General features: G+C 35.5%; 5 protein-coding genes across 8 annotated transcripts; 4 read left to right on the top strand and 1 right to left on the bottom strand.

Annotated features, from left to right (window-relative positions):
• The first annotated feature begins 6,513 nt into the window (after positions 1-6,513).
• LOC141701173 (uncharacterized) lies at positions 6,514-6,861 on the top strand. The gene has a single exon (XM_074504836.1). The coding sequence runs from the start codon at positions 6,514-6,516 to the stop codon at positions 6,859-6,861; it is 348 nt and encodes a 115-aa protein (XP_074360937.1).
• A 28,508-nt stretch (positions 6,862-35,369) lies between these two features.
• LOC141701168 (uncharacterized) lies at positions 35,370-47,079 on the top strand. Its single transcript, XM_074504828.1, has 7 exons — positions 35,370-35,784; positions 37,436-38,272; positions 38,489-38,841; positions 39,321-39,532; positions 45,811-46,067; positions 46,195-46,373; positions 46,457-47,079. Exons 1-7 carry the CDS (start codon positions 35,559-35,561, stop codon positions 46,538-46,540), a joined length of 2,148 nt encoding a protein of 715 aa, XP_074360929.1. The 5' UTR covers positions 35,370-35,558; the 3' UTR covers positions 46,541-47,079.
• A 647-nt stretch (positions 47,080-47,726) lies between these two features.
• LOC141701171 (uncharacterized) lies at positions 47,727-54,367 on the top strand. Of its 3 annotated transcripts, none has more exons than XM_074504831.1 (8): positions 47,727-47,786; positions 48,289-48,735; positions 48,829-48,977; positions 49,406-49,654; positions 50,763-50,897; positions 52,180-52,362; positions 52,481-52,642; positions 53,446-54,367. In XM_074504831.1, exons 2-8 carry the CDS (start codon positions 48,372-48,374, stop codon positions 53,866-53,868), a joined length of 1,665 nt encoding a protein of 554 aa, XP_074360932.1. In that variant the 5' UTR covers positions 47,727-47,786; positions 48,289-48,371; the 3' UTR covers positions 53,869-54,367. The 3 variants fall into 3 exon arrangements, with proteins under 3 accessions (XP_074360932.1, XP_074360935.1, XP_074360933.1); XM_074504834.1 differs by lacking the exon at positions 47,727-47,786 and adding an exon at positions 47,900-47,918; XM_074504832.1 differs by lacking the exon at positions 47,727-47,786 and adding an exon at positions 47,919-47,937.
• A 1,834-nt stretch (positions 54,368-56,201) lies between these two features.
• LOC141701170 (uncharacterized) lies at positions 56,202-61,512 on the top strand. Of its 2 annotated transcripts, XM_074504830.1 has the most exons (5): positions 56,202-56,281; positions 57,360-57,454; positions 57,536-57,586; positions 59,799-59,874; positions 60,737-61,512. In XM_074504830.1, the coding sequence occupies exons 2-5, from the start codon at positions 57,396-57,398 to the stop codon at positions 61,316-61,318; spliced, it is 768 nt and encodes a 255-aa protein (XP_074360931.1). In that variant the 5' UTR covers positions 56,202-56,281; positions 57,360-57,395; the 3' UTR covers positions 61,319-61,512. The 2 variants fall into 2 exon arrangements, with proteins under 2 accessions (XP_074360931.1, XP_074360930.1); XM_074504829.1 differs by having other exon boundaries at positions 56,215-57,454.
• A 238-nt stretch (positions 61,513-61,750) lies between these two features.
• On the bottom strand, positions 61,751-62,739 carry LOC141701172 (gibberellin-regulated protein 9-like). The gene is made up of 4 exons (XM_074504835.1): positions 62,539-62,739; positions 62,393-62,443; positions 62,211-62,271; positions 61,751-62,118 (listed from the first exon to the last, which is right to left on the bottom strand). Exons 1-4 carry the CDS (start codon positions 62,581-62,583, stop codon positions 61,937-61,939), a joined length of 339 nt encoding a protein of 112 aa, XP_074360936.1. The 5' UTR covers positions 62,584-62,739; the 3' UTR covers positions 61,751-61,936.
• Between the last annotated feature and the right edge of the window lie 9,350 nt (positions 62,740-72,089).

Genomic DNA, 72,089 nt, shown 5'->3' with positions numbered 1-72,089 from the left:
TCTCTCTTTTTCTTATTCTCTCACATTTTCTGACAGTTTTATCTACAGACATTTTCTCAAACACCTTTCAGGCACTCTATTTTCTCACTTCTTTTCAATGGCGCCCAAGGATATAATCATCGATGGAGCTAAGTTTGTACCAAACAACTATCCTGCCATTCTCACTAAGAGTGAAGCTCCTTCTGAATTTCATTTTATTCAGGGTTTCTTATCTCATAGTGAAATTGGGTTCGCCTTGACGAAATCAAAAACTTTTTCTGGAACTTAAGTTCTGAAATTCTAGAGAACTGGGTTATATGATGATGGTGGTGCTGCTGGTTCTCCAAGTATAATTTTCACATCAGGAGATGTCGAGTATGTGGTTACTAAATCGACTATTCGTAAAGCTCTCCATTTACCTGAAGACTGTACATTCTCAACAGTGGAGGAGCCTGTTTTATAGCAGCTTATGGCTAATTTGGGCTATGAGCAAAGCTTGGGAAAGCTAGTTCAACTGAAAAGATCACATATCAGAAAGGAATGGAGCTTTTTCTTTGACTGTATCACCAAGGCATTCGCCAATAAATGCTCCAACTTTGATGTTATTCCCATCATGAGTCAGCAAATCGGGTATGCCCTTATCAATCAAACTTATTTTGATTTTGCAAGTGTTGTGCTAGGTTTTATAGGGGATAGGATGACAGAAGATAGGAATGTAGTATATTTTGCTAGATTCTGTCAGCTTATATATAGTTTCCGTTGTAATGATGAACCCCAACTAGCCAGTAGCTTAACTTCACCTTTTAAGCTTGCAAAAAGGGCCTTTAATGACCTGTTAAACTCTGATATTAAGAAGAGAGTTTTGAGACCATTACAAATCCCTCAATCAGTAAAACAAATCTTGGTAAATGCTGATCCACACACTTATACAACTGTCTATCCTGATGTCCAACCCACCAACTCATCACAACCAACCCAATCTCCATCCGCACCTACCACAACTACACAAACACCTCCAACTTCTTAACCTCAACCAACTCAACCCTCCATCAGGATATATTACAAACCAACACAGTCATCTCAACCTCAACCTTCAGCACATCCAGTGAAGCCTTCATCTTCAAAACCCAAGAGGACTAAAATAGTCCCTCAGTCTCAACAGAAGAGAAGGAGAATTATTCTAAGAGATGAGTCCGATGATGAGAAACATGTTCCAATATCAGAACCTATTGTTGTAGAAGCTGAGAAGATCTCTTTTCAGAAAGATACTGAAACCGGGATATCTAGGCCCCTCAAAAGGCTTAGAAAGCTAAATTCTGATAATGAAGCTCCTAAAGTCTCTACTTCAGCAAAGAGACTTAAAAAGTAAAGAGCCAGGAGGGTTGTAAGTGAATCATCACATTCTGAAGAAATGCTGGAAGCAGCAGCTAAGGAAGGGGGTCAGGAATCTCTGATCCCAACAGAACCTATAGTAATTGAATTACTTCTCACTGCTGAATCAGCTCACAAGTCTCCTATTCAAGAACAAGAGGATATTTCAGAGAAAGTGCCTACACCTCCTGTGTCTCCAATTAATAATCCAGTACATGCTAATGACCCAGGTACAAGTGCTGAAATAGACATTCATAACTTGGTTGTGCCTGAGGTTCTGTACTTGAAAGCTTCACCAACTCAACTCACTTCACCAACAACACCAATTTTGGATGCTGATTTCAATGCAGATATTCCAACAATACCAGTTCTGAATCAAGATAATGCAGATCAAATTGTAGGTGGGCATCAAAATTGGGATGTTGATCATAACTTAATTACAAATCAGAATTTAGAGGATGATGTTGAAACCTCTATAGCCTCACATACTGTTATTCTATCAGAGGATGCTGATACTGCAGGCTCTGTTAGTTCTGATGCTGATAATGCTAAAATTACTGATGAAGCTGCTATAAATGTAGATGTTGATGCAACTGGTCCATCTGGACATGCACCTCAACAAGCTCCATGCAAAGCTGATCTAATCAAGAAGTTTGTTAGAGAGGATGCACCAGTACCTTGGAGTGAAACTCCTAGAGGAAAGGAGTGGACTAAGGAGTGGAACAAAGTTACTTTTGTTCCTACTGGAAAAATTCTTGCTGAGCACCTGGCCAAAGCTGATGAAATGCTGATAAATGATGATTTCAAGGCACAACTAAGAGTTACTGCATTGAGTACTAGGCACCTCCAAGGTCAACACTCAATAACTCATGACAAGGTGAACAAAATTCAAGAATCACTGATCCAGCAAGATATGAATATAAAATTGGAAAAAAACAGATTTTTAAGCCAGCCTTTGACCGCATTGGGTATATTGAAAAAGCCCCAGGAGAAGCAGCAAGATCAGATTTATGAAATTCTAAAGAATCAAGCTTCTCAGCAAACTCAACTCAATGAGATTCAATCCTCAGTGGAATTGCTTGTCTCTCTTCTTCTCCATGCTGATGCCAAAAAGGGGGAGAAAGTGATTAAGTCCAAATGCAAATCTAGTCAAGTACTGAAGGGTGAGGATGATAGAAATGATGACCAGGGAAACTCTGAAAAGGGTAGAGGTCATGGTCAAGGCAAAGGTTCTTCATCAAGGAAAGCTGAAACTTCTATACAGAGATCAAGCTCTGATGCTGATAGAAGAATAAGTTCTGGTAAACAAGTTCTGACAAAGCCTGATGTTCCCGCACAGGGTGAAAGTCAAGAGTGTATGCAGAAATTGAAGCTCAAGGGGAAGGAAACAATAGTTTACTATCAAGACCCTAAGTTACAGAAGCTGGATGAAGAAATTTCAAAGAGATTATTTCTTAAAGAAAATCCAGGAATGGACTTTGAAAGTCTAAAGGAAGAAGAAGCCAAACTTAAAGCAGAAAATGTCAAATCCAAGTCTAAAGCTTCTATTATTGAAAAGAAACTTCCAAAGCCTAAGGGTATTGTGATTAAGGAGAAGACAAATTCTGAGGCAACCAAAGCCAAATCACAAGTGGAGGTAGATCCAAGATCCAAGGGCAAAGCAAAAATTGATGAACCTGTAAAGGTATTAATGCCAATCATGGATGAAGAAATAATTGATGAAGAAGATACTAGTCTTACTCTGAAGAAAAAGAAGATTTCTCAATCAACCTCTAACATGGCTCAAGTTGTTCAGAGTCAAGATGTAGTAAGTTCTGATATAACAGTGAAGCAAGCAACCTCTGACATAGCTCAAGTTGGCTTGATATCAGAAGATAAAGAAAAGGAAACCTCTGACATTGCTCATGTTAAACCTTCAAAGATGCTACTACCAGGATTCACAAAAGCTCAACAGACTCAACCTTTGAAGACTACATCAAGTGGTTTTGAAGCAAGAGTTGTTCAAGGAAAGGAAGCAAGAGACAAATCAAGATTGGGTAGTTCTAAAGAGAAGAGAATACACAACACTACCAATGATCCAACTTCCTTAAGTGAACCAGGAGTAGGAGCAATTCCTGAAAGATTGAATCAACTTGAATCTGTACAAATGGTTTACCATTCTATTTTGAAAGAAGATGTCATGTTATACTTTATGACATATGGGAGGGTATTCCAGATTAGGAAGAATGCTATTCCATTGAAGTATTTTGAAGAACTGGAACATGTTCTATTTCTACTTCAAGTGAAAAACAGATCAACAGATGGTGCTGCAGGTTATTTAAAATCAAATATTCAAAGACAGAAGAGGCTTTACTCTGTAAAGTATGACAACCCATACTGTCCTAAGTACAGATCTCACAGTGGAGATATTGTTGAAATGAAGCCTAATACTGCAAAAATCATCACTATATTTTATGGTATTAATGGACTTGAATTCAATCTAGAGTCTGATAAAGCCTATATCGTCAGACTGGATCAGGATATAAGAAAAGCTAAAATAGATGATCTCAGGGCTGCTATCTTTCAAACTGGAGAAGATACAGTTGAACTTAAAGATGCTAAAAGGAGGATGGTCAATGAACTTGATAATGCTGAGAGAACACTTTTGAAGAACTATCTCAGAACAACTCCTAACATCAAAGAGATCAGAAACTGAAGCCAAGTCAAAGATCTACAACTGCTTAAATTCTGAAGTGTATACAGACTGAAGCTGATAACAGACTTTAAGGATGGTAAAGTTGTAAGGACTGTAAGTTGTAGTTATCTAGTCAATTTATCATGTATTTGTACTTAATTTTTTTGACATCATCAAATATCTGTTGAACTTGTATATTATGCTAATTTACAAGTTGGGAGAGAGTGTTAGATATATTTGTGATGCCATGTCTAATGATGATTTATGTTTAGTTTTCAGATCTTAACTAACAAGACAAATCAGGACTTAGCTGGAAATCAGTACTTATACTGAAGTCAGAACTTAAGATATCAGAACTTAAGTTGTCAGAACTTAAGTTATCAGAAGTTATTTATCAGGAGATAATATCAGGACTTAAGGAGACTTTCAGATAAGGAAGGATGTTGATTGAAAGGAAAGAAGATCAAGACAAACACAAGAAGAGATATACATGAAGAAGAATTCTATGAAGAATATAATACTTGGAAGAAAAGATAACTGATTGATATATTTTAGGATAAAAAATCATATTCGATATCAATTAGAACTTATCTTGTAACTCTGTGTCTATATAAATACAGCATAGGGTTTACACTATATGTGTTATCTTATTCGAGAATATTATTCATTGTAACCTTAGCAGCTCTCATGATAATTTGTTCATCACTGAGAGAGAACAGTTCTTTGTAACAGAGTTTATTGTATTGAATAAAATCTGTGTTCTGTTACTTGAGTTCTTATATTCGATTTGATTGTAGTAAACACTGTATTCAACCCCCTTCTACAGTGTGTGTGACCTAACAAAAATATTATCCTTTATTTACTAGAGTGATCGGCTCTGGTGAACATCAATTGATTAACTTACATGCACATCATCCGTCATTCATGGATCAACCATCATTTGGACTTGGGTTTTACCATCTCTTAAATATCACAAAAAATTAACATATGACTACCATATTTGTATAATCAATTGAACAAGTATTTATATAAAAGAAGAGACAAGCTCACTGTCATTTTAAGCAATCATACCAACTTTTTCAAAGAAAAGATATTTCAAACATGTTGTCCAATGTAAAAATGAATTAAGAACAATAAACTTCAGATATATTGGGAAGAGTGTCATAAATGAAAACAGAAGACAAAAATTATTAAGAGCCGAATAACAACAAAAGACTAAAATGAAAAACAAATGACTTGACTACCTTCTCACTTTATAATTAATTTTGTCAAGATTACATTCCTACATCTTTCCTTAATTCATTTTAGAGAGTCATGCTCTTTTCTCTTCCTTATAATTATGTTCTTTTATATATGTATATCAATCGCCTAAGTCTTCGTTACTAGCTAATCTCCCTTGCCCTTAGTAGTAATTTCATGCGCTCTCTCTCCTTCCCTCTCTCTCTCTGTATATATATATATATATATATATATATATATATATATATATATATCGATAAATATATCTATACTATTATATTAAAGATGAAACATTAAAAGTTTAGTTTTTGGTCCCTAGTCACTCAATCTAGAGCCGTCAGATTAAATTGATGAGAACCGTTATATATAATTTTAAAAATTATTATTCAAATGATATAAGATTGAATCCTACAAGTAACATATTATTAAAATTAAAATTTATAATCTATAATAATAAAAATGACCGTGCATCACATGGGTTATAGCTATATACATATATAATCGGTGTGTATGATGTTGGTAAAATGAAGAGACTATTTTCAGAAATACTCTCAGTTTGAGTATGCACATGTGTGCAATGCATATAAAATATTCTTAATACCTCTTGAAGTAGAGGAAGCGCTTAAAAAATCCCATGAAGGGATTTGTGGACAACACTGGGGGGGTAGAGCCCTCGCCCACAAGATAACCCGATTGGGGTGGGGTTCTACTGGCCAACTATGCTAGCCGATGCAAAGGCTTATGTAAAAAAATGCGACAGATGCCAGAGGCACGCTCCAATTATACAACAGCCCCCAGAAAGGCTCACGTCTATCAGCATACCCATCCCATTTATAATTTGTGAAATGGATATACTTGGTTCGTTCCCTGTAGCACCAGGACAGAGGAAATTCATCGTGGTAGCCATAGACTACTTCACAAAGTGGATTGAGGCTAAGACACTAGCCAAGATAACCACCAAGCACATTACTCAATTTTTCTGGGAAAATGTGATATATCGGTTTGGTATCCCTCGCATCCTTGTCACAGACAATGGGCGATAATTTGATAATACGGAGTTTAGAGAGTATTGTGATGATAACAACATAGAACTCCATTTTACCTCGGTTGCGCACCCACAAGCAAATGGGCAAGCGGAAGTTGCCAACAGAATCATCTTTGATGGATTTAAAAAGAGGGTTGAACGCTCGAGGAACACATGAATAGACGTGTTGCTGCCTATATTATGGGCATATCGTACTACCTGCAAAATGACAACTGAAGCTACCCCATTCATGCTGGCTTACGGAGCCGAAGTTGTTGTGCCCCTAAAAATTACCCACGGGTCGCCTTTGGTTGAAGCTTATGAACTAGAGACAAATAAAGAAGGCATGAGACTCGATATTGATCTCATTGACGAGGTCAGAGATAAGGCTAACGCCCGCAATGTAGAGCATCAACAAAGACCCTCCCTCTATTACAATCGAAGGGTTAAAGAAAGGTTCTTTCAGCCTGGGGACCTGGTTCCAAGGAAGATCGAGGCATCGGGAGTCGACGATAGAGGAAAGCTAGACCCTAACTGGGAGGAGCCTTATAAGGCAATAAAGACTTTAGGATGAGGATCCCATAAGTTAGAGACCCTGAACGGTGATGAAGTGCCCCGCACTTGGCATGCTTCAAACCTGAAGGTTTATATTTAGGGCATTCATAACATGTTCTAGTACTTGGTAGCATTGGTAGTAGTATGGTCGATGAAACCATTTATACTCTATGTAAGGGTTGAACCCATTTTTCAGGATATTATCTATCTATGCAAGCTTATTTTATCATCTTGTCTGTCGATTATTTATGTATGAGCATTGGATAAGTGCAAGCCATGAAAGGCCAAATACCGAAAATAAAAGACAAGTGAATAAACAAGCTAATACTATATAAAGGATAAAAGATCTCGAAGAGTCACAAGTCAGTCATGAAGGACGATTAGGAAACAAATTTGAAATATAAGGCCACACAGGGCCATAAATGAAAAAGTCTTAAATTAAAGCCACAAGGGGAGATCTAGGCCATGCAAGGCCGGGGGTTACTCCTCGGAGGAGCTTTCTTCTTCGCTCTCATTCCACGTCATTTTGGTGATCTCTTCGCCATCTTCGTCGCCGTTGGTCTCAATATCATAGCCCTCTAAAGAGGATGAGGAGGAACCTTCATTTTGAATCCTCTTCTCTTGAACAGGCTCGCGAAACTTTCCATACAGGGGACCTTTGGACGGCGCTTTGCCACTCGGGCTTCCTCGAGCAGGAGCTTTCCCTTTAGCCTTGTCACGAACAGGCGCTTCCCCCTAAAGCCAGGATGGCTTGAACTGAAGCTGGAGTGATGAGAAGTCACGATCAGCCCTGAGTCAGGCACTTGAGCGACCATGGTAGTGTCGGATGAAGTTCAAGGACTGGGAAAATCTTCTGGCTGAAAAACCTCAGGATAGACACCATGGACTTTAGCGATGGCCGAATTCCAACCAAGTGACATGTTCACTGGACACATGTCATTGTCATGTTGATCCATCAGTTGGAGAAAGTCATCTGTATGATGGTAGAGATTAACCATCATGTTTCGCTTCATCTTCTTCCTCCTAGAAAGGCTGTCATATTACTGCTAGAGCGCAGCTTTACTGTCCTCAGTCACCACCGCCCGTGACTCCCACTCATGAGATTTCTTCTCCCACTTGTTCTTTGAATTCTCTAAGGCAATGTTCTGTGTCATCATATTGCGTCCTTGAAGAGCTAAGGCATTGAAATGAGCATTGACCTGAAAAAGAACAGGCAAGTGTTAAAGAGTTAGTAAATCTGATTATACCAATCAGAGTAAGCTCAAGAAGAGCCCGAAAAATAGACCAAGAAAGTTTAAATGCGCTAAAAGAATTTTAGTGTACCTGGTATAAGGCATTAGCCCCCAGCATTTCCGCCTCCAGAAGCTTGTCGGGTGTTGTGACCTTGATCAAGTCAGGAGCGGTAATGGCGAACCTAGACCAAACTAGAGCAAGTTCGGGACTCCCGGCCATAGAGTCTTGGACACTAATTCCCCAACCAGGTTCAAAGGGAGTCTTGCTATTCCCATCGGAACCCTTGACCCTTTTCTTTCCTCCGGAGGACTCCTCCACGAAGACGGGGACCTTGGGGGGGGGGGGGGAAGACGGCTTGTTTCCTTGGTAGCTTGATTGAGCATTCTCCGAGTAGGCTTGATCCCATTCTTGGTGAACTCAGCGTTTATGGCATCGGCAGCTGATACAAAACAAGGAAAATATTGGTATAAGAACAAACTTTTTCGAAATTAAAGAATGAATAAGTAAAATACCCTCAAGTGAAAGACCACTAAGTCCGGCTTTGACTAGCGCTCTCCCGGTTAAAATATGTCGAAGGTGAGTCCGCCCCTTGTCGCTAATAAGGGCATCTCGGGCATAACATTTGGGGATAGTAAGTTTCAAAATGTGATCTGGATGATCAACTACATTGCCAAAGCTAGGCATGAAAATATCTCCCCAGTCACCGTCTTCTAGTTCAAGGATGAAGAACTTCTTGTTCCGGCCGTGATAAGAATCCAAAAGTGAAAGTGAGTTGATAATGTTGTCTGCTCCAGGTCGGTGACTAATTTGAACCCATCCAGCCTTCACCAAGGAGGAGTTCTTTAATAAGAAAATGCTCCTGAAGATGGTGGTGCTTAAGGGAACCCCCCGTTCGTGGCATCTCAATATGAACATGATGATCAAAGTCCATGCATTTGGGTAAAGATGACAAGGATAAGCTCTTATCTCTGAAAGTAGCTTCACGATAAAAGGATGGACGGGAAATCTTAGTCCAACAAGGATAGTGTTAGTCCCTTAACAATATAGCAAGAATTACAGAAGGGGGTTGAATGGAATTCTTGAACCTTTTTCTCAAAAATAAGAATGTTCAACTCGAATATAGATATAATGTTTTGATTAGCACAATGCGGAATAGAAACTTAATTGAATCAAAACATAAGTAATTAAAAACAAGAGTCTTTAAAAACTTTCTGGTGGATTTAAACAATTCCACCAGAGATATATATTATATATCGAGAGGACTCTGTGTGCGAGAATGCTCACAGCTGCTTACAAATTGAACTACTGAGAATACAGGGAAATGCTAATAATTCTGCTTACAAAGATTTCTCTATTTTGTGTATCTCAACTCACTTTTTCTATTTGCTAAATTCTTGGTTTATATATCACCAAGATTACAAAGTCAAAAAGACTGAACAAATATAAAAACTATCAGTCTTAAGCTTTGCTGCTTTTCGTCCTCTATTACCCGGTTAATGGGCTTCCACGGTAGATTTGTATACATCTCGACAGCTGTGCTCAGCTTTCACTGTTCAACTGTTGTTTGAATTCTTTATTAGTTGAGTACATGATCATTCGTCGGGTTGTTGATCATCCGTCGGGTTGTTGATCATCCGTCAGTTGCTTTGTAGGTTATCCGTCGGGTAGCAATCAAGCATATGACTTCATTTCACTTATACAGAATTACAAGACATCATTTATGTACAATTAATCAACTTATTCTGCATATCTAGTTAAAGTCAACATAACTTATATGCTACTACAAATTCTATACAAAGGTGCATACATAACTGTGCTATAGACTTATTATTACATAAGCTACTCACTCGATGGATAATAAGTTAACATCCGTCGGGACTATAATGATTTATCCGTAGGGACTATAATTCTTATCCGTCGAGTGCTACATTATTTCACTAAGTAAAATCCACTTAGATGTTTTGTTTATGAAATCATCAAGTACACAACATAAACACAACAATCTCCCCCAATTTATGTCTACTGGAATTGTAGCCATAAATTAAGAAGTACTTGATGATAACAAAACATCCTAAACATACAGCTTTAAAGATAAGTAGATAATACTGAAAGTGCTTCAAATAATCAAAGTATACAAGGTTTGGCTCACAGTCATTTTCAAGATGCTCCTCTAGCCTGAGCAGATTTTCTAGTTCCTTGAAGGTCTGGATCTTCTTCCAAGCTTTCTGTTATTTTCCTCAATCTGATTTTGGAGCTGTCTGTGGAATTCCAGTTCATCAGATTCTGAGATATCTAGCTTTTCTTGCATTTCCAAGAGAGTCTCATTGCTAGAGATACTCAATTGGTCTTCCAATCTGAAGAATCTTCTCACACCCTTGTCATCCATGAACTCCATCAGCCAGTAAGGCCTTAGATGCACTCTTCTCCCTGTGTATGGGATGATTAGAGTCTTTGGGAGTGCATCTTTAGCTCTAACACTCCTTAGTTCTTTAATCTTCTTCAATACTAGTCTTCTTGCAGTGACATTGAACCCAAAGTTTTTCTTGAAGGATGAATAAACTTTAATCAGCACAGCTTAGCTCTCTTGAAGAATCCTGTGAAGTGGCCACTGAATCTCCCTTCCTCCTTTGTACTTGAACACTAACCTTTCAGGTAGGTTTCTATATGCATCAATTCCCCTTACTTCATCCAGTTCATCCAGATAAATATTTAGATCTGAAAATTCTTTGATGTCACACAAGTACAAGTAGTCTCCCCTGTTGACTTTGGGTTGAGCTTTAACTACTGATTTGGATTTGAGAGGTGACAGCTTCACTTTCTTGAATGCCCTTGACTTTGTCCTTTTTGGCTTGCTAAGGATTGGTAAGCTGAAGTCAGGAATTGGTATGTTATCCCACTCTGTTGGCTCATCCTTTGGCACAATAGGTTCACCATGTATATTCCTGTAGGGATCCACCACCCTTATGTCTTCAAATACCACAGAGGGTTTTGATGCTTGAGTTGTAGCTGGTGTGGGTTCCTTAGGAAATTGATCTACCAATTCCTTGTCAACAATATCCAGTTTCCTTTTTATTCTTCTAGCCAATTCTTTCTTCCTTGGGGATTTCTTCTGTTCTTCAATTTTCTTCTTTGATTCAGCAGCTTCAGATGGTTGAGAGGGAATTTGTTGAGAAGAATTCACAGCCTGTAGCTTGGCCAAGATAGCAATCTGCTCTTTCTTTTGTTTAGACTTCTTTGCTTCTAGAGCAGCTTGCTTCTTTTCCTGCTTCAAATTCTTCAGATGGCTCACCAGCTTGAGAAGGCATCATATTAACAACAGCTTTATCTTTTTATTTCTTGTGTAAGTTTGGGGTGAGCTTGTGTCCCTAACCCTTTTGGCTTGTGCTCTTGGCTGATAGCTTTGTTCAATAACTACATCCATTTGGAAAGATGCAGCTAGAAGTGAGCTTTTGTCCTTTTTAAGCACTGCAGTTTGTTGAGAAACTGCAGTGTCGCTAGGCTGGGATTCACTCAACTCTCCAACCTTATCCTTGGGGTTTCTTTGATGTTCACCCCTTCCCTCACCTAACTTACCCTCCTTCACACTCCCCTCTTTGGCTTTGGTGGATTTTTCAACTGGTACCTTTTGAGAGATACCAGAGGGGGTTTTTTTTTATTCGGATTTAGAAATAACAGTTGTTTTGGCAGCTTTGGTAGGCAACTATTTGGTCATTGTCACAGTTGCCATAGTTGCTCCTGAACTCAAAGAAATTGAGGGGGTTGGAATAGTTGAAGGGATGGATGAACTTACCTCACTTACCTGAGGTGTCTGCATTACAGGAAAGTAGAACATTTGCACATCCCTGTGATGGTTGGCTCTGTTCAAGTCTGCAATGAGTCTTCTCTCTTGAACCCAACAAGCCAGTTTGTTGTTTGGGTTCTCAAGCACAATTTCTTGACAAAGATGGTTAGCCAATAACATGAAAAATCTAGCATAATACACATTCTTTCCTCTTTTAGCTAACTCGCCTAGTTTAAAATCTAACTCAATGAAGTAAAGGTCACTGAAATTGTAAAATTTATCTGTGACTAGCATGTATAGCATGTTAAGTATGGAAATATTTACAGAATCAAAATTACTGATATTTCCAGAGAAAACCTTAGTAACTACATCACACATGAAACTCCACTCCTTCCTAAGACCCATTCTTCTAATATCACTTAGTTTAGAAGTAGGAAGTGTATAGTGCATGGAATTAAGCATATTGATAAGATCAGTGTCAGTGTGTGGTGAAGTCACATTATTATCAGGAATTTTGAAACATGCTTTTATCATATCACTATTGTAATAACCCCAAAATTTTGAACTTTTTGTAACCCTTATGAATAGTGTTTTTGCTGATTATGCTGAATAAGAAAATTTTTCATGTCACACTATGTAGAGGTTCTTTTATTGTTATTCTGAGATCTTATTAGTACTTTGTATGGCATATAAGTGTATGTAAAGATCGTCAGAATCCAAATTCGAACACTTTGATTTTTCCCAAAAATCCACCAGATACCGAAAGAATTGAGTATAAGGTAACAAGATAAAAAAGATTTAAATTCAAGGATTATAAGAGAGGGTCATAAAAGGAATATAATGTATTGAGAAAGGTTAAGGAAACCCAAGTAATAAGATCCCGGGTATGATCCCTCAAATGATAAACGAAAATGAAAGTTAAGCGAACCGTATAGCAGATCAACGGTCATTAGCCAAGTAATTAGGAGCTAATCAAAGAGGTTATTGATGATGATGTCATCAAGCCAATAAGAAGAGGACAAGCATGGGAAGATGACATAAGAATGATGACCTAAGCATGACCAAAAAGGGAAGGAAGTGTGGCTGATTTCAAGCCACACAAAAATCACCATGGTTAAAAGGTAATTAATTAAAACAAAAAGCAAAAACAACCAACAAACAAATCATAACACCAAAAACACAAAGTTGACTTCCCATTTTCAAGCAAAAGCTCTCGGCCCCTTCCATTTTGCAAGAAAAGAAAAACCCAAATCCAAGTTCCAAGCTTCATTAATTAGCGAGATAATTATCTAAGGTTTCTTGTACATAGATATAGATATCCTATAAGTTTAAGCTTCAAATTCCTTCACAATCTCTTCCTAAAATTCATGGAAGAAGAGGGTGAATAGTGTTTTTCAAGAACTTAAAATTTTGTTCTTGAGTTTTTGTTTAGATTAAGCTTTGGTAAGGACTTTCAAGGGTGATTCCAAGCTCCTTAGTTACTTTTACTCACCAAGGAAGGTATAATCTCATACCCTAGCCCTACTTCTGTATATTTAGAGTTTTTGTGCTTGGTATGGTTCATGAGAAGCTTGATTATTGTGTATTTAGAGATGTGTTGGTTTTGTGATGTGTTTGGAGTTATAAATCTTGTTGATTAGTTAAAGAACTTAAGTAAGCTTTTAGTTCATGTTTGGGAAGTAGTATAAATTGGAAATATTGAGTTGTTGGGGCTATTGTAGTAGTATATGGAGGAAGTTTGGTTGTAACAATGATTGTGGGTTGTTTGTGAATTGAATTGGAGTTGTACGAAATTGGTAATCGCGTAAACATAGCCGTCGTAATGTCCGATTACCCTAGACTGTTTTTGTTCTTAACATTAGGACCCGTGAACTCACTTTTAGGTTTTGAACATTGCCATTATTAGATAGTTCATTTTACGAGCTTCATTTTGATATGTGGTTCGTTTGAATCCGATGTACGGTTTAGGAGAAACGGCCGTTTTAAGTAACGGCGCTTCGCGACCGAACCATTACCCCTCCCCTTACTTTGAAACATTGGTTAAAGACCTTAAATGACTAATTGAAGTATGAAACATTTATGTAAAATGGATTAGGCAGTTGGTAAGGTGCTCGCGAAAGAATCGCCTTAAAACTCTTAATGGTTAATTTATTAAAAATGGTGGAGCCGAGGGTACTCGAGCGACTTAAGAGAATCGTTGAGCGCAAAGCGAGCGTTAGAGTCTAATTGGTTAAAGTATAGATTCATAAGCGACTATGGTTTAATTCCAACTTATATGTGGTTTATAGGTTACCAGACTCATCCCAGGACTTTTACCACCCCCAGTCGCTCAGGCAAGTTTTCTACCCGTTATACTGTTGTTGTGATGTATATATGTATATGCATTATCTTGTGATAGATGCATGTTGGTTAATTAGCAAATTTTGCGATATATTGAAGCATGCTGATATGGTATATATATGCATGTCTGTTTCGTAATCTGGTTATCTATCTGTTGATTTGAATGCTTATAGTTGCATAATACATATGTTAGAGATAAGCAGTAGTTGCGTATACCCTTAGTATAAGGGACCCAAAGGTGAACATTTTCTAAAAACCGGGAGTCGATGTTCCCGAGTATAACATATATATATATTTATATAAATTTATATAAGATATAGTTTTCAAAACTATTAATCGAATAAGGTTTAGTCCATAACTTTACTTTATTTAATGAATATTATTTAAATATTCATTCGAGGACTTATGACTCTGTTTATTTTATTTAATGAATATTATTTAAATATTCATTCGAGGACTTATGACTCTGTTTATTCTATTTAATGAATATTATTTGAATATTTATTCGAGGACTTATGACTCTGATTATTTACTAATTAATATTCTTTATTTTATTAAAGAATAATGTGTCGATAATCAAACTTACTTTTGATTATTCAAATAAAGATAATACTTTCGTATAAGTATATCTTTGGTTATTTAATATTCATTTCAAGTATAAGTTTAAAACTTCTACTTCGATTATATTTAAAAAGATCATCCTAGTGGGAATATTATTTAATTAATAATATTCGAATATTTTCTAATATATCGGGACTGATTTATTTCATTAAATCAGCATTACTCCAAACATTCTTAAAAATATTTTCGAGTCTTCAAAATGATTTTAAAAGTTAGGGCGGATCCCAAAACCCATTTTTATATTTAAGATCTTCCTTTCGAAGGGGATTTAAATACTCGTTCAAAACCTGAGGGATCCGGCTCTGTGGTGTGTTTTATATTCGCAACAAAGTTGCTGTGTTGACAAAAGAGTTTTTGATTACTTACCCAACACTCGGGAAGTAAAATTCTGGGAACAAGTTAATCCATTAATAGGCATCGCCTGGGAAATATCGGTGAGTTTTCCTTTCCAACTAGATACGACTTCTTAGTGGAGCCGTATCAACAAGTTTCTACTTGGGGAAAGGGAGAACGAGCTTTATGTTTCAGGGTCATGGATTTCATCTGAACTAGGAGTGGCGTAAGTGGTCGAGTGGCACCGGCCCAGCCTTATTATATTGGCCTAAATGGCCTGGAAGTTCCGCTAAGACGGTCCATTCCTTAGGAGTCCAGTGTTCGGTTGACAAGTAAATCCGACAGGTTCTCCTCTACATGTAGAAAATGGTGGGGTTGCACTACTACGACTGATCATCGTAAGTGGTCTTCCTGGAGCGGCAAACTCCCATAATGAGTTCATCATCCAGTTGGATATTTCTGCAACACTACCCGGAACATTTCGGTCGAAAGGCTACGAATGGGTGGTTGCCGAAGCATTGACAGGGTTAAGCAATTATAATGGTGTTTCCATCAAATGAAGTATCTCGTTACTTCATTTCATTCAATAATATTTCAAAGATGGGATCTATTCGAGTCTTAACTTGTGGTCTCATCTATGAGATGACCTTTTGAAACCTATAATACTTTGAACAGTGGTAGTTCAAGTAGTTTTATAAAATGGTATAAGTATAGTGAAGTAATTGGTAACTTCATCTTCCTTTAAGCTTATATCCCGTAAGTAATTACCTTACACTCGATAAAGGTTTCCAGTAAGTTATCCATTTAGATACTTGCATTATTGTTTACACTATATAATATCTTGCGAGTTGTAATGCTCACTCTTACTTCATTTCTTCATCACACAATAACAGTTAGGAAAGATGGCCAGACTTAAGCAGACCCAGCACAAGCGCGTGGGAAGCGTCCCGCGTCTTCCCGTTGATATCGTAGCTGTTATAGCTGTAGAGGTAGATCTATTTGTAGATCAGGCATTCTACTTTTGGGAATCAATTATGTATAATTATAACTTGTGGCAGATAATGGCAATTAACTGTAAACTTATCAAGTAATCATTTTGGGTTGTAATAACTTTTAAATTATGGATTCAAGGACTTGTACTTATTTCAATTTCATCTCTGAGACTATAACGGGTTGTGGTGTGTGTTAGTGTGGGGTCATAGCATGAGGTTATTTATTATTAATTAAGTTAAGTGATATTGTGGAAAGAAAGACCGTGACGACCCGGATCCCCGACCCCGAATCTGGGGGTGTTACAACTATTGATACAGAATTCGTTACCTTTGATGGTTAGAGTGATGGTTTTGTCAGTAGAGTTGTAGATTGCAGTGGTCCACATCTCTTCAACAACTTCACAGCAAATTGTGGGTGATTCCAGCATGGCGTAATTTAACTTGCAGTTCTTCACAAAGTCCATCATCTTGTGATAGTCTTCTGATTGCTGAATACCCTTATTGACCAAAGCAGTGAAGTTGTTCTTCTCATAAATGAACCCAGTTTGAGACATAATCTTACAGGTGCCATTGTTAGAGAAAGAAAGCTTGAAGAGAGAAAAAGAAGATTTGCTTGAGAGAGAAAGAAATAGAAGCAGTTGAATTAGAGAGTGATAAAAGAAAATAATTGGAATGAAATAAGCTTTTATACTATCTCAAAAACAACGGATAAAAATAATAAAGAAGAATAAATTAACCAATAAAAATTGCCTAAAATGGCCGTTTAAAAAATAAACTGTAAAAATTCCACCCATTATCCATCGTGTAATGCTTACAAACTGTAAGTATACTCGATGGATAATGTTCAGGGAATTAACGGCTTAGGTTTAGACAATTCGACGGATGAGAATAAACTTTTATCCGTCGAGTTTTAAAAGATTCCAGAAAGGTAATTGATTTTTATTGGCAAATAGTATATCGACGGATGACTAAACTCGATGGATAAGGGTCATCCGTCGAGATGCAAATTTTGACTTAGCCAAAATTTCATCCAAGACTTAAAAATCAGCTAAATTTCTGGCTACTTTTCAACTTGCAAAATAACTCAGATAAATTAAGAGTAATTAAGCATACCTAACTCACTTACCAACCTAGAAAAGGTGGATTCATCCATTGGCTTGGTAAAGATATCTGCAAATTGCTTCTCACTTGGAACAAAATGTAATTCCACAGTACCATTCATCACATGTTCCCTTATGAAATGGTACTTGATGTCTATGTGCTTTGTCCTTGAGTGTTGTACTGGATTTTCAGTGATTGCAATTGTACTTGTGTTATCACAGAAAATAGGAATCCTCTCAACTTGCAAACCATAGTCTAGCAAATGATTTTTCATCCATAAAATCTGTGCACAGCAACTGCCAACAACAATATATTCAGCTTCAGCTGTAGAAGTAGAAACTGAATTTTGCTTTTTACTGAACCAGGACACAAGCTTGTTTCCTAGAAATTGACAGGTTCATGTTGTGCTCTTTCTGTCAATTCTACAACCTGCATAATCTGCATCTAAATAACCAGTTAGATCAAAACCAGAATCTTTAGTGTACCAAATGCCAAGTTTTGGTGTTCCCTTGAGATATCTTAAAATTCTCTTAATAGCTAAGTGAGATTCTCTAGGATCAGCCTGAAATCTAGCACACAAACATGTAGTAAACATTATATCTGGCCTACTAGCTGTTAAGTACAGAAGTGAGCCAACCATGCCTCTATAACTTGAAATATCCACAGACTTTTCAGTAGTGTTTAATTCAAGCTTAGTTGCAGTGGCCATGGGAGTTTTTGCAGATGTCCAATCCATTAGATCAAACTTCTTTAAAAGATCAAAAATATATTTAGTTTGACTAATGAATATTCCATCACTAACTTGCTTAACTTGTAAACCAAGAAAGTAAGTTAGTTCTCCCATCATGCTCATTTCATACTTACTTTGCATCAATTTGGCAAACTTTTTGCAAAGTTTCTCATCTGTAGAACCAAAAATAATATCATCTACATAAATTTGAACAAGTATGCTAGAGCCATTAACATTTCTGAAAAATAAAGTTTTATCTACAGTACCTCTTGTGAAGTGATTTTCCAAAAGGAACTTTGATAAAGTGTCATACCAGGCTCTAGCTGCTTGTTTCAGTCCATAAAGTGCTTTTAGAAGATAATAGACATATTCTGGAAAATTTGGATCTTCAAAGCCAGGAGGTTGACTGACATATACCTCTTCCTCCAAATCTCCATTCAGAAAGGCACTTTTGACATCCATTTGATAGACCTTGATATTGGCATGGGCTGCATAGGCTAAGAAGATTCTGATGGCTTCAAGCCTTGCAACAGGAGCAAAATTTCATCAAAGTCTATTCCTTTTTGCTGACAATAGCCCTTAGCAACCAATCTAGCTTTATTCCTGATTACTATGCCATTTTCATCCATCTTTGTTGGGTCCCAATGTGTTTGTAGAAGGGGGGGTTGAATACAAACGTTACCAAATAATCAAATAAATGCGGAATAAAAAAATGTGAAACAAAATTCAAGTTAAATAAAAATATTATTAAACTTGAAAGGTGTTACAACAACTGTATCGATTACAAGGTATTAATCTCAAATCAATTATCACAAATCTAGAATAAATTCGACATGAACTTTTTCTATTTTTGCAATAATTAGAATCAAATGCTAAACGCGATTTGAGATTAAGTTCTAGGGATTTTGATCCGCTAGATTGTTACACAAGAACAAGATAAAGATTTCTAGTTGATTGGATTTAACTTTACAATCTAGAAATTGATCTTGAAGTTTGCAGAGAAGAATGTAATATTGTTCTGCTTTTTTTTCTTTTGTTCTCGGGTTCTGTATGTTGGATAATTGAGTTGAATGACTTCTGCTTCTATTTATCAACAGCCGAATTAATTGAATTGGAATGACAATCCTTTAAGCTTGTATGACAATCGGTGAGACTATCCTTTTGAGTTAGCAAGACAATCGTTTGAACCAGCATGACTATCGGTAGGACAATCTTTTGAACTGGCATGACAATCTCCTTCCTAGTGTAACTTTCGGTATGACAATTGAAATGACTTGGCATGACAATCGGTATGACAATCCAGATTGTCATGCTAGTTCATTTTCAATTGTCTTGCTGATTTAAGATTGAATTTAATCCAATTAAACTTCTGAAAATTCCTAAAATTAATTCAGAATTAATTAATCAATTAATTCAATTAATAAATAAATTATTCTTCGCAGATATAATTTATTTTCTTAATTAAATTAGATGACTTAATTAATTAATAGAGAATTAATTCTAGTCTTGAGCAGCAACCATTCTTCTGCAAATCTTCTGAAAATCACTGAAAATTATGAATCAATTCCACCACTTCAACGTTGACACTCGATGTACTGTCTGGTTCATGAGTGACTAACTTCCGTGACGTTTCTTCATGTGTTGACTTTGATACTCTGATTTTCTTCAGATTAAATCCTTGTAATTAATGATACCCTGACGAGATCTCTGTCACTTGATTAAATCCACGATCTTGATTTATATCACTGAGGCATGATCAACTTCTTGAACTTCTTCCAGTGAATTACCTCCTCAAGTCTGTAGATGAACCTTGTTTCTGAATCCTTTGACAGATATTACTTTGCGAGATCTCTCTGACGGTCGATCCACTATTTACTTATTACATTCTTATTTGAGTTGAGTTGAATCCTCGAATATACAAATAGGCTATGACATATGACTTACAATCTCCCCCTATTTGTTTGTTAGACAATAACACACAAATACCTAGAGGATAACTCAACTAACAAATAAGAAAAAGATATAAACATACATGCAAAGTAAATAGCAGAAAAGTTCTGGATGAGATTTAACATTTTCCAGATTCCAAGTAGATGTTCCTCTAGACTGAACATATCTTCAAGTAGTTCCATCTTCATTTGTACAACCACATTTCCTATTGAGAAGCCCATATCTCTTGCTTCTCCCCCTATGAGAATCAACTGATTAAAGAAGATCACCTTCGTTTTACCACCTCTCCCGTATAATAGGATCCGCAGATAAAAACCAATGGTACTCCCCTAACAGCTTCTTCCCTTACTAGGAAATCACCTTGTGTTTATCACCTCTCCCGTACAATAGGATCCGCAGATAAAAACAACAATGGTGTGGTGTAGTGTACATATAGGATCTTTTTCTTCCTCCCTGCTATTTCTCCCCCTTAGTTGAGGAATCCTCCAAACTATTACTTAAGCTTTTATCTCCCCCTTAAAGAAGGAATGTATGCCGTCGTCTGAAGGAGTTCTCATATTTCACTTGGTTGGAAAAGAAATAACAAGTAGTTTCTCTTTCTTCCTCACTGTGAGTGTGTGATTGTGTTTTAGTGTACCTCACATGTGTTTCACTCTTCTCTCCACTCGTGTTTACACTCATTCTCACAAGTGTATCACTCTTCTCTCATAGCTCCATAATCCAGCTGTACCTGCAAAGAAAATCACCTTAGCCATCCTTAAGGAGGTCATAGGTGGTGCAATGGGAGTTCACAAATCCCCATCCCTGTTAAACTCGTCAGATGAATCTGAGTCATAATCTACAAGTTGCTAGTTTCCCTTTTAGGGTTCCAGATTTGAATTCTGGGAAGGTAAACAATGATCCAAAGAATTTAGCATAAAGATCAAAGTTCCCTTCTAATGTCTGTGAAGACATTTCCTTGTGACTCATCAGGTAATATCTGAATCATTGTCAACAAGTTGCCGATCTGCACCTATGTCAGATCCACTATCCGCAGATGCATCCAGGGGATTTAAGCCTGGGGAGGTAGACACTGACCACTGACATATGGCTTTTGGATCAGTATCCTCTCCTAACACCTGTAAAGGCAATTGGTCCACTAACGAACCTTGAACAATCGAATCTGACCTTAAAATGGTCGAAACTCTTGTTTCCGTCAACTCATCCTTTGTGTGTGTAACCTCTCCCTGTGCATCAAGAATTGTTTATGTTTGAAGTGGTGACACTACATCGGATACCTTGGCCGACAGGCAAAATTCAATAGACTCACCCTGTTGAGAGAATGAATCTAGTAACTGTTTTTGTGCCTTTTCAGCCATTACATCTTTTTGAGAAGATGTATGGGGGCTAGCAGTTGTCTCGGTTTAAATACTACTCATCTATGTAGGAGACAGAGCTACTGGGTTGACTACAGAACCTTCCTTATGTGGTGCACTAGGCACTATCTCCCTCACGCTCATTCATACTACTTTTAGTGGTAAAAGAGTGTTGGTTGGTTCTGTTTTTGTGTTTGTCTTTACAGTCTGGGATAGACGTTGTGGGTTTTCAACCTCATGACTGTCAATGAAAGAAAGCCATTGGAGACTGAATCTGTAACACAGAATATATGGTAATAGAGAGAAAATGATTTACAATAGTGATTTCAAAAGATTTTACATGACATAAGAAATCACTAATGTAGAAAGAAGTTTGATTTTGTTTTTCAATATGAATGAGTTTTTGATAAAACATTGATCACTTAGGGTAAAGTCTAAGTAATTCTCATTCATATCAAAAGCTTACAAATATCTGCAACATAATGTTAACAAGATATCATTGACCGATACTTGTCAAGTACTTTAGATACTAATTGTTATGTTGCATAATCAATATATCACTGCACATATAAAACAATATGATTGTGCTGAGTGATAAGATAGTTATTAATATGACGACTCTACTTATTCATATAAAATTATAACTTCTGTTAGAGTGCCATACCATGTCCTTGACGATTGCTTGATCAGTATACTAGTTCATACCAACCTGAAGTGAGATTGTGAAGAAGAGATTGCATAGTCCATGAACTGTGGTGCACTGACTTCCTCTTTTAACTCACCAACCAGGAGTACACTTGTACACATCTTACTAGAGTACAATTCCAAGTGTAATGTGCAGCAGGTGCTTGATATGTTGTAATATTCCCAAGTCTCGTCACTGGTGCTATATGTTGGATACTGCTTCCTGATAATAACCTAGCACAATATACAAAATTACAATGATAACATTACCAGCTTGCAAACAGCCATATCCCTCAGATAAACCTTTGCTGTTATCTCCAAAGGTAACCAGGGGGCCAGCTTTCTCAATCCTCATTTGATAGCAGGGCTCTATCTCCGGTCATATGTCTTGATGATCCACTGTCAAGAATCCACACTACCGATTACACCTGTTTAATGCCCTGCACTTCAAATGGATTAGACCTTCTTCGGAACCCAAACTTGGTTGGGCCCGGCATACTTGTAGAATTGTCCTTTGTCAGGCAAAACAACATTTTTAATTTTAACGATATCAACATCCTCAATGACTGAACATTTGACCTTGTAAACAGCCTTAACAAATTTCTGTTTAAGCTTAGGCACAAATGTCTCCTTTCTAGCCTTAGAAGGACTAGCAGTCTTAGACCTATCATGCTTCTTGTTATTCACATGTTGATGAGTAGTACTCTTATCATTAGACACATGCTTACCATTAAAATAAGCATACATCATATTAAAAGCACAAGACATACAATTAGCAACACTACATGCTTTATGAGAGTGATTAACAGCAGGTAATTTATGCATGGTAGACATGGAATTATTGTTATCCACCTCATGTGTGTCTGAGTTAGTCTCAGTTGCTTTCACAACTTTGACTGGAACTTTCGACTCACTTGACTTGGAAACAATCTTCTCATTAGCATGATCTTCAGCACGTATTTCTTCATGAATAACAGAAGAGGTCGCATCAAATGGTTCAGCAATTGATGCTTTATAGAGGGGTTCATCAACACCCTTAAGCACATGTGGTACTTCCCTCCCTTTAGCACAGACATGAGGAGGGGAGTTTATGCCTAATTCTCCAATAGCAGCATTGTAATCATAACCTATTCCAGATGTTTGATTAACAGCTTGCTTATTGTAGAACTCTTTAGCCTTCGAACAAGAATTGAAGTAGGCTCTAACCTTAGTCTCAAGACCGGTGATCTTGTCTTTGAGAATAGTTTCGAGTTTTCTATAACAGTCAACTCTATTCTCTAGAAAAGATACCTGTTCTTTTAATTTGTCTTGATTAATGTGCACAAGTCTTAATTCATTGACCTCTTTCTCAAGGTCTGTGATCTGTAAACTTAACAGTTCATTATCACGACGTGCACAATCTAAGTTACCTCTTAGATGATAAACCATTTCAGCATCAGAAAGTTTTACCTCTATTCTTGATGATGAAGCTTTTCCATCAATAGCCATAAGAGCAAGATTTCCTTCATCTTCATCTTCACTGTCAGTATCATCCCAGCTTCTTCCCTTTGCCAGATAAGCCCTTTCAGAGTTCTTTCTTACTTGCTTTGGCTTCCTACATTCTGTGGCAAAGTGTCCCAACTCATTGCAGTTATAGCATCTAATGGTGCTTAGATCAACCATCCCTGTTTTGTACCCACCACTGCTGGTGTTAGAGGATGAAGATCCACCTTTCTGGAATTTGTTGTAGTTGGACTTGTACTTAAGCTTGGGATTCCTCCTGAATCTGACATGGGAGAATCTCTTGACAATTTGGGCCATTGATTCATCTTCCAATTGCTCCAGCTCTTCCAAGGAATAAAAATCATCACTTGATTGATTTGTAGTAGGAGGATCATATTCTGCTACTAACTCATTTTCCTCACCCTTGGAAAACTGTACCATTCTTTCTAACTGTTGAGATTGTTGTTGTTGTTGACCTTCAGCTACAAGTGCAGTAGATGTGCTGACCATTCTATCCTTCCCGTAGACTTCCTTCTGTTGAATCTGCTCCAACTCATAGGTTTTTAACACTCCATAGAGCATGTCCAAAGAAATCTCACTCAGATCTCTAGCTTCTCTAATGGCAGTGATTCTATGTTCAAGATGAGCTGGCAGTGTTAAAAGGAACTTTTTGTTGACCTCCCTGATTGAATAATACTTTCCATTGATGTTCAGGTTGTTGATCAACGCATTGTACCTCTCAAACACTTCAGTAATTCCTTCTCCTGGATTTGATTTGAAATGTTCATATTCAGAGGTTAGGATTTCCAACTTGTTCTCCCTAATTTCCTCTGTGCCTTCATTAATCACCTCAATAGTTTCCCACATGTGTTTGGAATTTTTACAGTTCATCACATGTATGTTCATCAAGGGATCAAGGGAATCAATTAATATTAATTGAAGGCTGGCATCCGAGGAGGCTTCTTCCTTCTCAGCAGGAGTAAAATCTTCAGGCTCTTTTGGATAGGTTCTAGCTTCAGTAGTCACCACACCATCTATTATTACCTCCGGTTCAATAACCATCGGAGTTTTTATACCCTTCTTTAACAAGTTTGAATATTTGGGATTTGCAACTTGTAAAAATAATAGCATCTTCTTCTTCCACATGATATAATTCTCTTTATCAAATTGTGGAATTTTAACGGTTCCAACTTTATGTGAAGTCATTATGAATTTTTGAATAAATAAAAATTCAAGGAGTTGAAAAATCACAAAAGTCTAGGATCTTGATTTGTTCGTTAATCAGAAGGCTCTGATACCAATTGTTGGGTCCCAATGTGTTTGTAGAAGGGGGGGTTGAATACAAACGTTACCAAATAATCGAATAAATGCGGAATAAAAAAATGTGAAACAAAATTCAAGTTAAATAAAAATATTATTAAACTTGAAAGGTGTTACAACAACTGTATCGATTACAAGGTATTAATCTCAAATCAATTATCACAAATCTAGAATAAATTCGACATGAACTTTTTCTATTTTTGCAATAATTAGAATCAAATGCTAAACGCGATTTGAGATTAAGTTCTAGGGATTTTGATCCGCTAGATTGTTACACAAGAACAAGATAAAGATTTCTAGTTGATTGGATTTAACTTTACAATCTAGAAATTGATCTTGAAGTTTGCAGAGAAGAATGTAATATTGTTCTGCTTTTTTTTCTTTTGTTCTCGGGTTCTGTATGTTGGATAATTGAGTTGAATGACTTCTGCTTCTATTTATCAACAGCCGAATTAATTGAATTGGAATGACAATCCTTTAAGCTTGTATGACAATCGGTGAGACTATCCTTTTGAGCTAGCAAGACAATCGTTTGAACCAGCATGACTATCGGTAGGACAATCTTTTGAACTGGCATGACAATCTCCTTCCTAGTGTAACTTTCGGTATGACAATTGAAATGACTTGGCATGACAATCGGTATGACAATCCAGATTGTCATGCTAGTTCATTTTCAATTGTCTTGCTGATTTAAGATTGAATTTAATCCAATTAAACTTCTGAAAATTCCTAAAATTAATTCAGAATTAATTAATCAATTAATTCAATTAATAAATAAATTATTCTTCGCAGATATAATTTATTTTCTTAATTAAATTAGATGACTTAATTAATTAATAGAGAATTAATTCTAGTCTTGAGCAGCAACCATTCTTCTGCAAATCTTCTGAAAATCACTGAAAATTATGAATCAATTCCACCACTTCAACGTTGACACTCGATGTACTGTCTGGTTCATGAGTGACTAACTTCCGTGACGTTTCTTCATGTGTTGACTTTGATACTCTGATTTTCTTCAGATTAAATCCTTGTAATTAATGATACCCTGACGAGATCTCTGTCACTTGATTAAATCCACGATCTTGATTTATATCACTGAGGCATGATCAACTTCTTGAACTTCTTCCAGTGAATTACCTCCTCAAGTCTGTAGATGAACCTTGTTTCTGAATCCTTTGACAGATATTACTTTGCGAGATCTCTCTGACGGTCGATCCACTATTTACTTATTACATTCTTATTTGAGTTGAGTTGAATCCTCGAATATACAAATAGGCTATGACATATGACTTACAATCTTGTTTCTGAATACCCACTTGGTGTCTATTGGATTCTTTCCTTTAGGCTTGGGTACCAGCTTCCATACTTTATTTCTTTCAAATTGTTTTAGCTCCTCCTGCATAGCTAAAATCCAATCAGGGTCTAACAAAGCTTCTTCTACCTTCTTTGGTTCTTCCTTTGACAGAAAGCTGATGTATAGACATTCTTCCTGAGTTGCTCTTCTTGTTTGAACTCTAGAAGACACATCACCAATAATAAGCTCAAAGGGGTGATCTTTTGTCCATTTCCTTTGCTGGGGTAGATTAGCTCAAGATGAAGAGGCCTCATGATTGTCTTGATGTGTGATTGAGTTTTGATTGCTAGATACTCCCCCTGAGTTTGTGGATCTTTGATTTGAGAAAGGAGAATTTTCTGTAGGTGACCTGTCTTGACTTCCTGCTCCTTTTGATAACCCGACGGATGGTGAATTTTGAGTACCGACGGTTGAGGCAGGTTATCTTCCGACGGATAACACAGATTGCCTTCCGACGGATGAAGCATTATGTAACTCGACGGATGTTGAGTTTTGTGCTTCATTGGTGGTAGATTTGTCTGCATTATCCTTAGACACTGTTTCTTGATCACTCTCATCATCACTTTCATCACTAACCATCTCAACATTGTCGAATTTGAGGCTCTCATGGTAATCTCCATATTCCAGTCCTTCAATCTTTTTATCATCAAACACAACATGTATAGATTCCACAACAATGTTGGTTCTTAGATTGTAGACTCTATATGCTTAACCAACAGCATATCCAACAAAAATTCCTTCATCTGCTTTAGCATCAAACTTCCCATTTTGATCAGTTTGATTTCTCAGGATATAGCATTTGCAGCCAAAGATATGAAGAAAGTTTAGAGTTGGTTTCTTGTTCTTGAACAATTGATAGGGAGTCATGCATCTTGCTTGATTAATTAGAGAAATGTTCTGAGTGTAGCATGCAGTATTTACAGCTTCAGCCCAGAAATATGTTGGTAATTTTGATTCTTCAAGCATTGTCCTTGCAGCTTCAATGAGTGATCTGTTCTTCCTTTCCACTACTCCATTCTGTTGTGGAGTCCTTGCTGCTGAGAACTCATGCAGAATCCCATTTTCCTCACAAAATACTCTCATGACAGAATTCTTGAACTCAGTTCCATTGTCACTCCTGATTCTTCTAACTTTGAAATCAGGATGATTGTTGACTTGTCTTATGTGATTGATGATGATTTCACTAGCCTCATCTTTAGACTTTAAGAAATATGTCCAGGAGAACTTTGAGAAATCATCTACAATTACTAGGAAAAATCTTTTCCTTGAGATTGACAATATATTGACTGGTCCAAACAGATCCATGTGAAGCAGTTGCAAAGGCTCTTCAATTGCTGAATCAAGTTTCTTCCTGAATGATGCTTTGATCTGCTTCCCTTTTTGGCAGGCATCACACAGTCCATCCTTTGTAAACTCCACTAGAGGAATGCCTCTTACTAGTTCTTTCTTTACCAGCTCATTCATGGTCTTGAAGTTTAAATGGGATAGCTTCTCGTGCCATAGCCAACTTTTATCTTGACTTGCTTTACTGAGAAGACAAGTTACAGATTCAGCTTTAGTTGAGTTGAAGTCAGCTAGGTAAACATTTCCTCTTCTCACACCGGTGAGAACCACTTTGTTGCTTTGATTATTAGTCACAACACAGGCTTCTTTGTTGAAGGTTACTGAATTGTCTTTATTACATAGTTGGCTGATACTCAACAGATTGTGTTTGAGACCATCCACTAAGGCAACCTCTTCAATGATGACATTGTCCTTTGAAATGAAGCCATGTCCCACAGTATAACCCTTGCTGTCATCTCCAAAAGTAATACTTGGGCCAGCTCTCTCCTTAAACTCTGTGAGTAGGGTAGAATCACCAGTCATGTGTCTTGAACAACCACTATCCAAGTACCAAAGATTCTTCCTGTTTCCCTGCACACATCAAAATCAAATCAAGTTAATTTTAGCACCCAAGTTTCCTTGGGTCCTGCCTTGTTAGCTTTCTTCTTCTGTTTCTTAGGTCTTATCTCATTTGACTTAGGAATTTCAGATTCTTCCTTAGTCAATTGGGTTGTACCTTTGAAACCACTTAATGCAACAGAATTATCATGCATATTATGGCTAACATGAAATGGCATGCTTGGTGTAAACATGTTATTCCTGTAAGGCATGCTAAATGGCATTTGAGGCATACTGTATGCAGCATAATATGGATTAGGTGTAAATGGCATATTAGCAAACTGTGCATTCATATTCTGTGTAGGCATAGCATTAACAGGCATGGGAGGCATGGCATTCATGTTTGGAAATTGAGACTGAACAGACATGGGAGTAGGCATGGCAGATTTGCAATTAGAAGAAAAATGATTTACACTACCACACTTGACACAGATTTTTCTAGGAGCATATTTATCAGGTGTGTAGTTATTGTGTTTGTTAATCCCTACTTTACCATTCCTATTGTTTTTCTTTTTAGTCTCTGTTTTTACCTCAATTTTCTCAAGTCTGTCACTTAACTGTTTGACAGTCATGTGACCAATATTAGCCTTTTTCCCTTTCTTAGCTTGACTTGACTCTCCTGAAACAAAGTTCTTCGAAACAGACCCATACTTCTCATTTAGCTTAGATAGTTTGGCTTTGCTAATGGGCTTGCTTACAGCCGACGGATGAGGATTTTCATCATTCGACGGATAACACTTTTTATTATCCGACGGATAGTCCTCATCATCCGTCGAGTCTATATCTGTTAGCAGACCATCTACCAAATTGGGTTCTAGTTTCTCTTTGTTCTTTTTCCAGGCTTCATCATAAAAAGACTCAATTCCTTGAACTTTGGTGATTTGAGCATGGACATCCCTGGATATTTTCCATGCTTTAATCACCTCTTGTTCACGCTCGAGCTGCTTCTTTAAAATCTCTTCCTTTTTCAAGGACTCGGTTAATTCCTCCTTAGCAATCTTACACTCAATTCTTAATTTCTCAAAATCAATGAACTGAGACTCAAGCACATTATTCCTCTCACTTAAAAACAAGTTGTTTTCTTTGATTTTAGCATTTTCTTTAGTAAGAGACTTAAGTGTAACACGCAAATGATATAATTCTGTAGACATGTCATTTATGACATCATTACACTCAGCTTTAGATAAATGTGCAAGGTTTGTAGTAATTACCTGATTGCTTGAGGAACTTGTTTCTGTTTCATCAGACTTGTCCATTAGGGCTAGATTGACATAGCTGACATCCTCATCTTCATCCAAACCATCTGCTGCCCAGTCATTCTCTTGTGTAATAAAAGCCCTTTCCTTTTGTTTGAGTAGATCAAAGTATTTTTGCTTATAATCCACAGACTCAAACCTTTTCTTACTGGAATCTGACTTTCTACACTCATTTGCAAAATGCCCTGCCAAGCCACATTTGAAACATTTGAATTTTGACTTATCCACCATGTTTCTATTTGGCTTGGCTGCTCCAAAGTTCTTTTTGAACTTGAGCTTGGCAAATCTCCTGGAAAGAAATGCTAGGTGCTCATCAATGTCCTCCATGTCATCTTGGCTCAATGAATCTTCACTTTCTGCTGCAAGCCCCTTGCCCTTATTCTCACAGACCTTTGAAGTTGATTCTACAGCTTCCATCTTTACTTCCTTCTCCTTTCCAAATCAGCAACTAGTGCAATGGATCCTCCTTTCTTCTTTCCTCTCTCCATCCTTTCATCCTGCTCTATCTCAAGCTCATAGGTGTTCAGGATGCCATACAGTCTCTCCAAAGTAAACTCCTTATAATTTTGTGAGTTTCTCAATAAGACTGTCATTGGTTTCCATTCATCTGGAAGAGATCTGAGAAATTTCAGATTAGAGTCTTTAGTCTGATAGACTCTTCCATACAACTTAAGAGCATTTAGTAGTTTTTGAAATCTACTAAAAATGTCAGTGAGTGACTCACTTTCCTCATTGTGAAAATGCTCATATTGCTGAATCAAGAGCTGTATTTTATTTTCTCTAACTTGCTCAGTGCCATCACAGATTATCTGTATAGTATCCCAGACTTCGTTGGCAGTTTTGCAGTTTATAATGTTGTCAAACATGTCTGCATCAACTCCATTGAACAGAATGTTCATGGCCTTTTTATCCTTCCTGACTTGTTCAATGTCAGGATCAGACCATTCATGCCTTGGCTTGGGAACAGATGGCTCGTTTCCTGTTGCAGCTCTCATTGGAACATGAGGACCTCTTTCTATGCAGTCCACATAGGCCTCATCTTGAGAAAGCATATGAAGATGTATCTTTACCTTCCAATGATGGTAATTATCTTTATCTAGAAAAGGAATCTTGACTCCAACGTCTTTCTTGTTCATCTTACTGAATTATTTTGATCTTTAAACTCTTTGTAGATTAAGAGCTTGCTCTGATACCAATTGTTAGTCCCTTAACAATATAGAAAGAATTATAGAAGGGGGGTTGAATGGAATTCTTAAACCGTTTTCTCGAAAATAAGAATGTTCAACTCGAATATAGATATAATGTTTTGATTAGCACAATACGGAATAGAAACTTAATTGAATCAAAACATAAGTAATTAAAAACAAGAGTCTTTAAAAACTTTCTGGTGGATTTAAACAATTCCACTAGAGATATATATTATATATCGAGAGGACTTTGTGTGCAAAAATGCTCACAGCTGCTTACAAATTGAACTACTGAGAATACATCTGTTTTGTGTATCTCAGCTCACTTTTTCTATTTGTTACATTCTTGGTTTATATATCACCAAGATTACAAAGTCAAAAAGACTGAACAAATATAAAAACTATCAGTCTTAAGCTTTGCTGCTTTTCGTCCTCTATTACCCGGTTAATGGGCTTCCACAGCAGATTTGTATACATCTCGACGGCTGTGCTCAGCTTTCACTGTTCAACTGCTGTTTGAATTCTTTATTAGTTGAGTACATGATCATACGTCGGGTTGTTGATCATCCGTTGGGTTGTTGATCATCCGTCGGTTGTTTTGTAGGTTATCCGTCGGGTAGCAATCAAGCATATGACTTCATTTCACTTATACAGAATTACAAGATATCATTTATGTACAATTAATCAACCTATTCTGCATATCTACTTAAGGTCAACATGACTTATATGCTACTACAGATTGTATACAAAGGTGCATACATAACTGTGCTACAGACTTATTATTACATAAGCTACTCACTCGATGGATAATAAGTTAACATCCTCGGGACTATAATGAGTTATCCGTCGGGACTATAATTCTTATCCGTCGAGTGCTACATTATTTCACCAAGTAAAATCCATTTAGATGTTTTATTTATGAAATCATCAAGTACACAACATATACACAACAAATAGTGCTCCTGAACATACATAGACGAGTTGGACTCCAGTGACAAGTCCGGTCGTTATCGTGTGCCAAACAAACTCTCATCCTAGGAGGGAAGCTGTATGTTTGCTTGATATGCCTGAATTCCTTCTTCTTGAGTTTACTAGAGTGGCTAAAAGCATCAAGGTGCACTAGACGGGAATTCCTCGACCAATTTTTGGAACATATTTGACGAACTAAAACCTGCCGAATAAGGTTTCAAAGACATAGAGAAGTTGAGAAGCAGAAAGGGTGACCTGCTAAAGCGGGTCACAACTCAGGTTGGTTCGCATTTGTAGGTTATTTACAGGTTAAATGCCGACAGATGACTAAAACTACTCAAGGAAAGTTGAAAAAGCGTCTAAATAATGAGTAAAAGCTCGGTCAGAGCAGAAAGCCGGAGAGAAATAGCTGAATTCACGGAGACAGTCCCGAGTACGGTTAATTAAAGCCAAAATCAAGGGTTAAACTCTTATTAGAATTAACAACGCTAATATCCCTAATTAAGAAAATGAATTAGGAAACTTGGAAATGAACTTCCAAGAAAACTGATTTATAATAATTGATGGTTTTCCAGCCGTGATCGCCTAGACGACGACCGCTCGTCGAAGAGTGGACTCGGCAGAGTAAGCTAATATTTGAAGGTTTTTCAGTCGTGATCGCCTAGACGGCGACCACTCGTGGAAGAGTGAATTCGGCATAGTAAGCTTATATTTGAATGCTTTTTAGCCGTGATCGCCTAGACGACGACCACTTGTGGAAGAGTGAACTCGGAAGAGTAAGATTATATTTGAAAGCTTTTCAACTGTGATCTCCTAGACGGAGACCGCTCGTCGAAGAGTGAACTCAGAAGAGTAAGATTATATTTGAAGGCTTTTCAGTCGTGATCGCCTAGACGGCGACCACTCGTGGAAGAGTAAACTCGGAAGAGTAAGATTATATTTAAAGGTTTTTCAGCCGTGATCGCCTAGACGGTGACCACTCGTGGAAGAGTGGACTCGGAAGAGTGAAATTACATTTGAAGGCTTTTAAGCCGAATAAGGGACAACCACCCAACAAAAATATAGGGAGTTTTTGAAAAAAATTAGCCGAGAAAGCCACGATCACACCCCCAGCCGAGTTGGGGGGCATGAAGAACCCCCTATGCCCGAGTGGAAGTGGCTGAGTGGCCTCTAGGGGAGGCCCTCGACCACTGTCGCCTAGACGGTGACGAAAAAAAGAAAAGAAAACGGGGGGGGTTCAAAATTTTCAACCAAGGGGACATGATGACCACCTCTTGGCCGAGTGAAGGTGGCCGAGTGGCCTCCAGAGGAGGCCCTCGACCACCGTCGCCTAGACGGAGACCAAAAATTTAAAAAAAATCCAAAAATTCAACTTTTTAAACTTTTTCAGATTCGCTAATTAAGCTCCGATTAGGGCATTTTAGCCCCGGTTAGGGCCAATTAGTGTATATTACACGTAATTAATCTGAATTAGGGGGAATTGGCGACTCGTGTAATTGAATTAGCCCCGATTAGGGCAGATTAACCTAGTCACTTACATGATTAATATGAATTAAGATTGATTAGTGTCTTATGCATACTAATTGGGGTACTAATTAGTCCTGATTAAGACAAATTAGCCCCAATTAGGGCAGAATAGCCACGATTAAGGCCAATTAATGCATCCTAGCTTAATATGAGGCTCTTTTTAGCCTAATTAACGACTTATACAAGAAAATTAGCCCTGATTAGGGCCGATTAGCCCCGATTAGGGCATGTTAACAGCTTTCACCCTGTAATTAACCTTGACGAAGGTTAAGGGGTGATAAACGCTCGCTTTTTAGTCCCGACTAGGACCGTTCAGTGTTAAACACTATCCAATTAGCCCGTGTAAAGGCCTTAAGTGTGTATACCCGCACTATATAAGTCGTTGTAAATGTGTAGGTCGCTCCACACTTTACGATAAAACGGCGATACCCATGAATGGCCGATACCCATGAATGGCCGATGCCCATGAAGGGATGATACCTGAGTTGGGCCGAAAGTACCCGAGTCGCGAATAGACCATTATAACTTCCACGAAAACTCGCGAAGTTTTCCCTGAAGTTGGGGGAAAATTATATGGATGAAAAGTATTCGCAAAGACACAATTAATGCTAAATTAATAATGTCCTAAAGATAACTGGTCAAGCCCGAGACGCCACGGCCCAAAGTAGGTCGTCATGGTCACGACCCAATATGAGTTTTAATAGTCCAAGCAGACTATGACGGCCACGACCCATAGTGGGCTGTGTAGCCCACGGCCCGAAATTGGCTACGCGATAAGCCCGCCGAGCAGGCATGAGAATGAGGTCCACGAGAACACCTACATCAAATCGAACATGGAAATGAACTCTCCAAGGAATCCAGAATCCACCGTCTAAGAGAGTCCTACTTACCATCTAAGTATGAGACTTGTCCACAAAGTCTACCTACCCTAGTCTAACCCTAGACTCAACATCTATATAAAGGGGCTCTACCCCTCAACCTAGAACTACATTTTTGGCTTGATTCTATACTACACAGAGATACGTAGGTATCTTACAAGGACCGATAGTCCCGAACGCGAGAGCAGCCATTAAAATTTAAAGCTCACAAACCCTAGCGTTAATTACTAATGCACTCTAGTTTTTATTCCACAATATTTTTAGTTTTTGGCACATAGTTTCAGGTACTTCGTTTTTTCTTCTTGAAAAAAAATATATAAATGAAATTTTAATTTATGAAAAAAAATCACAACTTAAAACATCTATATATTAAAGATGAATATTAAAAGTTTTGTTGGTAATCGCTTGGCACTTAATCCACAATAGTTAGATAATTCATATTAAATTAATGTTAGTTGTTAGAGATAATCCTAAAAATTATTAAAAATGAAACATTAAAAATTTTGTTGGTATATTGATCACCGAATCCACAATCATTAGATATTTAATATCAAATTGACGTTAACCGTCAGATATTTAAAAGTATATTATTACAAAGACGTAATATTTAAATTCTACCACCAATGTACTAAAAAAACAGGTTTTTTCATAATTTACTCATACGCACGAAATAAGTATAAACTTGAATGAGTTGAACTTTTTTTTATCGTAGGGAACCCGCAGCCGCTACCCTTCGGGTGCGCACTGGGTAAACCCCACGGGCTCACGCAATAACCTGGAAACCACGTGAACCAAGGTAAACCGCATTTCAATAACCTGCAAACCACGTGAATCAAGGTAAACCGCATTTAAGCGACAAGTTCTGGCCCACGAGGCATAATCATAAATTCTCTTCCCGGGGGATTTGAACCTGTAACCAAAAGAATAGTTTTCCCCTCTTTAACCAACTAAGTCAACCCTTGCGGACAAGTTGAACTTATTTTTTCATTGATAAAATTAATTTTAATGTTAATCACACCAACTTCATCAATAAAAATAAATTAAATTAATGAAAGTTTGTATTTATTGTGTGCTAACAGACACAACTAAAAATTATTGTGTTGTTAAAAAAATGTACTGTTAGGTAAAATAAGTATTGGGAAAATCGGATCATTATTTGGTAGTATCTTTAGTATACATATATTTTGATGTGAAAAATTATAAAAAAAAAATGTTTTTGATGAGTTTCGATAGGGAAATTAGTATCTGATTCCTATAAAATTGAAAAGAAGTTTTTTCAAAAAAACATGAGGACCTTATTTTCTATAATAACAACTTTTACATCAAAACACTTTTTAAAAATGCTACTTGTGAATTTTAAAACAGTTTTTTAACATTTCACCGAAAAGCTGACCAACCGGACCGCCCCTTAGTTATGTTACAAAAGTGAAGGGTGAAAAGGAGTAAATTTTAAAAATAGATCAGGAAAATAAAATAAAATAAAATGAAATCTATAAATCCTCACTATATTTCATCAACTATCTTCTTCAATCTTCGTCAGTTGTCGAAACCCTAGAAATGTACATGTAAATTCACTCCCAGTTGCACAGATTCAGTGAATTCACAACTATACATACTCACCTATACACACATATGATTGTATGTATATATGCATATAGATCATCTCTACAAACAATGTAGAAATGGCTCAGCACAGACAATCTGGATTCGATAGGGCTTCGGCTCGCAACGGCGGATTCGATCAGGTCTCCATCGGAATTCGTGCCGGAAACCCACAGCACAAGCAATCGCGGCTACATCACCGGCGATTTAGAGGTCGGAAGATCTCAATTGGTGCCCTAGCTTTGAGTCTTGTTCTTGCTTTCGTTGTTACTGTTTTGGCTTTTCTTTATCTCTCTGCTGATAGAGGTTTGTTCATTTTCTCGGTTTCTCGATTTTTCGGATTCGTTGATTTAGATTTGTTTGATTAGATTTGGTTGATTTTGTGTATAGTAAGCTTGTTATGTATGTCTGTTTAGTTATGAATACTTGTTTGTGAACTTGGCGGGTTTTTAGTTAATAATTAGAAACTGAAGAGGGATAATTGGATGACTCGAGTATTTCCGTTTTATAGTTGCTGCTTTTTGATGTTGTGTTTCGTTAGTAATTAAAGTGACTGGAAGAAGGCGTTGCATTCATTATAACCGAACAAAGCATTAGTATCTAAATATTCTGCTTAGTTAGCTTTTTATTATAGAAATTAAGTGTTATAGCTGCAAGTATTAACTGTTGTGGGGAGTTAATTGTGTTTTCTGAAATTTTTTAAATTACTCGTACTTCTAAGTAGAGATCTGAAGAAATGATGTGAGAAATCATTTAGTTAGTGATTGTGTTAGGCCACGTCCGTGAGTTGTAATTGTTATGGGAACTTGTTGTTGAACTTGTCTTGAGTAACTTGAACAAAAGGAACAACTAGAAAAACTGTTATTAAACTTGTACCTTAATTCCTTACTATTTTGCAGTATTTGAAAGTAGTCGATGCTTTTTGGAATACTAGAAATAGAAAGTGATAATTGATTTTATCAAAGAGAGGTTATGCCTTCAAAAAAAAACTTGTTGGTTTTATATCTGGCTCAAGCTTCTGCACTAGGTATATAGCTTCATATTCTAGCCAAGTCACTAGATAAGAGTTTCTAATTGATTGTGCCCTTCTCTATGAGTTTCTAATTGATATTTTTGTGTAGCAGTGTGTGAATTATGTGTGCAGCTCGTATATTTGCTTAAGAGTATCTAAATGCTATATTGTATTGTTATGACGAGGAACTCAAACCACAATTAAGGAAGATATCTATCATCAGAATTTTTAATGTATTTATATGGAAAGATTTGATTTTGGGTTATTGTATGAATGTAAGAAAATAAGGATGTGTGTGATAGTGTTTTAGCTAAAAAAATGTAATTGGTTAATGGTTAGTTACTAATAGTTATAGTATTATTATTTTTATTTTATTAAATAGACTTGCCCTTGATATTTGATAATTTTGGAAAGAGGTGTCAGTTGTCGAAACTAAAAAAGTTAACATGTTTCAGTTCCCGTAAAAAAACATGTTTCAGTTGAAAAAGGTAGTTGATGTTTAAGTTGGTTGTTAAAGGTAATATATTAATAAATGATTGAAAACCAAAACGAAAACCAAAACTTTTAATGTTTTGGTTATTATATAAGTGTATATAGATATAAGAGAATGAAGTATTGTTGTTCCCCGGAAATCAAGAAAGTTGATGGAATTGAATTCTATAATAATGAATTTCTTTTTATAATTATGGATTGCTATACTTTATATCTTCTTCCTTCCGCAGATAGGAAACATAGGGGCAACCAATTTTATGCTGTTCAAATAGCCTAGTTTCATCTTTTTAAATTGTATTAATTGCATGATTCTTCTTCATCCTGTCCTGTATCATGTTACTTAAGAGTGTGTGTCATCTAAATATAAGAATGACCTAATATACCATCAGTAAACATGAAATTGTTGTTGCTAAAATTTTATGGACTGACCCAGCTATTTACTTGCTGGCGCAGGAATAAATGATTATACTGTTCCAGATGATGGTCTGGTAAATGATACAGATTTCCTTACAAATGTGACACGGACGGACAGGCTGAAGGTTCTAAAATTTGGTCAGGGTTCAGTAGCTCATGGCCGGGATTCACGGTATTGGGACAAAGACGATAGAAGAAGGGATGAAGACTATAATGAGGAGGCAGTGGAGCATTCTACTGTAGGTGCTCAGGATAGGTCCACAGGTAATGTTCGTAAAGAGATGAACAGTGACAAGAAGTCTTCATTTGCTGAACTGCACAAGGTTACTGATCATAAAGGCATTGGTTTATATAATGAAGCTGGGCGTAATGAACTAAAAATGTACGAAGCTGAATATGAAGCTTCTTTGAAGAGTGTCAAGGCTTCTTTGAAGAGTGTCAAGGGATTAAAAACTGAAGGCAAGAATACAAATCAGCTATCAGATGATGCAGCTAATGGTATCCACACTGAGGAAGTGGATGCTGATGATGAGTATGATGACGGTATTGATCTACATGATTCAAGATCTGATGATTATGAATATAATGATCATGGACAGGGGGATAATATTAAAGTACCAATATCTCATGGCGTCAATCTTAGAGGGTCTTCCAGTGCTGTAGATTCTGAAAACAAAAGGCAGATGATAGAAAAGGATGTCGAGGAGTCTTCATCCGAAGTATCGGAAGAAGATTCTTCCTTAAGCTCTCTACAGTCGGATAAACTTAAGGTTAGTTCTAGGCATGTCAGTGTTGTTGGCAGTCAATATTCAAAAAAATCTAGTTCTGAAAAGCGGTCAGCTTCCAAGAAGAAGACAAAGCGGCACAAATTTTCAGGTACGTTTCTGCCCCATCTTTGCGAGTCATCTGGAACAATCTTTAATTTTTTAGTTGTACAGTTATGCCATGATAATTACCAAAATAATATTTTTTAGAATAAATCAGATTCTTCCTGTTTCAGATGTCAAACTCTCTTGACCTCATTAATAAGAGAGGAAATAAATAAAGTCTGGAAGAAATTAATGTAAATACCTGTGATAATATTTTTATCAGGTTCGTGTGAGATGAAGATTTCAAATTCTACTTCACAACTGGTAGAGCCATTAGAAAGTAGAAAATTCTCCCGATTTGCATTGCAATATCGAGAAACTGAAGAGAATATTAGCGGAGAACAGTCATGGGAACCCAGATTTGCTGGGCACCAGAGTTTAGAAGAAAGGGAGGAATCTTATCTCGCACATGATCAGAAGATAAATTGTGGATTTGTGAGAGGTCCAATGGGATCTCCAAGTACTGGATTTGATTTGGGAGAAGATGATTCAAAATACCTCAGTAGTTGCCATATTGCAGTCTCCTCGTGCATCTTTGGAAATTCAGATCGTTTGAGAGTACCAACAGGCAGAACGGTAAGGACACTAGTCTTACTAAATTTTGTTTGTCTTTTTTTGGTCCATGTTCCCTTTGTTCCCTTTTATCTCCCTTTTTTCCCCAAAGTGGACTGGCCTATATGTAGACTACATGCGCAGAGTCCTTCGCAATGCTTGATGTATGCGGTTATCATAATAGATATTTTTATATGAAATTGATCATTGAGATGGTTAGTACCTTATAGCCTTTGTTCGCTTTTCATTATTTGTAATTTTACCACTACAAGTTTGTCCTCTCAACTATTCACTTGAGGATAAATTAATAAGAGCTGGTAATATAATATATAGTTGTACATTCAGTTGGCCGAGTTCATATGTAGTAAATAGTAATACATTTGCCACGCTTTATGCATTCTGTTACTTTGCTTCCAGGAATGTTATCTTCTTTCTGGTTATTTATACTTGGATTTAAAAGTTCATTTTTCTGCTTACAAACTATTTAATTTCCATCAATACAGGTCTCTACTTTGTCAAGGAAAAATGTTTGCTTTGTTATGTTTATGGATGAAATTACTCTGCGCACACTTTCTTCAGAAGGGCACAGGCCAGACACCATGGGGTTTATTGGTTTATGGAAGATTGTAATGGTGAAGAATCTACCTTACAGTGATATGCGTAGAGTTGGAAAGATACCAAAATTTCTGTCACATCGTCTTTTTCCGTCTGCAAGGTAAGAAACAACTAGTAAAATGATTAATTTGTTGCATGATCTCCTTTGTTTACACCTTGTTAATTGATTCCACTCTATGATGAAAACAATATTTTACATAGATTGAGAAGCAGACTAAATCAGTGTTATCCTCAACAATCATCTTGCCATCTCTCAGTATTAATAAGCATCACGAGTTGGACCTATCCTGAGCAATTCTAACATCTAGACTCCAGAATTTACATGTTGTAGTTAAGTTGCATTCAAGGTTATCACGGCGCCAAGTCGACCCTCGACACCCGAGTACCTTCGTGAAGACTAGTCGATAAGTCGCCCGACTAGTCGTAAAAAGTCGACAAAATGTTCATTATACATAAAATTACTTGATTTGATATATAATATAATAGAACATGTTAATTTTATAATTTAAATCAAAAGTAATAGAATAGTTAGTTCAAAATATGCACGGTGCACCACAATTATTGTTATGAAGACCCCAAGTCGGGTTATGAGACTCTTGGGCGACCTTCACGTCAACTAGTCGACAACAAGCCGGGCTTCGAGACTCTCGGCGCCTGAGTACCTTCGCATTGACTAGTCGTCTTGTTGATAACAATGCTTGCATTTGTTCACTAGTTTAAACCTTACATTAGCCCTTTGTGGATGAAATGTCATCACAAATTTATGATGGGACAATGTTGTGCTTACTCTAGTAGGTTCGGTTGCGTTAAATATGACTGGTGAATAATCTTTTAATATTTATTCATAGTAACATGTGGAGATGAGGATATCTCTCATACTTATGGTGAAGAAGAAAGAAAAAAAATGAACAAGAAAATACTGTGCGAGAGTGGGTGTGGAATGCCCAGACTAAAATTTTCAAGAATCCATCGACCAGACCTCAAAATCCACGGGATATCCTTTCACTAGAAACTTCAGTAAACTAGGCCTGAAATTAAAGTAAGAGTATAATAACTGAGCAACTGAACGTGATGAAAAAAATGCTTCGTGGTACTGGTCTGTGCCGGCAGATTGCAGGTTTACTGTATAGAAAGGTTTCTCCGACATTATAGCTTAGCCCTATAGACTTCATTAATTCTTAATTTTTGTATTCCAGTTCCATCACATAGGCACATTAGTCAAATTGATGATAGTGTAGACTGTATTATATAATGATTGAATTGATTATGTTCTGAACCAATATTCGGGAGTTTAAAACTCTGTTCAATAAATTTTAGTTTCTGATAACATAACCTATTCAGCAGTCAGCACTGCCGTTAATAGATCTAGTAACCGGCCATCGCATCACTCGGGTTGAAAAGGGGGGGGGGGGCATAGCTGATATCTTTACAATGGTAATTATATATTATTGTAATGAATTACTACGATTCTATTGATTAACAGCAATGATAACACATAAGCTGCAAAATATAGTTAACTCCTCTGAATTACAGTAGTCAACTCTCTCGATCAAGCAACAACAATGAAAGGAAAAATGAGGATAAATAATGGACTTTCGAGAGGCCCAATTCTCTCCCATTAAAAATAAAGACAGTACTAACTTCTTCATGCCCTAATATTCCCCTATGTGCTGTATATATTCTCCCCTTTGCTCCCTCTCCGTTATTACGCATATATTCTTAAATATTTGCTGCAATGCCTTTCTTACCCCTTGACACGTGCCTGTAATAAACGTGCTTAACACTAGACTCTACTGGGTGCATAACAATACCCCGCTCCCAGAGACTCACCTTGTCCTCAAGGTGAAACCATGGAAAACGATGGTCAATGAAACTCATATCCTCCCAAGTAGATTTAAGAGGGGGCAATCCTTTCCGGTGCATTAGAACCTTTATGTGATCTTGACCATTGTGCTGAGTACGACGGAAACTTAACAATGTTGCTGGTTCCATTGGTAGCTCCATCTCTGAAGTGAGTTGGGGGAGGGGAATTGTACAAGAAACTGGAACCCGACCCACATGTTGTTTGAGTTGTGACACGTGAAAAATCGGACGTATTTTACTCTCAGGTAGCAATTCTAGTTTGTAAGTAACGGTTCCAATTATCTGGATAATCTGAAATAATGATAAGCCATGCCACTTAATTGAAACCTCCGAGTCAGCCTCCAAACCTTGTTGTACTTGATGTACATCCACCAACGCTTCTACTCTTGTAACTAATTCCAACCGAGGTGCTACTTGGTCTGGCATCATAACATGGGCTGCACTTTTCAGCTCAGAAATGTGGAACACGTGATATATCTTACTCTCCGCCAGAAGTAGCATACAATACGCCACCTGTCCAATGCGCTGAGGTATCTCGAATGGCATATAAAACTTGGCTGATAACTTGTCACATGGCCTATATGCCACCGACCATAGACGATACTGTTGGAACTTTACATACACCTTCTCGTCCACTTGAAACTCCTCATCCCTCCGCCTGTTATTTGCATTAGCTTTCATAATATAATCAAAATAAAATAGTTGCGCATACCAAATGATCACTAGTTCCGACATCATTAACACACCATTACAATTAAGAGTTAACTTATTGACTGATGTGCAAAGAAGCTCAACCACAGCCTTTGACCCCTCACTACCCACACCATATTTACTATCCCAGTCAATTAAATTATCCTTAATTTCAATAGCAGCCTCAAGGATTCGCGCTTGTTGATTGAGCTGATGCGGTTGAATCAAGGTATCGTTTATTATTGCTGAACGAGATGATGGTACATGAACAAGGATGTTGGTGGGCGGATGATTACCATCAAATCCAACCGGCCAATTTAGAGTCTTAATCTCATAATCCAGTTTCTGCAATCTTGCTTTTATAATAGATCCAACAAATATAGCAGCCGTCAGCATCCCTTCTCCCACAAATCCAGCTTGAGCAGGCTCATGGCCACTTCCACCTCCTGATATAAAAAACTTATTTTCATTGGTTTTACTTGAAATGTCAGAATGTAATAAAACCTTCACCTCTGGAAAGCCATCAAAGTACTGTAATCCATGATAACTTTCCACAAGACCCTCAATAAACTCAGTCATTACAATCTCAGGATTATTGATTAGTTTTTTAGCTTGGAATGCTATTGGAAAATGAACCAGTTTGGTGGTTGTACCTGCACTTACCTGACATCTCCCTAAAAGTACCAAAAATATCCCCTTTACTGTCTCAGCCCTTGCTGTTCTAATTGCCAGAAAGTACAATTCCACCGACATCCAATCAACTTTAGTAATCCCCTTGTTAACTACCATACATTTCAATTCCATCCCATCTTCTTCAAACCTCCCTATCTCTAACCATGCCTTCATAGCCAACACACTCAAACTCGGGTGATTATCACTATCTCCCTCGCAATCTCTCAAATCCCTAACACACTTCAGAACACATTCAAAATTATCTGCCTGCAAATGTAATGTAGCTATGAAACTCGAAGTCTTCGATTTTGATTTCTTTAAACCTAATGATGCATCGGACCTCTTCACGAACAACTTTAACGCATATATGTTTTCTCTACTTTCTTCCAAAACCTCAATCTTCCCATACTCATCCTCGTGTAGCTTAAAATAACACGTTCTTTCACCTACACCATCACAAGCCACTAAATTTCTTTGAAGCTTATTTTCAAACAGTTTACATCCTCTTCTCTTAACATATGCAATTACCAGCATAAATAATATTATTGTCCTGGCAACCACATCCTCAACCACATCCTTAACAGGCCGTTCATTAATCTCTATTGATTGCTCTATCCCTTTGAAAGGCTGAAATACCTCTAGTTTAGAATCTTTAACGAAATCAGGCATCTTATTTCCATCATATTTAACTTCATACCTTTCCTTATAACTCCCTTTTCTGCGATTCTTACCATGTTCGTCTTCTTGAATCTTGTAAAACGAAACCTTATCATACTCCTTTTTATGTAGCTTAAACACCTTAATCATATCGTACTTGACAAATTATTGAAAATATATTTTTAAATCCTTTTCACACGTCTCAGCAGACAAAACAATAGCAGACGATAATAGAGCTTTATCTACTTGCACTCTCTCGGAACTATTATCAAACATTTTGAGGGCAGACTTTACAGATTGTACCGTTTGTGACTTGTTTGAATACTCACACTTTTCATTCACATGTTTCTCTACTCTATTCAAATTATCCAGTTTATCAACTCCCAAAATTTGAGTAGGAGCATTAAAAGATTGACTTACCTGATTTGTGGACAACTCCCTTGAAATTGAATCCTCTTCACCGTCTTTATCAACCTTCCTAACCATCTCTAAAAGCGAATGATGCATCGCTTTCACTGCTCTATCTATTGCCTTCGACACCATTTCCGAAATTGATTCCTCCATCGCCATAATCTTCTCTTCAATCGGATATAGTTGTTGTGTTGGCATCGACGGTCCCATCGGAACGAAGTGCTCTGATACCACTTGTAATGAATTACTACGATTCTATTGATTAACAGCAATGATAACACATAAGCTGCAAAATATAGTTAACTCCTCTGAATTACAGTAGTCAACTCTCTCGATCAAGCAACAACAATGAAAGGAAAAACGAGGATAAATAATGGACTTTCGAGAGGCCCAATTCTCTCCCAATAAAAATAAAGACAGTACTAACTTCTTCATGCACTAATATTCCCCTATGTGCTGTATATATTCTCCCCTTTGCTCCCTCTCCGTTATTACGCATATATCCTTAAATATTTGCTGCAATGCCTTTCTTACCCCTTGACACGTGCCTGTAATAAACGTGCTTAACACTAGACTCTACTGGGTGCATAACAATTATTCAATCTACAGAAGAGATTTGGTTGTGTCATGTGTGAACTTCAAATTTTGGGATCGGTGTTTGTTAGGGCTGTACTTCTTTCCAAATTATTAGAGAATTTTGAAAATTGAAAGACATACAAAAGATAGCTTTCTCTGGAATCCCTAGAATCGAGTATTTCTGGTTTTCGTTTGAAACCACCTCGAGACAGAGGGGTGACAATGTTAAAATAATCTTTGAAGCCCTTTTCATCCCTCTTACTTATTTGGAGTACAGAATTGTGGGGTTCTGGGTACACCAAGGATCATTGTTATTATTTTTTGTAAAGACCAAATAACTCTGTTGATTCTGGGGGAATCTCCGCTGTCCAAATTATGAGAATGAGTTTGAAAAAATAAATGAACTAGGACACTACTTGTGAGAATGAGTTTGAAAAAATAAATGAACTATAACAACTTAAGAAGTGAAGCTGATACAATAGTTTAGTTTGAGGCATCACTAGGATAGGCAGAAACCTGTATGCTGGTCATTGAATTAATCGATGAAGCCACCTTGAAGGCTTGAACAAACAAGTCGGTCTCAACTTTTAAGAAAATGACACATAAGCAGTTTGTGTACATGAGGATGAAAATCCCTCGTAACCTTTAGCAATTCAAAAGCTTTGGCTTGTATCTAGCCATATCTCCGTATAGCCACGTCCAGATTGACCCTTATATTCACATCCAAATTGACCCTTTCTGTTGGAGCAAGTTTTTTGTCATAACTGGTTATTTGGAACACAACATTTATCTGGGTTTTCTGCCTTTCTATTCTTGCTATGTACATATAATGCACATAAATCTATGCATTTGCTATATTACCATGCCTGAGCATGATGATGCGTGCTATTCCGTCTGTTTTTTTTTCAACTAGTCATGAATAAGACCATATAGCATGTGTGGATTAAAATTGGAACCAAAATTAAGGGAATACTTTTGTTTTTATTTGTCATTGTGTAATTGCTAAGAAGCAAGGATACGGGTGCGGGGATGCGGGTGCGTAGTGCGGGGATACATGGATTCGGTAAATAAAATAATATGAGGATTCGGGTGCGGGGGGATACGGCACATATATTTATTATAAATATATATTTGATGTTATAAATGATGAAATCTATTAACAAAACTAATAGTTTTATGCAAATTGTATCAAATACATGATATAAGCATCTATAAAACAAGAATTTAAACTAAAATTACTTATATATGTAGTATAAGTATTTTAGTTGAGAATTTTTAAGAATATTGAACATCGGAGTGTTCCCGAGAATCCGAGTATCCGATACGGGGGTGCGTGAGGATACGGGGATGTGTCATTGTGTAATTGGAACCAAATTGCGTTATTCATTTTGTAATTTTATTCCGACACAGTAATTTATGTGTAAAGTTGTAGCATATTAAATGTGGCTGGCTTGTTGCTTATTGACAGATTTGCATACATCTAATGATTGTATTTTGGAATCTTCTTAGGTATTCAATTTGGTTGGATAGCAAATTACGTCTCCAACTTGATCCTATGCTCATTTTGGAATACTTTTTATGGCGTAAAGGGCATGAATATGCCATCTCAAATCACTATGATCGCCACTGTGTGTGGGAAGAAGTGGCCCAAAATAAGAAGCTTAACAAGTTCAATCATACTATCATAGACGAACAGTTTGCATTTTACCAGGCTGATGGGCTGAAAAGATTCAATTCATCAGATCCAGACAAACTTCTCCCTAGCAGTGAGCTTCTTCCTGCACATTTCTCATTATTGTGTTGAATCCTTTCACTTTTTTGCTGCAACTTGCAGACCATGACATCGTCTTCATTGCTTATAAGTTATATCACATAATTACAACTACATTTCAGATGTTCCTGAAGGGTCTTTCATTGTAAGGGCGCACACACCGATGTCAAACTTGTTCTCCTGTCTTTGGTTTAATGAAGTTGAGCGGTTTACTCCTCGTGATCAGTTAAGTTTTGCATACACATATCAGAAGCTGAGAAGGACGAATCCTAGCAAACCTTTCTATCTTAACATGTTCAAGGTTTGGATTTCTGAAAATCAAATTCTCTTGTTAGCGATGAATAAATTAGATTAAGTTTTTAGTTAACAATGAATGCATTTCAGGACTGTGAGAGGCGGAGAATAGCAAAACTCTTCCGTCACAGATCAGAAGAGAGCAAATATATTGCTGGACAAGCTACAGAGTAGATTATGCATTTTGTGTTGTGCAGTTAGCTTGTCCATTTCGTTACAGTTTATACTTGGCCACACTCATACAGGTTGTTTCGAGAAGATATCTTCTCCAAAGATGTCACATAGCGCGCTGTTTGTAGAAATTGATGTTGTATATTACCATTCTACATAAAGATATCCTGGGAAATGTATATTTCTCTTAGCAGGGACTCGATCGAGCTAAGATCACTTGCCTGCTTCCATACTTTCCGCTTCATGATTATAGTATCAATTCAATATTTCATTTATTACCTTTGTTAGAAGGCAAGGAAGAGGCACCCCAGTCCCACCACACCATTGCTGTTTGGTTCATATCCCATTTTTTGATTTCCATTCTGTTCTTTGATAAATTTGCGGTGGGATATTCCAAACCTGTACTGTACAAGTGTAATTGTTGTTGTATAACATTCATCAAGTCCCAACTATTACATTTTCTGTTAGTTGGGCGGTGAAATGTGATTTTGAGATTCTGTTTCTTGACAGATAATTAAGAATATATACGTAACTTCGTTGAATATGATCACCACTGTTCTGGACCTCGCTAAAACTTGTGCAAGTTGCTTGTGTTTTTGGCTTAAACCAATCCAGACCAAACCAAAATTAAATATTCTGCATCAATAAATTAAAAGATATTAAACAAAATGAACAAAGTTGTTTTGCTTGGGTTATCGAGTTTAAAAATATACTCCCCACATAAGTAGTAATTGAAATTTGTATGGTACATTTTAAACTCTAAAGTTAAGCGGAGCAGCCATTTTCCAGATTTGTTTTTGTTACATACTTGCATTCATTGGAGTGAGCGTATTTCAGTAGTTAAATACAGTCCTATAAATTTAGGGGTGTTTTTTTTAAATCCTACTGTATCTACTATTAGGCTATTAGCCATACCTAAAAAGGGTATTTCTTGTAGCCACAAAATAAATATATTTTAATCTTTAAAAAAAATATTAAAATCAATTATAGATTTTTAATTAAATGAATAGTAACATTTTGTGTATTGCTTACCCACAATTCCAATTTATTTTTACAATTTTGAACAAAACCAAGTATTTCCATTAAAATAAATACGAATAATTTGTTCAAAAAAAAAAGTTTTTAAAAATTACAAGCCTAACAATTTTGTAATTAATAATAAAAAAGAAATAAAGAAATAAAGATAAGAAAAAAGCCACATCTTGTGATTATCGTCTGTGGCCAAGTCAGTCAAGTGGTTAAATCCCAGGTGAGCATTCCACTTCTTTCCCTTTTCCCCTGTATGTATGTATATGTTTGTTTGTATATATTTACGAGTGTGTATGTATCATACACTGACTTGGGATTTTCTTGATTCTCTAATTTAGAGTTGCTGGTGGAAGTATAAGTTCTTGATTCTTGTACAATAAATTTAACTTTTTTAAGCATATTATATGATAACATGTTACATGTGTACATAATATTATAACTCTGATGCTAATTTAACAGTGTTGTTGTAATGTGCTCAATTTTTAATTGAAAACCAACAACTCATTCACTACTGTTACTTATTGATAATCCAATTGTTCAAGTGATTTATAGTATTATTAGCTGTGAATTCGTATTTTTTTTAAATGGGGATTATGGTGTTTTGAGTTTTGAGGCTAAGATAGTTTTAAGTGTAATTCGCACAACCCTGTATGTATATGAATGCTTGCGAGGTAAGGAGTGTAATACACTGACTAAGGCTTTCCTTGACTCTGATTCTACAGTTTGAGCTTGGCATTGCTGTTGGAAGTATGTTCTTAGTTGTTATACGACAAATTCAGTTTTTTTGAGCTGATTAAACCAAGATATGTCTTTGTTACCATGTTCACGGATCTCTTATCCTAATCATCATGCCCTGCAACTTTACACTACCTTCTCTCCGTTTCGTAACCACAAACCCCAATTTTTGCTACTCCGAAGTTCTAGAATAACCGTATGTCTATTGAGGACATCTTGCCACCGTCATTTGTCCCCGTGTTTGGTCGTTGCTAAGTCTCAAGAGCAACACATTTTTTCCAAATTGCTCAAAGATTTACTTCATATAGTTGGAGCTTCCGTAATTTTGTTATTAGGTCTTGGCATTTGCACTCGCTCAGCTTCTGCTTGTACTCAAATTCCGCCCAACTACATAGCCTGTCCTAAAGAGACTTCTCAACAGCAAACAACCGAAGGTATCATAAATTTCTATATGCATTTTTGTTATAGGATAGGACAGTCAAGTGAAGTGCTTGTTGGTCTTATTTTGTGGTATTTTTTGAACACAGTGAATGATGATGTTAAAAATTCACAAATTGTATTTGAAGATGAAGAAACGCGTGCAGCATTTGAAAGTTGGAAATCTAAAACATACTCCCTGACTGTTCCTCTGAGAATTATTGCTCTGCGTAGCTCTGTACCTCCTTTGTGGATCAAGGTCTATACAATATTTTGCTTCGCATTTATAGAACTATAGTTTTTATTTCTCAATCCTCATAATGCATGTATCACTCTCAATGCCCGGCCTTTAATTTTAATATAGTATTTGTTGTTTGAAAATGCACATATGTTAAGTAAGTTTATGCTTGAAAGTTATTTATCTTGTCTCTTCAAAGAAAAGGTTGCACTAAGTAAAATCGAAATGTAATAAGGGGTAGAGTTTAATAGCATGAGAAACATTGCTTTACATATTTGACCAATGCATCAGCTTGTTAGAAGAAATAAACTACATTATACATTTTTAGACATTGTCCAGCAAAATCTGGTAAAACCAGAAAGTAGCATTATGAGAGCCTGTATTTTCTTCATTATTGTTACCAATTGGAGCTTTATGTGAAGTATTGAAATTCATGTCTGTTGACACAGAATTTTATGCAAGCCCAAGGAAAGAGGACAAAACTGCGTATGGAATTTCGTGGAAGTATTAGGGATATATTTTCTGAACTTTCTATGGGATTTAGCAAGAGAGATGTTGCTAGCAGATCTGCTCTAACAGCTGACATTGTTGCATTAGGAGATACCTGGCTTAGTTTTGCTATTAACAAGGCTCTAATTGAACCTATACAAAGGGTTGAAGACCAAGAGTGGTTTTCTGGCTTAAGTGACAAATGGAAGGTAAGAATATTATTTAGTTGTAATACTCCCTCAATCCCTTTTACTTGTCACTTTGACTTTTTTCTCTTAAATTAAGGTGCATAAAAAAGATACCTCCATTAATTGTTTTTTAATATTTCTTTTTAAAAGTTTACTATTTATATTTTTTTATTCAAAATATAATTGGTACAAGTATTTTTTTTTGTCACCTTGGTGAACGTGCAAAAAGTCAAAGTGACAAGTAAGAGGGTATGCGTCATGCATGGAGTGTCAAATATGCTCTTGTGGAAAAATTTATATACTTATCAAGTTAACGAAGTCTAGCTCTAGTTATACACTTCGACTGCTCTCATCTTTTAATAGGAAGGCCCAAGGATCACTTCTCTTTTGGCTCTAATAAAGTGGATATTATCTTTTAAAGGTATTTCGCTAACTTTTGGGCCTAGTGGGTTCAGCTCAGATTCGACCGTTCTGTACCATATGTATTGTCAACTTAGATTTACCATGCCAAAGCTGTCATTTTAGTATGCTCATTGCTCGCAGTTTGATATGTTTAAGGGCTATTTGAGAATTTTTTTAAAAAGGCTCTGCAGAGCAGTAGCCAATATTGGGCTTTTTGAAGTAATACGTCACATGCGTCCTATTTTTTTCCCCAGCCGTTGGTTTTTTTTATAACGCTAGCATTTTTCACATGGTAAAGTGTTAATTAGTATATGTTAAAGAAGCTGACTTTATGTCATGTCATCGAAAATCGATTAAAAATTCAAGCACCATATAATTTGAGCGTATATTACCAAAAAATCTTGAATAAATTTTTGCAAGCTACAGACGTGTGTCGGGGCTTTTCCAAAGGAAGAACTAAACTTGGATTATATTATTGATACTCTCCTGACTCCTGAAGACTGCTTGTAATTATATCTTAAAAGTCACTTAGCCATGCCCCAAATTTAATTTCTATTTTCAGTTTTCCCAACATCTGATGATGTTAGTTAATTTAAAAATTGAGATATCTATAGTTTTAATTATCTGACGAGAAAGACTAAATTATTGCGCAGAACTCTTTATAATCTTCTAACTTTCTTCATCGTAGTAATGTAACCTAACGTTTTAATGTCTCAAATGATCTCAGGTATACTTACGCAGGAACAGTGAGGGAAAATTAGACGTTGAAGGCAAAATTTGGGCTGCTCCTTATCGGTGGGGAAGCATGGTAATTGCTTTTAAGAAAAGCAAATTCCAGAAGAATAATTTGGCTCCTATTGAGGTATTTTATTTTATAGTATATGTTGACCAAAATTTTTCTCACCTTGTGCCAATAGTCAATAGCTTACTTATATTTTAGCGGCCAGCTGATTTCTACTGGCTTTGATCTGCAACCAAAATCTATTTTAAGTTTAGTTGCACACAGCAAACTCAAGCAGTATGTACACTAGGCTCAGGTAGACCAGAGAAGAATTATACTGTTTTTTATTTTTTCGTGGCCAGCTAATTTCTACTGGCTTTGCTTTCGCTCTGCAACCCAAATCTGTTATAAGTTTAGCTGCACGCAGCAAACTCAAGCAGTATGTACACTAGGCTCGGGTAAAGAATTACATTATTTTTATTTAAGTAAAGTCTTTTCTTGTAATAGATGTGTTTCATGAAAACAAAAACGAATATGTATTGTCGTGATGTAAAGTTGAAAAGAAAAATAGACGTACAGCATAAATTTGTGACAAATGACAAAATAATCCTTATGGTAGATCTGTCTACAGTTAATACTTGGTCAAAATAAATATGAGGGATTAAATTTAAGCAGAGAAACTTCCTCTAGTAAAGAAATAGTGTGAATTGCTTTTAAGCATGAAGACTATTATGAAAATTAAAAAGGTAGTGATTATATAGTGAAATCAATTAAGATAAAATTGGAAAAAATTGAATGCTGGAAGGAAACTAGTAGGGTGTAGGGATAATAAATTGAGTAAAATATCTAATTATTTAGAGTTTGAAAATTTGTCTCATGTATTATTCATATATGATTTGTTCTACAATATTTGGGATAAAAAAATTTAGTTTCTATTTTAAATCTTCGCGTGACATATGGGATTCTGTCAAAAATAAACCCGGAAATGGGTCGTGTACGTGTACAATCATTCCGTGTACTTTCGTGTTTTCGTGTCAAAATTTTAAAATCGAACCCGACCCGGATTTGTACCCGTGTACCATTTAGTTGACACTAACCGGAACTAATATATTCGTGCCTACCTGTTTTATACACGGAAGTACACGAATTATATGCGAAAAAATATCGTTTGTTAGAAAATGCACTAGTTAATTAAATAATATAGGATTGTAAATATCTGTTGTCAAATATAATACTCCGTATATTTAGTATTTATATAATTTATATAGAAATAGAATAGGTTAGCCGTATTTGTTATTTAGTGTAAAATAAGATATATAATTTTATTATAAATATTATATATAAATAAGATATATAAATTCTATTATAATATATGGATGAATGAAACAGAATTTTACAAGAATTATTTAATTCAAACTTGCAGGACTGGGCTGATCTCTGGAGGCCTGAGCTTTCAGGGAAGATTTCTATGGTTGATTCTCCCAGAGAAGTCATTGGTTCTGTACTGAAATATATGGGGGCATCTTATAATACGAGTAACTTTGATACTGAAGTTGTTGGGGGGAGAAATGCAGTCTTGCAGAATCTTTCACTTCTTGAAAACCAGGTATGACTATTAATAGGCATGTTACATCAGTAATAGAAAGGGCATAGGGCTCATAACCATCACACATCTGAGTTGTTATTAACATATTCTACGTACGGCATCTCATACCTTTTTATAGGTTCGACTATTTGACAGTGTGCATTATCTAAAAGCTTTTGAAGTAGGCGACGTGTGGGTGACTGTTGGATGGAGTTCTGACATTATTCCTGCTGCCAAACGCATGTCAGACGTTACAGTTATTGTTCCAAAGTCTGGAGCTAGTCTATGGGCAGATGTTTGGGTAATACCCTAATTTTTGCATATTGTCAAAGATAATATGCCTAATTTGTTTGTCATTGATTGATACGAAAAAGTGGGAAAATTGTAAGAATTTCAAAGCACTATTACACGGTCACTCTAGAAAGTAATGTAAAGCGGAAATAATCCATTCTGGAGTAGGGGTTAGTATGTGTTATTACAGTGGTCGTTCTCTTAATTATTTACCTGGTTTGCCTTGTCAGTTTTATGGGTTAGGTGGACCACTCACTTGATAACTTATTAATTTCAGACGTATCTGCATATGCCAGAGTTTACCATGGCCTCTCACCTGCCCAAACCCTTTCAATACAGAACTTATTACCATATAATCTCTCATGTATGTTCTATGATTATTTACATTGCAAACAAAACAAGTATAGTACGTCATTTAGTCCAAGGTTGAGATGCTTTGTTTCAGCATGTGCAATTTTTTGTGATCACCAACACACAATGTGTTACGTTTGTGCTGAAGATAAGCATTACATTCCAACTATTAGTTAGTATCATTCCTGATGGTGCCACTTTCTTAAAGACCAGTTGTTTCCCTATTATCAAAGAAGAATTAGGCAGGAGTCTTTTGGGTGGTTAGTGTCCCCCTGGCCCCTTGTGACTGCCTGATCCACTTTTTATCAATTGATGACGAAATATCAAATAAGATCCTATATAAATGAATTGAAGAAAGAAATTACAGTATACTTTGTCTTTTTAGGAATCTCTACAATTATGTTGTAATAAACAGTTACTATTTGTTTGTATAATTTATAACCTAAAGAGCAAATCTTGCAGGCAATACCTGCTGCATCTGAAATTAAAAATGACAAAATTGGAGGACGAGTAAGAGGGCCATCTCCCTTGGTACATCAATGGCTAGAGTTCTGTTTGCAATCTGAACGAGCATTGCCTTTCAAGGAGGAGGTAGTACCAGGTGTGTCACCATCTGCCCTTGAAGATATGCCAGTTGATGCCATTGTGGAGCTACAGAAGAATAAGCCAAAGCTCGACACCAACCTAATTGGCGGAGTACCTCCAACAGAGATTTTGAAGAGGTGTGAATTCTTGGAGCCGTTATCGGATGCTACATTATCTGAGTATCAGTGGCTGATAAATCATATGCAGAAAACTAATCACAGCTTGATCGAAAAAATCCAGCAGTACACTACTGGTATGTTTCAGATATTTAAGCAGAAGTCAGGTTCTAGTACTGTGTGAAAGCTTAAAGGCCCGAGTGGAATTCTAGGATCTTATGTTCAGTGCTGTGGCGAACCAAGATCTCTGTCAACCAAAGTTAGCTTCATACAGTGTCTACTGCAGAAGCAGAAGATATATTTGCCCCTTATTAACGGGCTGAAGAGTATAGTTTACCTTAATGTCTCTTAACTTTGGCCAGTCTTGAAATAGAAAATTGTGTATATACTCATCAAAACCCATTATAACGATTTGGAGTCTCACATCAATTTGTGCTGAAAGAAAGTGGACAAGAAGTTCAAAGTTGGGCTGGCTTGATGGATGTAAACAGCTTGAAGAACTCACACTTGGTAGATAGTTGGTTGTAGCCTGCATGGCAGATAGAATCTGTAGTCATTCTTTACGCAAACAAATGAAATGCTAGTTTTATGACTTTGGCTGGCATTAAAATGATGTATTTTGAAACATTTACATGTATGCCTCAGATCACCTTCAAATATATATTCTATAAATTTTGCTCAAAGCCTCAAACTAAAAGTGAGATTTATCTTTACTTCAAAAAAAAAGTGAGATTTATCTAAGATAGGCAACTAACTAACGGCCCTTCTTTCACCATGAATCCTCAATATATAGAGTAATTTGCATATTGTGTATCTGAACTTTCCAGTTTATACACTTTGCGTACCTGAAGTTCCATATCTAGCAAAAAATATGCCAAACTTTACAGAATCTAGCAAAAAGCATACTTCCGTTAGAAGCATTTAACACCTTGAGGGTATGTGTGTAATTCCAGTAACATGTATGTGTATTAATTAGTTTCATATTAACATTCATCTCTCTCAATTTTAATTGAGGATTTTATAATGAAATATTTGTACTTATATTTTTGTGACATTAAAGGATATATATTAATAGTGTCATATTTAAAATAATTATTATAAAATATAAATTCTAACTAATAATAATAATTAATAAAAATTCGAGTCTTATATAACAAAAAAAATGATATAAGAGTTTAGACATTTCAAAGCCGTATATTCAACTTTTTCTAAAATGTAATATTTCAATAAAAATATTTTTCAATAAATTTTTTATCGACATAAGACACTAATTTTATTAATTTATTGTAGTTTTTAAAGTCAAATTATATTATCAATTCTAAAGGACAACATCATGTACAAATTAAACAAGATATTTTTTACTTTTAAGTTGCAAAAATGTGATTTTTTTTTGCAAAACTAAGATTTTGCTATTATATTTAACCAAATGCAACCTTAAATGCAAATTGAAACTAACTTCAATTTTCAAAGAACTTAAATAAAGTTGTATCTCTGAATACCATTTTTTCCAAGTTTGTTTTGCAAATATTTTTAAAAAATAGTAAGATGGTAAAAAGAACTTAAAATATATTTCTTTCTTCCCCTCATTTCTTTACATTCAGGAAAAAGTGTGTGATACATATTTTAAGGTGAATATAAATGTAGTTTCACAATTTATTTTTGTTACGATTTTTATGATTTTAAATAAAAATTGAATATTTAAATTAATATCTAGAAATTCTTGTTTTAAAAAAATATATGAAATATGCACTTTAAGTCAATTGTTGAACACTCTTTACTTTCATATAAAGAAATGAGAGAGACAAATTAATATTTAGGAATATCTCTTAAACTATTGTTTTTGTTTAAAATTTAGGCACATGTGGAGGAAAAACTTGAGAAGGTTTTAAAAATAAACAGAGAAAAATGGTGTTAACTAGAGAAACATCGAAGAATTATAGATTTACATAAATTAAATTTCAAAGATAAGCTTGTGTTATTGCTTTAAACCTCTCATAATCATCATCACTTAAACATGGCCACTTAAATATGGCCGAGTAACATAATAGAACATGTAACATGGTTTTAAAATTATTTATGTTGTTATTAGTTTTCTTTTTATTTTTAATCTTAATTTAAATGCACATAATTATATATAATTTATTTTTTTAAAATAAAAGTTAAAACATGTTTCAATGTAAAATTTAGAATGAAAAATTAGCGCGTATAATTTCATAAATGTTGATTTTTAAGAAAAAAATTCATGTCATTCTAGGCAGAAATAAAAAATAGCAAACAATTAGAACTATGAACATAGTGCAACTACCATATTACCCGTGCCGCTAAACTCATTTCACAAAGTAAATTAACGGTGTCAGTTGTAAAGTAACGGAAGTATGCTTTTTGCTGTTTTTTGCAAACTTCAGCATGCTTTTAGCTAGATATCAAATTTTAGGTACACAAAGTGCATATTTCCGAAACTTCAGGTACACAAACCGCAAATTACTCTAAATATATACCAACTAGTTCTTGTCATATTTCTTCACCCCCTAGTGCTGTTTCTGCAGTTCACTAGATTCAACGGCTGCTAATTCTCCTCATAAATCTTTCAATCCCGGGTACCAAATATCCTTATATTTAATTTCTCTTACATCAGTTTTTTGATTCTTCTGCAATTCACTTGATATATGCTTCAGCCCTGCTATCTTTTTTTTTAAAATTTTAATGAAGGTTTGAAACTCGTGATAGTTGTAATATGGTATATCAGTTACATATCGATCTGGGTTCTTTCCTTTTTTGTTTTACACATCTATTTCTTTTTTGGGCAATCTTGCTGTTTATGTGTTATCAGTTAATGAACATTAGAATGAACATTAGTATTAGTTTCATGAGTATCTGAAAACTGGATACTTACTTAGCAAAAAAATAAACTGGATACTTTGAATTTCACACTAGAATTATGGTTTTTCATTCTGTATGAGCTCACGACAACTGCCATTTTTTTTCTATTTCACGCAAGGGGATGCTAATATGTAATTTTATAACTACTTATGTTAAAAATCTTGATTAGTTATGTATTAAGAGTAGTTTAATTTTTTAATAGTTTTCTTTATTTACTTTTGAACTTTGTTATTACAGAGATTATTGTTATCGAGAAAAAGGATTGAAAGTATGTTAGTTAAATAATGAAATGTTGGGTCGAAATTGACTTTGTAACAAATCAGCAATCTGCAGGGAAACATATGGTAAGACAATTATACCATTCTAGGTACCAACTCCCAAAACCTTAGTGTATTAATAAAATCCCCTAAAAATCTTATACTTCTTAGTTTTTACATCAATTTCTCACTCCCATTTTAATCCCACCAAGGGGAACAATCCCAATCTCACCAAGGAAAAACAAACAAATAAAGGTGTATACAATGTGAGAATATTATTGCTGAATTCCAAGACCTTTCCTGGACCCTCATACCATGTTTGTTGACCAGCTCTACCAAAATCTTAGACAAGTAATAGAAGCCACCAAATGGGTCATATAGTTTGAAGTTTTGAATCACCAAGATATTTATTGGGCTACCAAGTTCACTTGTGGTATGTTATTATACCTGGAACCTATCTTGATGCCTAAAAATTGAATCGGTTTGATATACTCTTTCCCCAAATTCTATCAAATAAATGAACTTGCATGAATTCCAGATACGAAATGGATGTAGTAAAAAGATTCTCAGTTGCATGAACTTGCATGAATTTCAAATTTTGGGTACACAAAGTGCATATTTCCGAAACTTCAGGTACACAAACCGCAAATTACTCTAAATATATACCAACTAGTTCTTGTCATATTTCTTCACCCCCTAGTGCTGTTTCTGCAGTTCACTAGATTCAACGGCTGCTAATTCTCCTCATAAATCTTTCAATCCCGGGTACCAAATATCCTTATATTTAATTTCTCTTACATCAGTTTTTTGATTCTTCTGCAATTCACTTGATATATGCTTCAGCCCTGCTATCTTTTTTTTTAAAAATTTTAATGAAGGTTTGAAACTCGTGATAGTTGTAATATGGTATATCAGTTACATATCGATCTGGGTTCTTTCCTTTTTTGTTTTACACATCTATTTCTTTTTTGGGCAATCTTGCTGTTTATGTGTTATCAGTTAATGAACATTAGAATGAACATTAGTATTAGTTTCATGAGTATCTGAAAACTGGATACTTACTTAGCAAAAAAATAAACTGGATACTTTGAATTTCACACTAGAATTATGGTTTTTCATTCTGTATGAGCTCACGACAACTGCCATTTTTTTTCTATTTCACGCAAGGGGATGCTAATATGTAATTTTATAACTACTTATGTTAAAAATCTTGATTAGTTATGTATTAAGAGTAGTTTAATTTTTTAATAGTTTTCTTTATTTACTTTTGAACTTTGTTATTACAGAGATTATTGTTATCGAGAAAAAGGATTGAAAGTATGTTAGTTAAATAATGAAATGTTGGGTCGAAATTGACTTTGTAACAAATCAGCAATCTGCAGGGAAACATATGGTAAGACAATTATACCATTCTAGGTACCAACTCCCAAAACCTTAGTGTATTAATAAAATCCCCTAAAAATCTTATACTTCTTAGTTTTTACATCAATTTCTCACTCCCATTTTAATCCCACCAAGGGGAACAATCCCAATCTCACCAAGGAAAAACAAACAAATAAAGGTGTATACAATGTGAGAATATTATTGCTGAATTCCAAGACCTTTCCAGGACCCTCATACCATGTTTGTTGACCAGCTCTACCAAAATCTTAGACAAGTAATAGAAGCCACCAAATGGGTCATATAGTTTGAAGTTTTGAATCACCAAGATATTTATTGGGCTACCAAGTTCACTTGTGGTATGTTATTATACCCGGAACCTATCTTGATGCCTAAAAATTGAATCGGTTTGATATACTCTTTCCCCAAATTCTATCAAATAAATGAACTTGCATGAATTCCAGATACGAAATGGATGTAGTAAAAAGATTCTCCTCCCCCACCCCCCCCCCCCCCGTAAATACAGTAATTTAACTCTTGTTTGCGTAGTCACGGAAGTGGATCAAATATATGAATATGTTATATATCTACTTAGTCGTGACAAATGTGGGGTATTTCTATTAAAGGCCATACTGTGTAGACCCAAGTTAAGCATATTAGATTTAATATGTGGAGATGGCTTGTCTAAAAAAGCAACTAATCAAATTACTTCTATGTTATTCTTAGAAGGACCATGAATTGCTTCTTGCTCACCTGCGCTTCTGCAGGCAGGGATTAGTTATGTTACTTGCATAAAACTGTAAAACTTAATGAATTATCCTTGAAATATGTATATTTGGTTGTGGGAAACATTATTAGATGTTTAGAGGTACTGGTACTGTGGTACATGGGTTTACAATAGGGTCATGTCAACAAATACCAACTTCAGCTACTTCCTATATAGAACATGTTTGTGTCTAGATAGTAGATATGCAGATTTAAATGATGAAGATGAGAAGAAGACAGCGCCTCGATTTAGATGAAAATGAAAATTGTTGAGGGTTTAATGTTAAACTGATAGCGGTGATGTTAAGTTAATATATTACGTGTGTTAGGCTTATAAAATGGGGTTTTCTGTATACTACTCTGTTGTACTAATTCTGATAATATGTAACATATTGTATTTAATATGGTTTTATTAGCTGATAAGACATGCATATATAAATATTATAAAATCTTTAACATTCAAATAATTCGCGTATAAGGTATGGATTTAATCTATATTATCTATTTATAAAAAAATGTCGTGTCTCGCCAACTTTTAGAAATCTCTAGTCCAACACTTGGATCCATGTCATGTCTGACACTTGGTACCCAAATCTGAGAAACACTATCAGTGACAACAATGATTATTAAAAAGTAGGTCATCCTGCACCTACGTAGCTGCACACCACTTTTTTTTGTTAAGTAGACTTCTATATCATCCTTAATATTCTGCTTTAATTTATTAACATTTAATTCTCTAATTGGAGTTTATAATTTTTATCTGTTATTGATGAAATTTAAATCTCTGATCACCTAGTCAGTTTTACCTCTTAACTCCTTTTTCCACTCTTAGATTTCCAGGGATGCTAGGACATTTACTAGCCCCATCCTTGTTTATCTTTGATTCTGGAACACATCGCTTTTCGTCTGTAAGTACTGTATATTTCTTTACAGAGATACTTTACAATTGCTATATTGCTGCAAAACGTTTGTTAAAGTTGTGCTAGCATATTAATGAGCTGTCCGAGATGGGATTACTTCTGTGAGTAGATTCCTATGTCATCTCCATCACCTTGTTTTAAACTTTTTCTGTGTATATAGGTTTCTTATTTTCCACGGATGCATTCTTTCATTAATAAAAAATTTATAATCGAACAGTTAATTTTTTTTTAATGCAGCAATTTTTTTCAAATTTGAACACCAAACCTATGACATGTTAAATTTGAGCCAAAGATTAAGTTGTGTAAGGGATAATAGTTCTCATTGATAAACAACTTGATTCAGCACAGAGTTCTGACCAAAATTTGATTGTAAATATGTAAACAAAGAACATTATTACGGTGAACTAAAACTCTGTCTCTGTTGGAATACAAAGTTAATTTTCGAGAAATTAGACCTTCGTAAATTAATTATAAAATGTGCCATCTTGTGTTAAATCGTGTAATAAACAATAGTTATAATTAATTTAACCATGTCGATGTTTGTAGTAGAAAACAAAAAAAAAGTGAACCCACATAAGCAATTTTATCTAGTAAAACAAACTAGACTATAATATCTGCACTAACGTAAAAATTATATATTAGAAAACAGGACTGAAAATTGTTCAAAGTAAACGCCTAGACAGTTAGTTTATTTGGTCATTAACCTTGTGATTTATCATTTTCCTGCATATTGTCTGATATGACCTTGCAACGTCAGTACATAAAATAACTAGGTTATTTGGTCCCAAGATAATTTTAGTCTTTCAGTTTGAAACTTTATCTTTTCATTCCATTCCTCGTATTGTCTCAGACAGATTTTAAAGTGGCTGCATTGCACATAACATCATCGGATGTAAAGGTCTCTGGTGACTTTCTTCCAAGCCCGATTGGAGTGTCCTGTACCTCCTTGCTTTCATCTAGGAAAGGGAAAGTACATTCAACTACAAATACTAATAACTTGTCCTTGGTGGATGAAGAAAGGAAAACATGGGACGCATGTAAGCAAGCTCTTTCAACATTCAATTTTAGTATTGAGGAGGAAGATAAAATTTTGGGAAAAGCATTTGGCCTGGTCCATTCACCATATTGGGGTGAAGATCGCAATAAAGAGGTACCTGAATTTGATTTGGTAAATGGTATCTTAAATTATCTAAGGAGCTTAAACCTTTCGGACGAAGATCTTACAAAGGTGCTCAAAAAGTTCCCAGAAGTTCTTGGATGTAGTCTCGAAGATGAGATAAAAAACAATGTGGCGGTCCTGGAGAAGCAATGGGGAATAAAAGGAAAGTCTTTAAGGAATTTGCTACTACGAAATCCGAAAGTATTGGGTTTTAATATTGACTGCAAGGGAGATTGCATGGCACAATGCACTCGTTGTTGGGTTCGATTCTAGTGGTATATAAATCTATATGTATCTGTTGATCAGTTCAAAATCTATATTCCCCTAGTATAAAAGAAATTCATTGTGTATGTTTAATAGTTTATGTTGATAAGTGTTGAATACTATATTGTATATGATTCAATTTAGTCCTACTCGTACTTGTTGTACCTTAAGGTTTAAGGATAATAAGTTGGTAATTTGACTCATGTTTAGGGGAAGATCCCAGGTTCAAACCTTTCCAACCCCAGTTTAAATCTATTTGGTTGTCAGTTGTGGTTGTGGGTTCTTTTTGTCCACTTGTATGATTAAATAGAATGTCAAATAGTATATGATTCAATATATTAAGCCACCCTCATATAATTCAATTAAGCCATTCTCCTGAGATTTAAAGAGAGCTGGTTTCCTAACAAAAAGGTTTTATACGACTCAAAAGTAGTATGCATGTAATTTTGGAACGAGGAGAGTATTTATTATTTATTCAGGAAATGAAATGTAGAACAGTCAATTCAACATAGATACAGAGAGGTATTTGGCCAAAGCCAAATGATGATAGCCTGAAGTCTATCCTCTCACATACAAGAACATAAACATGAACATAGTTATGAAAAGCAGGGAACAGTGATTAGGTAACTAAGGGCACTTGGGCTGGTGACGATGAGTCTTGAGCTTGGCATAGCAGGGACAGACACTTTTGTTGCCATAAGTGCCAGGAGGGACGCAGTGGCATCTGGCACAACAAGTTTTGCATGCTCGATGACACACATTCTTCCTCGACGATTTTCTGCATCTTCTTGCACATGCATAGCTGCAATCTGTTTCAATAATCAAACAAACAGCACACACCCATTCGGATTACAAGATTACTGGTAATGTAAAACAAGTGATTACAAAAGTGTCCACTCACTAATTTTCTTATGCAGATGATATCCCTTCCGAAGAGACGCTTCAATGCCTGCATCATCCATCTGCAACAAGAACAAATCAGTTCACATTGATATCGCCATTCTTATATTAAATGAAGATATTGATTGATTGATGGCGGTACTCATCAACTTTATTTAAAAGAAACCAATGACCACAACTCACTAGCTCAGAAGAATCTTGGTCATCACTTGTTGGAAGTGCTTCAGCAAAAACCTTGTAATGAAAATGCAATAACTGTTAAGCATCATTTGGTAAGACACTATATGGCAATTATAATAAGAAATCAATGCGTTCGTGCGCGAGCATACCTGAAGGAGAAGGAAGACAATGAGGAATAAGGCAAAAAGCTTCATTGAACAATAAAATTATGGCAACTTAATTGATAAGAAAGGAAATAGTTTTGTGTTGGAGAAATGGTTGGATGAGGGTGCCTCTTTATAGCATAAAATTTTCCCTTAATAATAGTAATACAAAATTATTAATTAATTTTGACATTGAGCTGTAATGGACTAGGGCATTGATGGTTCACATGAAAGGATACCAACAAATTCACAGGTTTTGATTGAGTTTGGTGCAAATGCTAGGCTTTTTGTTTACCTTTTTCAAGAGCATCAAGATAAGAGCATCACTTTTGGGTTTTGGAAGCTTCCTTCATATTAGGCCCTTTACATGCTACACAAGGTCACTCACATAGTAATGCCATATAGAGAGAGATACACACACAAAGCTATGTACACTGTATACATTATACATATGGTCCCTTTCACCAGCTGGTGCTCATGCAAAACAATTTTTCTTAAATAGCTTATAAACAAATAGGCAGCTGGATGCGAGGTCCGGTTATAAAATAATACTTCAGATACTAAATTAATATTATAAATTCAAAGTTGAATGATTTATCAATATTAACGCTTTGATACTAGTAAGTACTGAAAGTTGAAATCATCAGTAGTGTTGAGACAGTAGAGAAATGTTATCTTATGCATAATACTAAAGGACCAAACCAAACAGATGTAGACCAAATGTTGTCATACTGTGGTCTTGAGAGGTGCCTAACTATGAAATCTACTGAAGGTTGTGTTTGCCGCCATTGTCAATTGTTATCAAGTTATCCCGTCACAGTTTTAAGCTTTTGAAATTCGAAACTAACATGCTGATACGAGAATGTTGTACACATTCGAGATACGCAGAGGACCTTAAAAACCTGTATATGCCGTGACAGATAATTACGGGCAGTGAATTATTGCATGAAACTGTGTTAAGTATCAGCAACTCCTGTGTACAAACGTATAGACAGACACACATACATATGTACTCACGAGTGTGCAACTGCCCTCCTGCCAGATTCAGTATGCAATCCTACTCTAGCTGTACTAAAATATTTATGTCTTGTCACTTTTATTATCAACTCAACTTGTATGCTAAACCTATACTCGTGCCTTCTAACAAATTTTTAGCTATTCAAAAGACTTCTTTCGATTAATTGATGTGGTTCTATGAGTATACCATTACGTTATATCGGTCGACATCAATCATATCTAGATCTCAACTATTTTCTTTACATTAAATCTTGATTAGGATTTACCGTCATACAAGTACATGTCGAGAACAACATGGCTCCGTTTGTTTATTTATGACCCTAATGAAACTATTAGCATATTTTAGAGCTAACAAACGGAATCCAGCCGAGTTCTGCCCAACCAATTTGTTTTTCTAAAGAGCCGAGAAAAGTTTAACCGAACGGATAGTGATATTCAAAATTGACTTAATAATTAAATGAGCCAAAAACAAGTTTGCTTACGAACAATCGAGTCGAATCGAATTCAGCTGAATTCGTACCAAGTCAAGTTATCAACTAGTCTGCCCGCATATATTTTCTTACAAAAACTAGTCAAGCTTAAAATATATTTTATAATTATACAAGTTATTGAAATCAAAAACTAGTCTTTATCTTACAATGATATATCCACTTTACACTTATTTCACTACATCATATATGGCGTATACCAACCCCTCACCTAAAAAAATTACGTAATATGTTATCTTAGATATGGAACTTAAGAGCTAATCTAATATTATGTTTTTCGTGTTACCTTAGCAAAAAATATGACGTTACACTAGTTCAAAAGTGTTACAACTTACAAAATACTTGTCAAAATATTACATTAGAGTATTGAAATATAAATATAATATTTTTTAAGATTAAATATTAATTGAAATTCATTTTGCAAGAATTTAAGGTGATATATACGAATTTTACACGCAATAAAATTTAAAATAGTAAATTTTAACTAATATTAAATATAAAAATTTAATATAAACTTTTTAAAGTGTAAATAGTACAAATTCCTGTTATATATGGTATGAGCATTGGTATACAAGTTTTTAAAATAAGAATTACTAAAATGTAAATAAACAGATTTAAATAAGTAAAAAAATACATGAAGGTAAATAAATTTTAAAAAATAATTATTTCAATGCTGTTTATTACAATAATAGAGCACAAATTATATACAAAGGACACTTCAGTTTGGAATTTAGATTTTGAGTTTCCATTCAAAATATCAATTCCATTATATTAGAGTTTCGATATACAATATTAGAGATCTTTTAGCTATGATATAAATTCATACATGGTTTTATACATGGTTTTATATGTAATAATTGATCTTTTAACCGTATTAGCATGCATATGAGCCCACATGTGGGCTTACGTGTCACGCCCCCAAATCCGGGGTCAAGGGATTTGGTCGTCACTATGAAACTTCAATCCAAATTAACCTGTTAAGTCAATAATTAAATGCCAGCGGAAGATATTTATCATAAATGACCCCAAACTAATCCCAAGATCTTTTAAGGTTACAGTTCTAGAAACAAGATATCCAAATTCCACAAATAAATTTTCACTTTCTTTTAAAACTCTTTTCAATAAATTCCAATTCACAATTAAACCCACTAGTATAACTTCGAAATGAAGTATACTAGGCCCAAATAAAATATACAACTATAATATAATATAATATAAACAAATTTTATACAATAAAACTTACACTAGATCGCAAACCCTGGACCAACCACCTTCCAAGAGCTTCTTCTTTGCTTCCTCGAATTATGCAGCTAAACAGCGCAAGCTAATCCTCACTGGAGGTTAAATTTAAAAACAGGCAAGTATGAGCGGAAGAAATGCTCAGCAAGATCATTATAGTAAATATAGGGTCGTTTGATATAAAACCGACATCTGCATCAGAGCAAAACATTTAAAAATCATAATTGCTGAATCATAAAATTCTAGTGGAGGAATCCCAGAATTGATTCCATAATCGTATTCAAAACCATTTTGATATTTGTGAGCGAAACGCTTCATCAATACTTTGAAACTTGACGAGAATAAAACTCGTAAAACAGTGTTTACGGAAATATCGTAAACCACAATAACATGAAACAATGGTCATGGAATGAATCATAAACTTTACTTAAACCGAACTCTTGAAATTAATACTTATTTTGCTGTCATACCAAATTAGATATCAATACGAACTTTGATGCTCACAACATCCCATACTGAAGTCAACATCAATCATCTATACTAATACCACCTTTGATATTTAACAACAAACTAAGTATCCATAAATCAGAATCTAAATCAAAACTGCATTTTACCATTATTCCAAAACAGAAACAGTTGATAAATCATTTATTCTATGATTATCAAACAATAAAGAATTTTAGATATCAATTTAGATTGGAACCAATTATGCACTATGCTGTTCCTGATGATCAGTCACGAAACAACACCGGTATCCCGCAGCCATACCGTAAATATAGGTACTACCCGTATCCCGCAGCCATACGGTACCTATAGGGCGCCAGAAAAAAGGCATAACTAGCCTTGTAAGATATTACACTTCTGTATTGCACTTCCGTATAATAGCTCACGCTGGACCGGTGCCTCGGCCTCTTACGCAACCAGTAACCATCAAATCTCAAAACCTTTTATTGAAAAGGGGTCATAATACTCGACACCCGAAATAATTTTATTCCCCCATTAACTTGGGTTGGAATATTCACAACCAAATTTCTTTTCTCAAAATCCAAAACATTTATAAATCCAGAAATTGGATAAGTAAAATCACTTGACTATTCTGAATATAGAATAGCAGATGAGTATTTGCATAAACAGAATTATTTAATTCAGCGATACGTAAAACATTTATCTATTCCGAACAGAGAATAGGGAAAACAATACTTGCATAATATAATTCGAAATAAACGTCACTTGAATGATAAGTGAAGTCAGGGGTACTTGCATAATATGAATCAAAATAAACGTCACTTGAATGATAAGTGAGGTTAATGTACTTGCCTTTGGATTTTAGCAGTTAGCACACTCGCAATAACACATCAATTCTGACATTCTGTCTCAAAACATCATCGTCTTCCCTTCCAACACTTTACTGATATGCTGCTCCTGCGATTACTAGAAATCAGCTACCCAATACCATTCCATCTCATTCTTTATCCAACGTCTTGTCCCGATCAACTCGAGAGATCCGCATCTATAATTAAAATATAGAACTTTAATTGTCTAATCGATAATCACTCGACGAACTACGCGTCAAAATCCTATCGTCTACCCATACGATAGCCCGCACATAAATATAACAGACAAATACAGGACTCTTGATCCACATATGCATATAATTCACATAGCACGTAAGCACATAATCCACGTATCACATAATTCATATCACATATGACTCGGTTCGTCAAAACATTCGACTCGGTACGCTTAAAACTGAAATCAGGTCAAAAATATGATTTATCTATCAATAATCGACTCAGAATAACTTGTAAAACAAGCGACCTTTCGAAACAAAAGAATTTGGGTCTCGAAAGTATTTTTAATGAAAGCGGAATATTTTTCTGAGTCTGTACGCGTTCGTTTCTTAATAAACGGATAAACGGTTGATTTATTATAAATTTTTGAACATTTTTCGGAATTAAAACAATCTCCGAATCATTTAATAATAAAATTATAGGGTTCAAACACCCTAAAATAATTTTATAAGATTTATCGAGCCTGGAAAATAATTTAAAATAATATCTTAAATCTCGAAACTATTTTTCGGAATTTTTAAATCAAGAATAAATAATTAAATCTAATTAAATAATTAATTAAAATTACTTAATAACTAATTAAATTAATTAATCAATTAATATTTAAATTAATTGACTAATTAAATAATTAATTATCAACTAAAATTAATTAACAAAATAATTTGGATTTATTTTTGAATTAAAATAAATTTTCAGAATTAAAAATAATGATTTTTTTGGAATTTAAAATAATTAAAACAATTTTATAAAATTAATTATAAACAGAAATCTAATTTTTGAAAAATTTTAAAACAAAAATCCAATTTCTGCAGACTTTGGAAACGAGGGGGGTGCAAACGGTAATTTCACCGTCTTCCCCGTCGTTCCGCCATCGCCGCCGGCCACCACCACTCCGCCTAGTTCCGATCGGGGCGAAAACAGGATCGTTCCAATCGATTCCTGCACCAAAATCATCCTATGCACTTCCAGGAACACAAATCAATCAACTTTAGCATTAAACGAACCGCAGTTCGTCTTCTCCGGCGATGTTCGCCATTAACACCGGCAAAGCTTCAAGCTTTTCCGGCAAAAACTCAAACTCAGTCATTTCTAAACCAAAAAGCATGATTCAAGTGCCAAAATGAAGCTAATTAAACCTAAAATCTATCCGAATAATTCAAACAAGCCAATAATCACTGAATCAGAAAGCCCTAATTTTCGAATAAAAAACCTAAAATCGAATTTTGAAAATTACTAATCGTTTGAATGATTTGATGGCTTAAACAGAAAGAATATGAAAATATGAACGTTTTGGTTACTCATACTTTAAATTCTGAAGTCTGCATCACCCTCAAATTTGGGTTTGATTCTCAGAAATCTTCAAGAACACCAAGAACACATATTCAAGAAATTTTCAGAAAATTAAAACTCAATTTCTATATGATATTGAACTCAGTTTTTGACGTATAATATACCAAATTGACCAGAAAAACATGCTCTACAACATGGAAGCATCAAATCACATCAACAACATCAAGAACAAAAATTCGTAATTTAATTATCAAATAATTCGAATATAAATAAATAAATAAGAAAATTATCATGATTTCTGGGCAGAAACTGATGATTGATTCAGAAAGAAGATTTCGAGAGCTTCGTTTTGATATGCTGCACGCCCGAATCGGAGTTCGATAACGCCTTCGTTCGTGTGTTTGATTCTCGGGAACGTATCGGTTTCTCGGGTTTTTCTCTGTATTTACGGTGTTTTAACTGGTTGCAAATGAATAAACGGAATAAACGAAATAAGAAATAGGCTATTTATATTTATGGAATATTGGATCGTTCTGGATCGTTTTGGATCGTTTTATTAATTACTTAGCCACTAAGTAACTATATAAACGATACAATTCAATACCCGAATTAGATAATTATTAAAACCGAGCTTTTTATAAAACACTATATAAGAAAATAACGTAAAAATATCCCGTCTCTCGAGAATACGGGTTTTATTGATTACCGAAATAACTATCGTATCGAAAATATTGCGCTGGGCCGCGCACGGGTCAAACCGTAATCCGAATTGAAAAAGTCAAAACACGGAAAATGTCCGGAATTACCAGATTAGGTTAGGAAGGAGTTTTCGGAAGAGTTTCGGGTTGTAAAAACGTAAAAACGGTTGAAGTCGGACGATTCCCGGCTTTATAAAATAATTTTGGTAATTATTCAGAAAATAATTAATAATTCATAAATTAATATAAAATAATCTAACAGTCCAAAAATTACCAGAAAAATATCACAATTATATATATTTTATTCTGGACATATAAAAATTCAAATACTCAAATAATATCACATCTAAACACCCAAACATCAATTCCACTTATCAGATAATTCACTAAAATTCACCTACAATCACATAAATAATCCCAAATAATTATAATAATAATATTTGAAAATATGGGATATTACAATCTACCCTCCTTATAAGGATTCCGTCCTCGGAATCAGCAGAAGAAAGCACTAAGGGTTTTCTAACCAACTTTCCATCACACCGCCTTACTTTGACTTGACCAGGATACTCAACTTAACTTGGTTGGCATACCTTCGAATATTTGGAATGATAAAATCATAGAATTCAAAGAGAAAAGAATTTCATATCATAACAAGATAGAATCTGAATTTGAGATAAAGTATTGTTGAAATAAAAGAGTAACTGAGAGATCAATATGATCAAATGAACTTGGTATTGCGTGCCCAAATTAAGACACTACTAAAGGTGGTTAACCTTCATGTATTCACAATACACACAAGTGATTGCGTCCCATCCAACTCCTATCACACAGACAAGTATACCTTGTGTCCCTTATAGTTAAGGTTGTTCATCTCAGTCAGAATAAAAGAATATCAAAGGAATCCGAAATCAAATGAATAAAATGAAAAGATTTCAAAGCTGATATTTCTGAAGGAAATGAAATCCAGAGAATAAAATTCTGGCATAAAATGAATAAACGGGTGTTAGGGAATATATCCTCTAACAGATACCTCTTTTGAGAGAGGCCAAAAGAAATTATAGAAAAAAAAGGTATTGCCAAAGTCTTAATATTTATCTTCAATTTGAACTCTTCAGTTGACTCGCCATCTGATTCTAGACGCTTCTTCACGTTCCAAGGATATCGATAATCTTCATCGTCGTCAAAACGTAGTAGCCTCGAAAGGTTCCACAATAGAAGTTTGCAGCTTCCCGGAGTTCCATCCAGCTCAGCACAACCATCTCAAACGAATACGCCTTATCTTAACTTATTCGTTGGTACTATATCCAATAGTCCAACAGGAACTCGATATGAGCTCAAACGTCCTCACATAGCTATACACACTCCTACACACTCTCGTTTCTAGTTTACTATAACCTCAGCTCTGATACCAACCTGTCACGCCCCCAAATCCGGGGTCAAGGGATTTGGTCGTCACTATGAAACTTCAATCCAAATTAACCTGTTAAGTCAATAATTAAATGCCAGCGGAAGATATTTATCATAAATGACCCCAAACTAATCCCAAGATCTTTTAAGGTTACAGTTCTAGAAACAAGATATCCAAATTCCACAAATAAATTTTCACTTTCTTTTAAAACTCTTTTCAATAAATTCCAATTCACAATTAAACCCACTAGTATAACTTCGAAATGAAGTATACTAGGCCCAAATAAAATATACAACTATAATATAATATAATATAAATAAATTTTATACAATAAAACTTACACTAGATCGCAAACCCTGGACCAACCACCTTCCAAGAGCTTCTTCTTTGCTTCCTCGAATTATGCAGCTAAACAGCGCAAGCTAATCCTCACTGGAGGTTAAATTTAAAAACAGGCAAGTATGAGCGGAAGAAATGCTCAGCAAGATCATTATAGTAAATATAGGGTCGTTTGATATAAAACCGACATCTGCATCAGAGCAAAACATTTAAAAATCATAATTGCTGAATCATAAAATTCTAGTGGAGGAATCCCAGAATTGATTCCATAATCGTATTCAAAACCATTTTGATATTTGTGAGCGAAACGCTTCATCAATACTTTGAAACTTGACGAGAATAAAACTCGTAAAACAGTGTTTACGGAAATATCGTAAACCACAATAACATGAAACAATGGTCATGGAATGAATCATAAACTTTACTTAAACCGAACTCTTGAAATTAATACTTATTTTGCTGTCATACCAAATTAGATATCAATACGAACTTTGATGCTCACAACATCCCATACTGAAGTCAACATCAATCATCTATACTAATACCACCTTTGATATTTAACAACAAACTAAGTATCCATAAATCAGAATCTAAATCAAAACTGCATTTTACCATTATTCCAAAACAGAAACAGTTGATAAATCATTTATTCTATGATTATCAAACAATAAAGAATTTTAGATATCAATTTAGATTGGAACCAATTATGCACTATGCTGTTCCTGATGATCAGTCACGAAACAACACCGGTATCCCGCAGCCATACCGTAAATATAGGTACTACCCGTATCCCGCAGCCATACGGTACCTATAGGGCGCCAGAAAAAAGGCATAACTAGCCTTGTAAGATATTACACTTCTGTATTGCACTTCCGTATAATAGCTCACGCTGGACCGGTGCCTCGGCCTCTTACGCAACCAGTAACCATCAAATCTCAAAACCTTTTATTGAAAAGGGGTCATAATACTCGACACCCGAAATAATTTTATTCCCCCATTAACTTGGGTTGGAATATTCACAACCAAATTTCTTTTCTCAAAATCCAAAACATTTATAAATCCAGAAATTGGATAAGTAAAATCACTTGACTATTCTGAATATAGAATAGCAGATGAGTATTTGCATAAACAGAATTATTTAATTCAGCGATACGTAAAACATTTATCTATTCCGAACAGAGAATAGGGAAAACAATACTTGCATAATATAATTCGAAATAAACGTCACTTGAATGATAAGTGAAGTCAGGGGTACTTGCATAATATGAATCAAAATAAACGTCACTTGAATGATAAGTGAGGTTAATGTACTTGCCTTTGGATTTTAGCAGTTAGCACACTCGCAATAACACATCAATTCTGACATTCTGTCTCAAAACATCATCGTCTTCCCTTCCAACACTTTACTGATATGCTGCTCCTGCGATTACTAGAAATCAGCTACCCAATACCATTCCATCTCATTCTTTATCCAACGTCTTGTCCCGATCAACTCGAGAGATCC

The sequence above is a fragment of the Apium graveolens genome, unplaced genomic scaffold, assembly GCF_009905375.1.
Source record: "Apium graveolens cultivar Ventura unplaced genomic scaffold, ASM990537v1 ctg3474, whole genome shotgun sequence".
Taxonomy (NCBI): Eukaryota; Viridiplantae; Streptophyta; class Magnoliopsida; order Apiales; family Apiaceae; genus Apium; species Apium graveolens.
This window is presented reverse-complemented; position numbering and strand designations above follow the sequence as displayed.

What these genes read in the sequence shown, in the direction of transcription:
- LOC141701173 (XM_074504836.1), top strand. Translation starts at nt 6,514, where the DNA reads ATGACAACTGAAGCTACCCCATTCATGCTGGCTTACGGAGCCGAAGTT.
- LOC141701168 (XM_074504828.1), top strand. Translation starts at nt 35,559, where the DNA reads ATGGCTCAGCACAGACAATCTGGATTCGATAGGGCTTCGGCTCGCAAC. An exon ending in TTATCTCTCTGCTGATAGAG is followed by an intron (nt 35,785 to 37,435) that starts GTTTGTTCATTT and finishes TTGCTGGCGCAG; the next exon opens with GAATAAATGATTATACTGTT. An exon ending in AAAGCGGCACAAATTTTCAG is followed by an intron (nt 38,273 to 38,488) that starts GTACGTTTCTGC and finishes TATTTTTATCAG; the next exon opens with GTTCGTGTGAGATGAAGATT.
- LOC141701171 (XM_074504831.1), top strand. Translation starts at nt 48,372, where the DNA reads ATGTCTTTGTTACCATGTTCACGGATCTCTTATCCTAATCATCATGCC. An exon ending in TACCTCCTTTGTGGATCAAG is followed by an intron (nt 48,978 to 49,405) that starts GTCTATACAATA and finishes CTGTTGACACAG; the next exon opens with AATTTTATGCAAGCCCAAGG. An exon ending in GCTTAAGTGACAAATGGAAG is followed by an intron (nt 49,655 to 50,762) that starts GTAAGAATATTA and finishes AAATGATCTCAG; the next exon opens with GTATACTTACGCAGGAACAG.
- LOC141701170 (XM_074504829.1), top strand. Translation starts at nt 57,339, where the DNA reads ATGAACTTGCATGAATTCCAGATACGAAATGGATGTAGTAAAAAGATT. An exon ending in GCATATTTCCGAAACTTCAG is followed by an intron (nt 57,455 to 57,535) that starts GTACACAAACCG and finishes CTGTTTCTGCAG; the next exon opens with TTCACTAGATTCAACGGCTG. An exon ending in CATAAATCTTTCAATCCCGG is followed by an intron (nt 57,587 to 59,798) that starts GTACCAAATATC and finishes TTCCACTCTTAG; the next exon opens with ATTTCCAGGGATGCTAGGAC.
- LOC141701172 (XM_074504835.1), bottom strand. Translation starts at nt 62,583, where the DNA reads ATGAAGCTTTTTGCCTTATTCCTCATTGTCTTCCTTCTCCTTCAG. An exon ending in ACCAAGATTCTTCTGAGCTA is followed by an intron (nt 62,272 to 62,392) that starts GTGAGTTGTGGT and finishes TTCTTGTTGCAG; the next exon opens with ATGGATGATGCAGGCATTGA. An exon ending in TCATCTGCATAAGAAAATTA is followed by an intron (nt 62,119 to 62,210) that starts GTGAGTGGACAC and finishes TTATTGAAACAG; the next exon opens with ATTGCAGCTATGCATGTGCA.